Source organism: Lynx canadensis, chromosome A2 (genome assembly GCF_007474595.2).
Source record: "Lynx canadensis isolate LIC74 chromosome A2, mLynCan4.pri.v2, whole genome shotgun sequence".
Taxonomy (NCBI): Eukaryota; Metazoa; Chordata; class Mammalia; order Carnivora; family Felidae; genus Lynx; species Lynx canadensis.
The window spans coordinates 5,144,189-5,214,584 of record NC_044304.2 but is presented as its reverse complement, the minus strand read 5'-3'; the positions used below and the strand labels follow the sequence as shown (position 1 = coordinate 5,214,584).

General features: G+C 51.3%; 3 protein-coding genes across 3 annotated transcripts; 2 read left to right on the top strand and 1 right to left on the bottom strand.

The window, feature by feature from the left end:
• Positions 1–12,348: 12,348 nt before the first annotated feature.
• Positions 12,349–30,027, top strand: NFILZ (NFIL3 like basic leucine zipper). The gene is made up of 3 exons (XM_030293661.1): positions 12,349–12,450; positions 28,417–28,513; positions 28,860–30,027. The coding sequence occupies exon 3, from the start codon at positions 28,875–28,877 to the stop codon at positions 29,736–29,738; it is 864 nt and encodes a 287-aa protein (XP_030149521.1). The 5' UTR covers positions 12,349–12,450; positions 28,417–28,513; positions 28,860–28,874; the 3' UTR covers positions 29,739–30,027.
• An 18,294-nt stretch (positions 30,028–48,321) lies between these two features.
• On the bottom strand, positions 48,322–49,572 carry ACTL9 (actin like 9). Its single transcript, XM_030293623.1, has one exon. The coding sequence runs from the start codon at positions 49,570–49,572 to the stop codon at positions 48,322–48,324; it is 1,251 nt and encodes a 416-aa protein (XP_030149483.1).
• Positions 49,573–65,905: 16,333 nt separating this feature from the next.
• On the top strand, positions 65,906–66,847 carry LOC115527509 (olfactory receptor 2Z1). The gene has a single exon (XM_030335196.1). It carries the CDS (start codon positions 65,906–65,908, stop codon positions 66,845–66,847), a length of 942 nt encoding a protein of 313 aa, XP_030191056.1.
• The last annotated feature ends 3,549 nt before the right edge of the window (positions 66,848–70,396 follow it).

Sequence of the window (70,396 nt, the reverse complement as noted above, 5' to 3'; positions counted from 1 at the left end):
AAGAACCTCTGATTTTACTCTGCTTCTCTCATTTGATACGAGAGGAAATAATCACAAGACCGTAGCACCTTGCTCAGAATTACACAGATCATTAGTGAAGGGCTAGGTGTCAGGCCAACGGAGCAATTAATCACAGAGTCAGAACTGGATGCAAACCCTGGCTCCACCCCTTACTAGCAACAGAGTCAAATCTCCCTGTGCCTCAGTTTCCCCATCTGCAAAATCGAGATAATAATGTTTTTTTTAAAACGTTTTTTCATTTTTGAGAGAGAGAGAGAGAGAGAGAGAGAATGAACAGAGAAGGGGCAGAGAGAGGGGGGACAGAGGATCTGAAGCTACTCCGTGCCGACAGCAGAGAGCCCGTTGTGGGTCTCGAACTCACCAACTGTGAGATCAGGATCTGAGCTGAAGTCAGGTCCTGACTCAGGACCTGAGCTGAGCTCGCGGTGGTTGCAGAGCTTACAGGAAAAGCAGAGAGTGCAAGCGTCGCGCGCAAGCGTCTCTCAGGCGCCCCCTGGCGGCGTGTTTCCTAAGGTTTCATTGGCCAAAACAGGTCACATGGTCAAGCCCAGCTTCGGGAATTAGAGAATCAGAATCCGTATCTTGGAGGAGACGCAGCCAAATGTGGTGGCTTTGTTTGTTTGTTTTGTTTTGTTGTGTCTTCCTCTCAGTGTCCCACACACGTTTGCTGGTGAGTGGCTGGGTAGTGAGTTACCAGCTTACAACTTAGAGAGTTTTGACCCTAATGGGTCTTTCTACTTTTCCGAAGAGGAGAACTTATAAGCAGAAACTATAACCTCCAGGCCAGTTATGGAAAGTGACCTCCTCTGTCGGGGCCCTTTGCACGTCTTTGTTGTGGGGTTCTCTTCCTCATCCACCTGCCTCCTGCCGTCTTTCCCTCCCCCATTCCATACCTTACCACCTTTCACCTGCCTGAAGGGTTGAACAGACTGTTGTGGGCTAGCCTGGGAACTCTATATAGTCTTTACCCCTGCATCGTTCTCAGTGGACCATGTGGTCTAGGATGGGTGGGATGGTCACAGCCAACCTCTTGTCGCCTGCCATGGCAATCTTGAGGATATTTCTCTGTTCCTTGGCTTACGAAGGGCCCACGGGCAAGGTGGGCTCTGATCTGTCTTGTCTCCCACCTGCCTTAGAACAGCGCCTGGCACGGGGCTAACGCTCAGTAAATATTAGTGCAGTGAATGACTGTTTACACGCAGGGTCCAAGCCCCCGTCCGAGGGTTTACACCTGCGAGGGTACCCAGTTGTATGCCATCCCAGTGGCTACTTCCTGTTGCCCCCCGTCCACCAGCCCTCTGTAACCCTCAGTGCCGCCCCTTAGTGACTGTGATCAGCTGCCCACAAAGTCCACAGACTCCCCCGGTCCTCTGCGAGAAATCTTCACTGAGCCCCGGACTCAACCCTCGCACCCACGACTCAGAACAAAACTGTTTGGTGGGAGATGGCAACAGGTTTCGCTGTGGGATGTGAGGGAGTAGGCGTGCATCTGAGTTGGTCTGTGTGTGTCTGTTTTGGGTGAGGGCACAGATTTTCTCTGCACTAGGGGGTTCCCCCCCCCATCTTTGAGGGGCTCCCTTCACCTCAGAGACTGGGTGGATTTGGACATTCATTTTGACTACCTTCCAGCAGAGGGCAGTCAAGGGCCTCATTCTCGGTCGGGTCTATGGCGACGACTTTGAAGCATCCTGCAATGACAGGGTGCTTTGTTCTAATTTGCATGGAGGTGCCCTGTGAGCTAGCCATGGACCCCGGTCTGCCTGTATGGTGTCCATGTGCGTGTGGCAGCCGAAAAGCCCCCAAACCGTGCGCGTCCTAATCCCTGGAACCTTGGGTGTGCTCCCCTCCCTGTTCACGGCGGAAGGAATTCTGTACTTGTGATCCAAATTAGGCGTTTTGAGAGGAGGAGGTGATCCTGGATGGCCTGGGTGGGCTCAATCCAACCACGTGGGCCCTTAAAATCAGAGAAGCCTTCCTGGCTGGGACAGAGGTGACACAGAAGAAGGGTGAAGGGTGACAGGGATTTGGCCTGCTGGGTGGGGGCTTTGAAGCCGAGGAAGGGGCTATGAGCTGAGGGCTTCTAGAAACGCGGGTGTTTCTAGAAGCTGGGCACAGCCCTCAGCTGACGGTCTGCAAAGAAACAGAACCTGAGTCCTACAACCATAAGGAGCTGAAATCTGCCAACAATCCTAATGAGTAAGGACACAGATCCTTCCCTCGAGCCTCCAGAAAGGACTGGACACCTTTTTTAGCCTGGGGACCTCCGAGAGGGACCTCTGGCCTCGAGAATAGTAAGGCAATACATTCGTGTCATTTCAGCTACAAAGTTTGTAGTCATTTGTCATGGCGGTCCCAGGAAGCTGATAGTACGGAAATGACTCTCTCTCTTTCTCTAAGAATGGTGTCGGTCCCCTGTCCCCTCCTCCTCTCCTCCACCTGTTACTTGGAGGTCTGGAGGTTGAGTGGAGCCTGCCCTGTCTTCCCCCGTCCCCGCTGCTTGGCCATGAAGCTCTGGGGTGTGGAGCCCACAGGTGTGCTTGGGAAAGTGAGGCCTAGAAGGAGGCACCACAGGAGGGAGTCCAGGTGGCTGCAGGGTGACAACTCCTCCCTCCCTGCGCCACCCCCAGAAACAGCAGGACGTGCCTGAGCTGCCCCTGATCTATGGGGGAACCTCATCAGCCAGGGCCAGGTTGGCACACACTGTGTCCCCAGAGGCCAAGCTAGATGCTCCCTCATCTGTCCAGCGCCGGGTGAGGGGCGTGCTGTGGGGGGAGGACAGGAGCCCAGGAGTCCCTGCCCGGACTCCCCTGCCCCCAGCTGGTAAGGGTCGGGGTCAGGTGGGGGAGACCCTGTTCCCCATACCGGTCACTGTCGCTTTCGCCTCCCCCAGGGCCGCTCCCCTCAGATGCCTGGCCCATCCGTCCTCAGTGGTCCCCACGGGCCAGGTGGGCATCTCAGAGGTGGGGGCTCGGGGATGGAGCTGGGCGGGTGAGAGATGAATCCGGACCCCAGCAGAGACTGGGGTGGAGCTGAAGAGGGTGCTCTCCCAGCACGGTCCCTGTGGAATCCTCCCAAGAACGTGGAGGGGGGGCACCCCCCAGCTGGGGCCCTTTTGGCCCATGACCTTTAGCGTCAGAGATAGATGGACACCTCGAACTCAGATGGAAGGTCCACTCCCGAACCAGGCGAGCTGGTGGAGGTGGAGGGTGGTGGGGCGAGTGCCAGGACGGGAGTGGGGTCCCCGGGCACTGGGTCTGGATGGGGAGGAGAAGGGGGCTGGGCCTGGCCTGTGGTGGTTGACTCAGTTTCCCTCTGCGTGCATGCCCTGCCTGCAGGTAGACACACAGGAGTGGAGCCACGTGCCTGCCTGTGCACACACGCATTCGGATAAAAGCTGATGCATCGGGAAGGACACCCAGCATAGACGTGCACGTATCGAACACCTATTGTATGCCAATCACTGTCCATGCCCACCACTGTGTGAGCTCATTGCCTGTAATGATCTCCACTTTACAGATGAGAAAACTGAGGCACTGGGAGGGCAAGCAACTTGGTTTAGCTCCCACCTGCCCGGCAGGGGTGAAGTTGGTATCTGACCCCAGGCAGGTGGGTTTGTTGTAGACACTGGATACATAGAGAGGAGCCGTCCCCTCCCTCCAAGGGCTGGCATTATAACGGCAGAGACAGACACTACGCAAATGAGTAAGTGATAGAGACAGTAATAACGGCCCTGAATTTAACACAAAGCAGGATAAAAAGGGGAGAGTGTGAATCAGAGAAGGGGTGTGGTTATTTAGCTTAGGGGTCAGAGGAGGCCTTTCTGCGGAGGTGACTTTTGAGGAGACCTGAAGGATGTGAGGGAGGGATAGCTGGTACAGGCAGGGAAACATCCCATGCAAAGGCCCTGGGGCAGGACTGGGCCTGGCAGTTGGAGGAACAACGCGGAGGTCCATGTGGCTGGAGCAGAGTGGGTGAAGGCGGGAAGAGGGAGGAGGGGTGGAGGGTAGAATTTGGGCTTTTACCCTGAGGAAACTGGGAGTCCCCAAGAGCTGCAGACCTGTCTCAGGTGCTCATGGGCGCCCTCTGGCTGCTGCCGGGAGGACAGATTGTGGGGGCCAGGGTGGGACTGGGGGACCAGGAGTGGTCCAGGTGGGGCATGACAGGATGGACCAGGTGGGGCTAAGGAGGGGGAAAGTGGGTTGATCCTGGCTAGCTTTTGAACCGGAGCTTCTAGAGTTTGCTGGGGGATTGGCTATGGGGTGTAGAGAGAGGAGCTGAGGGTCCCCCAGTGCTCCTGGTCTGAGTGAGTGAAGAACGGATGTGTCTGACACTGAGCCGGGGAAGCCAACCAGGTCACGTGACCTTTGAGATGTTGCCAGGGACCCCCCCCCCCCGAGGCTGCAAACAGAGGTGTCAGTCTGGGATGGCATGCGGTGAGTTTTTAAAAACTTTCAACTTGGTTTTCATAATTCCTTGGTCAGATTTCTCTCACTCCTCTGGATGTGCAAATGGTTCCAAGCTGGAAGGAGTGTGTTTCAATAGCCAGCGCACTGAGTGTTGTTCTTTTTACATCAAAGGTAACCTCTGCCAACAATTAACGCAATGCCAAGGTCATGACCGTCAGTGTCCCTTTCGCAGTCTGTTTGTGGCACGTGACAAACCGAAGAAGTATCGGAAAAGATCTCACACCAGCGTAAAATCGTTTAGATGTCAGAATGTGGTCCCTCCCGGGTTGTCACTGTTCACAAAAGTTCCTGAAATTGGTGTTCTGTGAAGCTCTGGACTGAATCACAGCCGAGTCTGAAGCTGCGTCGTGGCAATTAACCGTAAGAATCGCATCTTGTGGGTCAGAGTGAACCCTGATGCGCTACCCAGAGACCTTATCATCTGTTTCTCCAAAAGGGACCCGGGCACTGCTTCCCAGGAATGCTTAGCCAGATTTCTTCACACAGATAGGCAAATAGGTGATTCTGGGAGTAAGAAATTACGTTTTTACTAAAAAAAAAAAAAAAAATGTGTTTGGCTGGAGGATTCAGTGTATTTAACCCATCAGCGATTGTGATGCATTTGCATTTGCTTTTCTCTGAGTTTCACCCGTACCCGTTCTATTTTCCCCAAGTGATATCTCTTTTTGAGATATAATTGACATATAATGTTGTGTGAGTTTAAGGTGTGCAATGAGGTGATTTCATACACTTGTATATTGCAGGATAATTACCGTGATTACCCCCATTGTGTTAGCTCCCCCCTCCTACCTCCATCACCTCACATAATTATCTTTTTTTTCGAGAGCGAGAGAGTGTGTGAGTGGTGCAGGCAGGGAGAACTTAAGCAGGTTCCCACCCAGCATGGAGCCCAACTTGGGGCCCGATCTCCTGACTCTGGGATCATGACCTGAGCTGAAAGCAAGAGTCAGATGCTCAACAGACTGAGCCACCCAGGCGCCCCCCCCCCATTATCATTTCTTACTTGTGGGGAGAACATTTAAGACTTCCTCTCGTAGCAAGCGTCCTGCTTGTTAACCAGGCAATGCCGAGGTCACTCTGGCCTCTCCAGGGAACCTGGGTGCTGACATCAGTGACTACACCTGTGTCCCATCCTAGCAGCCCCTCCCATCCCCAGAGAGTGGGGTATATTGGTGTGCACCAGAGTGCGTGGACAGTCCCCCATTCTCCAGCCTTTGTGACATTTGGAGTTACCGAGTCACCATCCGTGAGGCCTCCGTTTATGGCTGGATGCCCTACAAGGCAAGCAAGGGCTGGGTGGGAAGGGTCGCTGAGGGGGTCTGGCCCAGACGGGCACGCTCACGAGTGGCTGCTGGGTCTACGGGCCGGGGAAGGGGACCCACTGAGTCCCCCGCCGGACCTGGGGCGGAGAGAGGCCCAAGCCAGCTCTCCCCGATGCCTGGTGCCCCGTCCGCTGCTTCCCAGCATGACTCTGGCCAATGCAGCCACATCCAGAGGCCCTCACCCAGTGTGTGGCCTTCTCAGCTCCGCACCTCGGGCTCTCTTAGGTCTGTACTCCCCAGCGCACTGCCCGGTGGGCCCGGACCCACACACTCCGTCTGCGGACGCTTCCAGAACCTTTGTGAGCCAGCATCTGCAATCTGTCTCCCAGCAGCTGGCAGCCAACACGTTGATCCTGCAACACTTACACCAAAGCCAGCATCCCCTCACGTGGTCCAGACTCTCAGGGCATAGGAGAATCTTCTAGCCTCGAGACTCCCGCTTTCCCGTCAGCCGGTGCCAACGCCTCGATACTCAGGCCAGTTCTGAAGACGCCAACATCCCGGGCACGCAGACTCCCCACCGCTGGGCTGGGGGAAGCCCACCATGAACACCCCAACTCTCACCCCTTCTCATCAGGCAGTAGGCGAGGCGCTCACCCCAAACCGGCTGCTGTGCTCTATCCGGCCATGTGACACGTGGGCGTCCCGACACTCGGTCCCTTTCGTGTCCCAGATCCTGACCGTCCTCTAAGGTGCTGACAGCCAAACACCGAAATAAATGGTCCGGCACACGGACGCCCTGCTGGGCCGTATGTCCCATCTCCAGCGTCTGTTAACCAGCCTCAATCAGAAAGCACCCAGCTCCCCCCAACAGCCGAGAGGCCTGCCTCCAGCACCCCGCACGGTGCATGGGTATCCACAGCCGTTTCTCTAATCGCCATTTTCCCACTGGCCCCACACACCAACCTTCCACTGGATATGGGACGATGCAGACCGGCACCTGGCCCTTGGTGTGTATTCCTTTTTTTTTTTTTAATGGTTATTTCTTTATTTGTGACAGAGAGAGAGAGAGAGAGAGAGAGAGAGGGAGAGGGAGAAGCAGAGAGAGAGGGAGACCAAGGATCCCACGCGGGCTCAGCGCTGTCAGCACAGAGCCCGATGCGGGGCTCGAAGCCTTGAACCATGAGATCCTGACCTGAGCCAAAATCAAGAGTCGGACGCTTAACGGGCCGAGCCCCCCAGGCACCCCTCTTTTCGTTTCTCCAGCACTCAGCAGCCGGCTCCCGGTGCTCTGTCGCCCTGACACCCGGCGAGTTCTGTCCCCCAGTCCTCACCGGCCAACCCTCAATATAGGGTGGCCCCACCATCCATGTCAAAAGCTCCACCTGTGCTAAGTTGACATAGCCGTGGCTGAACTCCCCACTAGGCTGACGTCCAGTGCTCTCACACCCGAGACTCCCTTTGTCACCCAGTACCCCGGCATGCCACCACTTGAGCGTTTGACTCCCTGAGGGCCGTGCTTTGTTCACGCCCTGATTATGGCCAGGTTCCGGGGGTATGGGCTGTGGCCCGACTCTACTTGGTCGTGCTGTCCCCGGGGGCGGGGATCGTTCAGATTTCCCGACGGGGAGAGCAGTATAATTTGGCTGGTGAGGCCAAGGGGGCCCCCTCGGACAGGGAGCCAAGAATATCTGTGTCTGATCTGCCTCTCTGGGGATGGAGACCCTCGTGCCCCAGCTTAACCTTCTCTGCCTCCCCTTAACACCCAGGACTTCACTTTGGCTGGGGCCAGCTCAACTCTCCCCCTCCCCCAAGCTCGGCAGCAGTAAGGGGGATGGCCTGTCAGGGCTCTCCAGGGAGATAGAACCAATAGTGTATATATTAAGATATTTATTTTAAGCAATTGGCCGCAGCAATTGTGGGGGCTGGCAAGTCCGATGTTTGCAGGGCAGGCTGGAGACTCAGGCAGGAGTGGACGCTGCAGTCCTGAGGCAGAATTCCTTATTCTCTGGGAAACCACAATTTGGGCTCTTAACGTCTTCAACTGATTCGACGAGGCCCACCCATACAGTGAAGGTAATCTGCTTTACTTAAAGGCAGCAGATTGAAGGCGTAGCACCACAGCTACAAAATGCCTTCACAGCAACTCGTAGATTAGCATTTGATGGATTGAATAACCGGGGGCTTTAGCCTAGCCAGGTTGGCACAAAACTACCCTTCACATCCCTCCTCTCTGTCTGGGGCAGGAGGGATGCGAGGGGAGGAAGATCTGGGGTAGATGGGTCCTCTTAGACTCACCCAGGCTGTGTAGCCTGGTCCCACCCTGGTGTTTTGGGGTCCCTCTGGAGCTGAGGGGGTGTTCCTTCTACTGAGGAACGCTCTTCCTCTGGCCACCGAAGGAAGGGGACTCTAGGAGTCCCCAGACAACCACTCACAATGCCAAAAATAAATTCAACTTCTGTCTTGTGTGAGCTGCCTCATTCCTCCGTGGGGCAGGGCGATGAGGGAGGGAAGCTGGGAAAGAGGGTGGGCCTTGCTGGGGGGGGGGATGATATCAATGAGAATAAATACCCAAAAGTGACCCCTGGGAGGGTGAGGCTGTTTTCCCCACGTCTCTGCTCTGGAACCAACTTGATGTGAAATGTGGGGGCTGGAGTAGAGTAGGGAAACTGACGCAAGGTGGGGGACTCTCCAAGACTCCAGCATGGAACCCATCAGGGCAGGTGAAATAGAGCTAGGACCCTGACTTTCTCTTCTGACCATGCACCGCCCATCCTCGGCTGTGATTGGCTGCAGCCCCAGCTCCCAGCCACTATCTCCTCTTTCTGGCCACAGCCCTTCCTTGGCTCAGGAGCGGGCTTGTAACTCACTCAGAGCCAGTGAGAGGCGAGGAAACTTGCTGGGGATTCTGGAGATGCGTGTCTCCCTCTCCCTCCTTTTTTTCTTTCTTTGGGGCAACTGGAAGAGGCCTTCAATGTGGCCCTAGATAGTGTGGTTTGAGGATGGAAGAAATGGCAGTGGCCATATTGTGGACCACAGGGTTGGGACCGGGGCTTTCGCTGCAGTGTGAAGCCAGAATGTAAAGCCCAGGCAGCCTCAGATAGCAGAGGGAAGACACCAGAGCCTTGGTGATATCATGTGAGTGCCTGGATCAAACCCCACCTGCCGCTGTCGGGCTCTCATCTTTATTGTGATAATGAAGATAATGATACATGACATTAGGTAGCCCTTCCTACATCCGGACCTTCATTCCAACCATTTGGCATGTATGAACCTACTTAATTCTCCCAACAACCCTCCAAGTTAGGTACCGTTATTATCCCCCTTGTACAGATGAGGAAACTGAGGCACGGGGAGGGGGAAAGCAATTCTCCCAAGGCCACATAGCTGGGGTGGGCAGGGCCATGATGCCTGGGCCCCCCATTCTGTGTGAGATCCAGCCTCTTCGGTCATTTACACCCAAAGGTGATGCCAGAGTCACTTCTCTCTTGCATGGGGTCCCCGAGGCCCTACAGGAGGTGGCCCCTGCCACCACCTCTATCTCGCGTCCCCACCGCTGTCCTTACCTCACTCAGTTCCAGCCCCATAGGCCTCCTCCCTGTTCCTCCGAATCCCTGAATGTACTCCCGCCTCAGGGACTCTGCCCTCAACTGCTGCTGTCCCCTCTGCCTGACATGCCGTCTTCTCCTCCTGGTTAACCCAGCCATGTCCTCAGGGCAGTGGTCCTCGACCACCTTTCCCCTGACCTCAATCTAGGCCAATAGAGCCCGGAGGTCAAGAACACATGCGCTGTGGGGTCATAGCCGGTTCCGTCCCTTCCTAGTTGTGTGACCTTGAGCCATTACCTTGATCCCCTTGTGCCTCAGCTTCCTCATCTGTAAGATGGGGTAATAATAGTACCCTGCCTCACAGGTTTGGATGAGGAATAAGGTTACAATGTGTAAAGTGATTAGAATAGTGTGGGACATTGGGAATGCCATCTGGTGCAGCCACTCTGGAAGACAGTCTGGAGGTTCCTCAAAAAACTAAAAATGAACTACCCTACGACCCAGCAATTGCACTACTAGGCATTTACCCAAGGGATACAGGTGTGCTGTTTCGAAGGGGCACATGCACCCCCATGTTTAAAGCGGCACCATTGACAATAGCCAAAGTATGGAAAGAGCCCAAATGTCCATCGACGGATGAATGGATAAAGAAGATGTGGTATATATACGCAATGGAGTATTACTCGGCAATCAAAAAGAATGAAATCTTGCCATTCGCAACTACCTGGATGGAACTGGAGGGGATTATGCTAAGCAAAATCAGTCAGAGAAAGACAAATATCATATGACTTCACTCATATGAGGACTTTAAGAGACAAAACAGATGAACATAAGGGAAGGGAAACAAAAATAATATAAAAACAGGGAGGGGGACAAAACAGAAGAGACTCATAAATACGGAGAACAAACGAGGGTTACGGAAGGGGTTGTGGGAGGGGGGATGGGCTAAACGGGTCAGGGGCATTAAGGAATCTACTCCTGAAGTCATCGTTGCACTATATGCTAACTAATTTGGATGTAAATTAAAAAAAATAAAAAATTAAAAAATTAAAAAAAATATATAAAAATGAAAAAAAAAGAATAGCATGGGACGCTTAGCAATCATGCAGGCAGCACATAATAATAATAATATAATACTAATTAAGATATATATTATATACTAATATACTAATAACGATATTATTCATATTATTTTATTAATATTATTATTTATTAATAAATATTATATTTATTAATATTTATTTTTAATAAATATTATATTTATAAATATTTATTAATAAATATAAATAAATATTATTATTATTAATTATTCGTATTATTATTTTGTATTTGTCTGCGACCACTTGGAGATTATATTTGTGTTTATTAAAACAGCAAAGTGTGGGAAACCATGAGATATTTCATTGACAAGTGTAAATATTATTTCATACGTGAACGATAGTGCTGATGAGTTTGAGTAATATCTTAAACATGGAAAGTTATTCTTTTTATTCCTTTAATTCTACTTCTTCAACTTTATCGAGGTGTAGTTGACAAATAAAATCGTAAGGTGTGTGAAGTGTACAAAACTTCTTTTCAAGAAATTCTTCCTTGTTGTAACACTAATGAATGAATCAAGAAAATAAAATGTTACATCAGTGCTACGACTTGTGCCTGCCAAACCTGTACCGCGTGTGGATATTAAAATTCACTTAGTGACTGGCCACTTGTTACGTAAACTATTTTCATTTTATTTATTAAAATTTTTTTCTTAAACGTTTATTTATTTTTGAGAGAGAGAGAGAGAGAGAGAGAGAGAGCGAGCCAGCCAGAGCCAGGCTGGGGGAGGGGCAGAGAAAGAGAGACGCAGAATCCGAAGCAGGCTCCAGGCCCTGAGCTGTCAGCACAGAGCCCCACGCCGGGCTCGAACCCACCAGCCGTGAGATCAAGACCTGAGCCGAAGTCGGCTGACCGCTCAACGGACTGAGCCACCCAGGCGCCCCAACGTAAAAACATGTTTATATCAGACACTAATGAACTTTTCACCATCTGCATTTATTTCCTGGCTATTATCATTTTTTCACTTCAGGATTACTGCCGAAGGTGAATTTGTTTTCTAGGAGCGGGGAATTACAAAATAACCCCATTGGGGGGTCACGTGCTCCGGGAACGCGGCTGGGGCGGCGGTGAACGTCTGCGGAGTGAACCCGCGAAGGAGGGTGCAGTCCCACACCGTGCCCACCAGGCGGCGCTGTCCCCAAGTCGAGGCCCGCTCGATCCCACCTGGGCGTCAATCCTCCTCAAAACCAGCGGGGTCTGGGCGTGGGAGCGTGCCTCGGGCTTCTCCGCACCTGCAGCCCGCCCCCCGCCCCATCCGGTTCACCCACCCCGGGGGCCACGGGCGAGGGCTTTCCTGCCAGCAGCTCTGACCACCTCTCCCAGGATCCCTCGGAAACACGTCCGTGCGGATCCTTACCTCTAAGCCTTTGGCTGTGCTGTTCCCTCTGCCTGGAATACCTGCGGTCCGCATTCACTCTTGTCCCCTCAGGAAGTCCATACTGAAGTGAAAGATCGGGCTTCACGTTCCCCCGGGGGGCACGTTACTAAATTGCTGTGTGCTTGCCTCCTCTGGTGGGTAGACTGGGCAGAGGGCGTAGGTCTTTGGGGAGAAGGATTAGGAAATCTGAAAGGCAAGGAGCCACAGAGGGTGTTTGAGCAGGGGAGTGTCCTCACTTGGAAGAGAAAGGGACCTTTGCTTTTGCTCCTCTGATCTTTCCGGAAGGGTCTTAGGGGGGTGGAATGACATTCTGGAGCTTTGGCCAGCCAGACCACCCGCTTGCTGGGCCCCCAGGGGGCAGACCAGCAGGACCCCCCCCTCCCTTGGCGCACGCCTGGTGGTGAGGTTTGCTCCCCAGTGACCCCCACCCCCCACCCCGAGTTGAAGCCAGCCCACAAACAGCTGCTCCCCGGGCAGACACCAGGTGTGGGGGGGGGACCGCTCTGCAGGGAAAGCCACGAGCTACAGGCTGGGGGCCGGGGTGTCACCTTTACGGAAGCGCTGGTGACTCCCTCCACCGCGGAGGAGTTTGGAGGCCCCACGCGGCTGATGTGGCTCGTGGCTCGCGCAGGACCGGCTGGGGAAACAGCGACCCGGGAAGTGAGCCCCGTGTGCAGGTAGAGGTCCCCCTGGGCTGGCCGACATCCAGGGCACTGGGGGAACCCCGGGAACAACCCCCCCACCCCCAGGCCACCTCCTGCTGCCCATCTCAGTCCCTTTCTCTGTCGTTTTCTGCCCCCCTCCAGCTTTCCTGCCCCAGCTCTCTCTCTTTCTGTGTCTCTCCCTGTCTCGCTGGGTCTCTGGCTCTCTTTGGGATTCTCTCTGGGTGTCTCCCTACCTGTGTATCTCTCTGTCTCTGTCGGCCACATCTCTGTTGCCTCATCAGAGCCGGGCTCAGGGCTGGGTGAGGAAGAACAGGCCTTTCTCCAAGTCGGAGGGACCTGTCCTCCCCCTGCCCCCAGGGAGACCCGGCGGGGCCCCGGGGAAGGGACGGGGCGGACTGGCCGGCGGGGTGGGGGCCAGGGCCAGCTGTGTGCGGGACCATCTGGCTTCAGACCCCAATGCCCGCCACCATTTTGGGGGGCCTCCTGCGGCCACCTCCTCTCTGTGCCCCAGCTTCTGCTGGCTTCTGTCCTTTCCCTTTCCCCTCCCGGCTCCCGCCCTCCTCTCTGCTCCCTCCACTCGTGTGGCCCCCACATCCGACCCCTGTTCCCCACCTCAGGAGGCTGACGACAGCTGTTGTCGCCTTGTCAGCACTTATGGGATGAAAAGTACCAGCTTCGTGTAACCCTGAAAAGGACCGGATGGTGCTGGTCCCCGTGGGTGGCTACACCTGTTGGGGTGTGTGTGTGTGTAGGGGGGGCGCTGAGTGGGAGGTCGAGGTCCCAGAAGAGGATGCCTGGGGACCTGGGAGGGTCTGCTGTGGTGTGGTCGTCTAGGGATCTGGCTGTAGGAGAGGGTGGGGTTTGTCACGGGGTGAGGGGGGTCCCACGTGTTCCGGGATCTGGTGGTTAGGTGGGTCCGGCAGCCGTGCAGACCCGTGTGTGTGCGTGTGTGTGTCCTCAGGGTGTGTCTGTTGTGGGGTCTGACTGTCGTGGGGAGATGCACGTATGCTAAGGACTTGGGGGAGTTGGGGTCCAGTGGCCGTGGGGATGGGACCGAGCGTTTGTTGCCGAGTTCGTGGTCACAGACCTCTGGCTGTTGTCTGCTGGGGTCTGCTGCGTGTGTGGGACGTCGTTCGTGGCTTAGTGGCCGTCTGTGCTCTCTCTTTCTCTTTCTTTGCTGGCCTCCGTCTCTCCTTCCCTCTCTGCCCTTCCTGCCTTTTCTGTTTCTGTATCTCTTTCTCTTCCTCTCTCTCTCTTCTCTGTCCCTCCATAATGCATTTTCATCCACGTGTTTATTGAGCAATTGTTTTGTGCCCACCGTATGGCAGTAGCAGGTGCCTGGGGGGCTCTGGGCCCTGCTCAGATGGGAAGGGGAGGCGAGACATGCCGCGACGACCCACGGTTGGCCCTGAGGGTGGAGTCACTTAGCGCAAACCACCTGGATGTTGTGTCTCTGAGACCACGCGCTGCTGGGTGGGGCCTTGTTCCCCAAACTTCAAGTCTGACATAGAGGGGATTAGGTGGGCGCAAGCACTCTGTCCTGCACAGAGGGTTGCGGGCATTGAGAGAGGGGATCAGCCATATAGATATTGAAGTGGGAGGGCATTCCAGGTAGAAGGCATATGCTGTGCAAAGGCCCTGGGGTGGGACCAGGCCTGGCATGTCAGAGGAACAGGAAGGAGGCCTTCGTGGCCTGAGTGGAGTGAGCAAGGGGGGAGATGGGGAGGAACAAGGGCAGGGAGGGAGAGGGGCAGGTGGTACAGTGCCTTGTGGGCCTCTGGAGGACTTGGGCTTTTATCCTATGGGAGGTGGGAGCCCTGGAGGTCTGGACATGTCTGGGGTTCTACAGACATGCCAGCCCATGCTTCAGACATGACCGCTTGGTCTGTGTCCCTCTCTCTCCCCGCCCCCCCCACCCCCCAGTTTTTAAATATTTTGGTAAAATACACATAACATAAAATTTGCCATCTTAACCATTTATAGGCATAGAAGTCAGTGGTATTAAATACGTCCCTAGTGTTGTGCAACCATCACCACCACCCGCCTCCAGAACTTTCTCATCTTTCCGAACTGAATCTCGGTCCCCGTGAAACGCTGACGCCTCTTCCCCTCCCCCACCCCTGGCTCCCACCATCCCCCTTCTGTCTACATCTCTGGCTACTCCGGGGACCTCATTTCAGTGGATTTATACAGTATTTGTCTTTTTGTGTCTGGCTTATGTCACGGGGCCTAGTGTCTTCTGGGTTCTTCCATGTTGTGGCAGGTGTCAGATTATCCTTTCTTTTTAGGCTAAATGTTCCATTGTGTGGATGGACTGCGTCTTGTTTGTGCATTCATGTGTCGATGGGCGCTGGGTTGCTTCCACGTTTTAGGTATCGTGAATCATGCCCTGTGCACTGAACATAGGTGTGCAAATATTTCTTAGAGTTCCTGCTTGCTTTCTTTTGAGAGAGAGAGAGAGAGAGAGAGAGAGAGAGAGAGAGAGAGAGACTTAAGTAGGCTCCATGCCCAGTACCAAGCCCATCCAGGGGCTGGATCCCACGACCCTGGGATCATGACCCGAACTGAAATCAAGAGTCGGACGCTCAACCGGCTGAGCCACCCAGGCGCCCCAAATCCCTGCGTTCAATTCTTTTGGGTGTTGACCCCATAAATGCAACTTCTGGGTCATATGGGAGTTCTATTTTTAAGTTTTTGAAGAACCCCCGCACTGTTTTCCGCAACGAACAGCCGTGCCGTTTTATATTCCCACCAACAGTGCCTGAAGGTTCTGGTTTCACAACATCATCGCCAACACTTGTTATTTTCTGTGTGTGTGTGTGTGTGTGTGTGTGTGTGTGTGTGTTTTAACAGCAGCTGTCCTCAGGTGTGTAAGGCCGTATCTCACACAGTTGATACTTGAAGACAGGAATTAGGGGCACCGACCACATCCCACAAGCCAAAAGCCCACATACAGCTTTCGGCTCTCTGAAACCTAACTGCAGTCAGCCTACTGTTGGCCGGAAACCTTAGTGATAACATGGACGGTCCATGAATGCATGTTTTGCATGTTCCATGTACGTATTTTGTATGTTCAGGTATTAGGTGCCGTGTTCTTATAATGAAGTAATTGTGAGAGAAAGGACAGTGTTGTTAAGGAAGTCATAAGGAAGAGAAAATAACGTTTATGGGCCTGGATGGTATTTATAACCAATTTGCGGGTCAGTGGAACCACACAGTCCTAACCCGCGCTGTGCGAGGGCCCGCTCCTGTTTTCCTGTGCGTTTCCTGAATGATCAGTGATGCTGAGCCTCTCCTCATGGGCTTACTGGCCACTTAGGCATCTTCTTTGGAGAAATGTCTGTTCAAGCCCTTTGCTCAATTTTTAATTGAGGGTTCTTTTTTGTGTGTGTCATTATTGCTGAGCTATAGGAGTTCTCTATATGTTTTGGATATCAATCTATGACTTGGAGATATTTTCTTCCATTCCGTGGGTTGCCTTCTTGCTCTGTGGCTTGTGTCTTTTGATGGTGACTTTCTTTTGCTTCCTTCCTTTCTTTTTTTCCTTTATGTCCTTCTTTCCTTTCCTTCCTTTCCTTTCCTTTCCTTTCCTTTCCTTTCCTTTCCTTTCCTTTCCTTTCCTTTCTTTTCCTCTCCTCTCCTCCTCTCCCCTCTCCTCCCCTCCCCTCCTCTCCTCTCCTCTCCTCTCCTCTCTCTTTTTCTTTCAGCTGAAACAGTGGCAGCTGGGTCCAGGTGAAATCTGTCCGGGGAGCTACTGTTAACATCTATCACTGGTTCTGATCAGATGGCCCCCGGGCCCAGGCCTAGCCAGTCTTTATCAGTCAGGCTAGGATGTGGCCACTTCTCCTGAAGCAGACTTTCTCCACCACACATTGACATTTGAGGCTGGATAATACTTTGTGCTGGTCACTGTAGGGTGTGAGCAGCATCTTTGGCCTCTACCCACGAGATGCCGGTAGCATTCACCGCCTAGTTGTGACAGCCAGATGTGTCCCCAAACATTGACAAATGTCCCCTTGGCTTTGGACCACTGCCCTAAAGCTGGAGGAGGGGGTTAGGAGGCTGCCTGGGGGGCTGTGGGGGGCAGGCTGTGCAGAAGAGAAGTCAGGAGCGAGCCTCAGTCTCCTCACCTGTAGAATGGGAGCCTGGGGGGACAGCGGGATTCGGCCCAGCACTCATTCATGAGTATTTATCAAGCATCTACTATGTGCCAGGCCCTGGAGTGGGGATATATCTGGGGGAAGAAACAGGCCTTGGTCTCATTGGAGAAAGAGAGATGTTATTATTTTTTTTAACGTTTATTTATTTTTGGGGAGAGAGAAATAGAGAGCGAGTGGGGGGAGGGGCAGAGAGAGAGGGAGACAGAGAATCCCAAGCAGGTTTGGCACAGTGAGCGCAGAGACCGATGTGGGGCTTGGACCCACGAACTGTGAGATTGTGACCTGAGCCGACATCAAGAGTCGAACGCTTAACCGACTGAGCCAGCCAGGTGCCCCAAGAAAGAGAGATGTTAGTGAATAAGTTACACAAATGAATGTAAAGTTGTTTGGGGGAACCCCAAGCCCCACGTGGGGCTCTGCACTGACCGTGCGGAGCCTGCTTGGGATTCTCTCTTTCCCCCCGCTCTGCCCCTCTACCTCTCTGTCTCTTCCCCGCTTCTCAAAATAAATAAATAAACTTTAAAACTTACTTGGATAATAAATGCTAAGAAGCAGAAACACCTACTGTTTCTCCCTGACTTCTTTCCTGGCAAGTCAGGGAGGGCTTCTCGGAGAAGTTGGCAATCAAAGGATGAGAATGAGGACACTGGGAGAGGGGAGGCGGAGCGGTCCAGGCAGCAGGCCTGCAGGTGCAAAGGCCCTGTGGTGAGTCCCAGTGGTTGGAGCATGGAGGGGACCAGCCCCATCCGGACTGTGTGGGAGGCCCTGTGGGTAGGGCAAGGGAGTGTGGTCTTGATCTGCCGAGGATGTTGAGCTGGAAAGTGGCATAATGTGATTGTGTGGTGAGGAGATCCCTCTGGTAGATAGTGTCTGTAAAGTGCTTAGCACAGGCAGAGCTGGGCACCCAGAAAGGGCTTGGATGAGGCCAGTGGGTGTTTCAGGAACCCAGAGAAGTCACAGGGTCCAGGCCCTGCCCCCTGAAGGCCCCAGGGACACAGCCTGTCTCCGGGAACCATGGGGTGGGGGCAGGGAAAGTGGGATGTTTCTTTGAGTGGAGAGCCACCCCTGGGGTGGAGGGCAGGGCTCGCAGAGCCGGAAACTCTCTCAGGGCACCCCTGGGCCCATTTCACAGAAGGGAGCCTGCGGCCCTGGAGCTCCTTGTACACAGAGGGGAGTGGGCCCTGTCATCAGGGGCTAGCATTCTGGTGGCAGACGGACACGGAGCAAGTCAATTGTCACTATTGAAAAAGTAAGTAGTGTGGTAAGCGCCCCCTATAAGCACGAGGCCCGATGAGAAGGAGAGCAGACGGATGGGGTGTGTGGGTGGGTGGTGATTTAGCCTAGGGGTCAGGACGGACCTTGCAGGGGAGGAGAGACCTAAAGATGGTGAGGGAGGTACCATATGTGAGTATCTGGGGGAACAGCATTCTAGGTAGAGGGAACAGCCCGTGCAAAGGCCCTGAGGCAGGACCATGCTTGCAGTGTTGGGAGAGCAGCGAGGAGACCCCGTGTGGCTGGAGCAGAGTGAGTGAGAGCAGCCACAGCCTTGAGACTTGGAGCAGGGTTGATGGGATGTGTGGGTAAGGCCTGGTGGGCTTGGATGGTGTCTAGACCCTTGTGTGTGTGGGGGGGGGTGGATTTGGGCACACAGGTGCCCAGAAGAGAGACCCTTCTGGCCGGGGCCTGAGTGGAAGCAGGGGCTGGGTGGGTCCTGGGCTTGGCTGGACACAGGGCACCTCTGGGGTGCCTTCCCTTGGGTCTGGGTGGTGACTGGGGCCAGGTGCCCTCACCCCTTCCTGGTGACACCACCCCCCAGGCTGATTAGGGGGCCTCAAACTTCCACCAGGCAGTGGGGTCCTGGCCTGCCTGGGCCCCAAGGATCTGAAGCATTTTGGGGGTTTGGGCTGGATAGAGCGGGGAGATAGAGCCTGAGGGATCCGTCTGGCCCAGGACCGAGATGAATTTTGTGCCTCGTCAGTTTTAGGAGGTCAATTTCCACTGAGCTGACACTCATGTGACACTGTCCTGCCATCGGATCAGACCCCCATGAGCCCCAGGGACCTCCCTGAAGCTCATGGAGTTGAAGAACAAAACACCTACTATGTTTTGGGACTAAGCACGTAACCAACGTTACTTAACCAACCCGGGCACCAATCTTGTACCCATTTGACAGTGAAACACTGAGGCTCAGAGAGCAGCTGGCCCTTGTCTAAGGCCACACTATGTGTCACCAGCACAGGAGGGATGGCAGACACCCTGTCCCCTGGCCCGCCCCCTTCCTGCCTATCAGTCTGGTCCCTGCTCTGGGACTCTAGCTGGGCTTGTGGGTTGGGCACAGAGGTACCAACGGCTTCCGGCCTCTTCCCGGGCCTTGGGAGGGGGCTCAGGGGAGGGGTAGGGCTCGCCACAATCCCACAGTGCCTTGCATTTTCCCCTTGAAATCTGAGTTCCCGCAGAGGGCTCTCGGTTTTAGAGGTCGGTTTCACTGGGGCTTTTATGAGGCGTGGGTTTGCTCAGAGTGAGAGGGCCCTGGGGCTCCATCGGGCTCCCTGAACCCCGTGAGAGTGTAGCGTCTTGGGACTCTGTGGCCTTTCTGAGGAATGGGCTGGGCTGTATCAGCTCCGTGGGAATAGTCTCTGCGGGTCCATAGTCCTCCCTGGGCAGTTTTCTGAGTCACAAGAAAGCCCCATGGAACCGCTTGGGGAAGAGGGCATCTCCTTCAAGCCCCCCCCCCCCAATTCTGGCCAGGTAAGGATGGGGAAGTCACAAAGAAAGAGAAGTGGTTTCCAACCCCCTGCTTGCACACCTCCTGTGATGGGCAGCTCATCACCTATTGAGGCAGCTTCTTCTGCGTTAGTGAGCTGGACTTCTTAGAAAATTATTTCAGACACTGGCTCCAGCCTGAACCTCTACCCCCCTCCCTCCCACCCCAATCTGTGGTCTTGGCTCAACCTTCTGAGACCACACAGAGCACACCCTCTTCTCCAAATATTTCACTTCTATATTTGTCAAGTACTTGTGAATATCTGCAGATCGGTTGGGGGGGGGGACACACCCAGGGTCATCACTGTGGTGGTGGTGGAAATGCACAGGACCCTGGGAGCCCAGGAGCGACTCCTGGCCTAGCGGAGAGGGGTCAGTGTGGTAGGCTTGCTGCAGGAGGTAACACGTAAACTAAGTCCTGAAGGATGAGTCAGATTTGGCTGGGGAAGAGGTGAGAGAAGGTGGAAGATGTTTCGGGCAGAGGGCACAGCGTGCATGAATGAAAGAACAGCTTTCTGGGAAACAAAAGAGGTTCTAAGTGGCTGGAGTGGTGTGTTGGAGGAGGGATGTTGGGGCTGCTAAGGCCAGAATAGAGAGATGCTTGGAGCAGGGATCCAGGTGGGAGAGAAGTGACATCTTTATCCCTCAAACAGGGTAGGAGTCCAACTCTGCTTCAGACGGTTTAGTTGCCCTGCCAGGAAGCAGCTTATACCTTCTCTTTCTAGGTACACAAGTGCCCATCTCACCACATCCTTGCTAGCATTGGGTTTTATCGTTTTTAAATCTTTGCCCATTTCGGCCAGAAAAAAAATGGTATCTCATTGTGTAGATGAAAACGAATGAGTATTTTTCTTGTTAAGGGAAAGGGATGAACAATTTTTCCAGATGTGAATTGGCCACACAGATGTCACTTCTTGCCTGTGAGTGTTAAGAAGGCTTATACCCACCGGAGAGTTTGTGGTCATTTTTAGTTCCCCCCATAACACGGTGTAAAGGGAAAAATTGTGGGCTGCCATCTGACCATGTAGGTGGGGGATTTGTAAGTCAGCCTACCCTCTCTCCTTTGATTCATCTTTTTTTGTCACCTTTTTTTTTGTCCTTTCAAGGTTTTAAATTTCTCTCCTATGTTGGTGGCCTAAGTGACTGTAGCTTTGTCCTCATCTGGGGTTTCTTTGGGCTCAAAAAAGAGGGTTGTTGAGCCCCAGAAAGGTGTTCCATGGGAGACCTTGGAACGCCAGATGTCTTGTGCATACAACTTTCTATTCTCAAAACGTCAGCATGTGACAGGACCCATCAAAGCCATTTTATAGATGAGGGAGACACAGAATCTGAAGCAGGCTCCAGGCTCTGAGCTGTCAGCACAGAGCCCGACACGGGGCTCGAACTCATGAACCACGAGATCATGACCTGAGCCGAAGTCGGATGCTTAACCGATTGAGCCACCCAGGCGTCCCTAGCAACTATATTTTTCATATCAGAGCTCTCATTGGTTCTTTTAAAAAAATCAACCTGTTTTGGGGCGCCTGGGTGGCTCAGTCGGTTGAGCCTCCGACTTCGGCTCAGGTCATGATCTCATGGCTCATGGGTTCGAGCCCCATGTCGGGCTCTGTGCTGACAGCTCAGAGCCTGGAGCCAGCTTCGGATTCTGTATCCCTCTCTCACTCTGCCCCTATCCCACTCATGCTCTCTCTCTCTCTCTGTCTCTCAAAAATAAATAAAGATAAAAAAAAATCAACCTGTTTTTGTTCTATAACCTCCTGTTCTTGTCTAATGGCTATCATTCCATCCTTTGTCTTTCGGAGTTCCTCAATCTATTCATTGCACAGCTCCTTTCACATCGCACCAGTAAATTTCCTCTGATGTAAATTCTTTTCCTATTTCCTCTGATGTAAATCTCTATTTCCTCTGATGTAAATTCTTCCAGTGGGAGATTATGTGAGAACTTCATGAAGGGGTTGTGAATTCATCTCTTCAGGATATTTCTTCTTGCTCAGAGTCTTTTGAGAATGTGCGCTCTTGATCTCCTATATTAGCCAGTCCTGTACGTACAAGGGTGGGCACACCCTTGTCATAGGGCACTTCTTCTTTGGTCCCTCATTCAAGCTAACATTTTCCTGTCATTTCTAAGTGTTTAGGGGAGGAATGGGAAGGTCTCCATGTGTACTTGGTGCGCCATCTTGAAAGGAAGTCCGATTTTGTCATCTGTAAACCGATACAGGGTGTTGAGTGGTCTCTGAGGGTTCTCAGAGGTATTTTCGACACAAATAATCGTGGGAGCAGGGTGGCAGAAACCTAGTGGGAGAGGATTCTAATACCACCATCAAATAAAAAGTGGCTGCGTGGATTGTTCACTATTATTATGTATCGGCTTTTAACACCAGGATCTCTGGGATTTATTCTTTTTTTAAAAAAATTTTTTTCTTTCAACTTTTTTTTTTTTTATTTATTTTTGGGACAGAGAGAGACAGAGCATGAACGGGGGAGGGGCAGAGAGAGAGGGAGACACAGAATCGGAAACAGGCTCCAGGCTCCGAGCCATCAGCCCAGAGCCTGACGCGGGGCTCGAACTCACGGACCGCGAGATCGTGACCTGGCTGAAGTCGGATGCTTAACCGACTGCGCCACCCAGGCGCCCTGGGGATTTATTCTTTACATGACCAATGAACTAGGTACTGCTATTATCCTCATTTTGTTTTATTTTTTTTTTAACGTTTTTATTATTTTTGAGAGAGACAGAGCACCAGCAGGGGCAGAGAGAGAGGGAGACACAGAGTCCAAAGCAGGCTCCAGGCTCTGAGCTGTCAGCACGGAGCCCGATGTGGGGCTTGAACCCACAAACTGCGAGATCATGACCTGAGCCGAAGTCGGATGCTTAACCGACTGAGCCCCCCAGGCGCCCCTATTATCCTCATTTTAGTTGAGGCATCGGAAGCTCATAGAGGTGACGTGACTTGCCCAAACATGCTTAGCTAAGAAGGAGGGTTTGAACCCAGTTCAAGCGGGTTTAAGGTCTTAGCTCTGTCCGTCCTTTGTACGATCCTGGTGGCTTGTTTGCTCATCTAAGTCCCGCCCCGTTGTTAGCTGTGCAGTTTCTGGACCCTTTTTTCCTCTGTGGGTACTGATCTCTACCCGTCAGAGGTGCTGAATGAACTAAAAAATGTGTCCTCAGTGGAAAGAGCGGGAAAGGCCAGGAAGGCTACCCTGCTGTGTTCAGAAGGTGTGGGCCCGGAGGCCGTTGCCTGCATTCTGGCAGGCTGCTGACTCAGTCCTGCTGACTCAGGCAGGTCGTCAGTCACCTGACTCCTCAGGGCCTCTTTTCATCCGTCAAGTGAGGGTAATGACCGAACTTTCTTCTTGGAGCTTGGAACGGCGGTAAGTACAAGGCGAGGCGTGCTTTGCGCCTGGCACCTCGTAGGCACTCACCAAACACGACTGCTTTCCGTGGAAAGCAGACCCGAGGAGGGGCTAGGGGGATGTGAACATCGATCTGTCCAATTCTCAGAGAATCTAGGGGCCAAAGGGAGGAGGGGTGTTTCACCAACAGAGAGAATGAATTCTAAGGGAAAAGGTCTAGTAAAGGTGGGTGTTAGTTCTGTTGCAGGGAAACCCGGATGGTGAGAGCTCACCCAGCCTGACAGCAGCTTAAGTTAACAGTGAATGAGCTCCCCGTCACTCCAGAAAACCAAGCCGGGCTTTGACGGCCACTGTCAGGGAAGCTGTGCAGGCTGCTGGGGCTGGGGTGGAACTGGCCTGGGCCATCTCTGGGGGAGACCCCTTTCCTGTTTCCTTGCTCGCCGCTGCCTCAGGCTGTTGCGCACGAGTGCCCCTGACTCACTGCCTTCCATTAGTGCTTCCCCGGTGACCACAGGAAGGTTCAGCCCAGCCCTCGCTGCGTCTTCTCTAAATAAATTCAGGCAGCTGAGCTATCTGCTGCCCCATCTCCCTTTGGGTTCCTGTGGAGGTGGGGGTCAGTGGTTAGGGGGAGCTCAGGCCAAGCCACGGGGAGGAGGAGGGACTCAGGAAGGGATCTGCACAGTGGCACTTGCCCTCTCATACCCCACTGGCTGGCTCTGACTGCCAGCCCACGCTGTCTTCTTTCTTGGGTATCGGCTGGTTTCGACTTTTCCTTGGAGGATCCCCAGTCTTCGTCTGCTCCCTTTCCAGCCTGTCTGGCCCCTCCTCCAGGCATCCCTGGGTTTGTCTGCCCCCCCCCCCCGTTCCGTCCTCTCTCCCTGAACCAGGATGGTGCCCACGGGTGCTGGCCCCAGGGCCTTGGGATGTACTCCATGCTGGCGCACATCAACTCCTGGGCTCCTGTGAGTATCCTTGAAGTTGGAATGGTGCTCAGGACCCCCTCTGAGGCCCCCCCACCCCCTGCCCCCGACAGGGCCAGGTCGGTGGCGGCAGGATGCTCTGGCTGGTGGGACAAAGGACCCTGAGCGAGCGCCTGTCTGGGGGCTCACGTCGGTTGGGTCTCAGATGAGCCGTCTGGGCAGTGGAAGGCCCAGGCCCAGCCCTCTGGGGGGGGAGAGAGGATTCACTGAGGCTTACTGTACCCCACTCTCAGGGCCCTGCCCCTGGGGTATTTCTCCGTCTGCTTGCTCACTCATACATTTTCAGGTCACTCATTACCTGGTTCAAATACTCACGCATTCACTGGTTCATTCCAAAACCCATTCGTGCAGCGTCTGCCTCCGTTCGCTCCCCGGCCCCAGGGTGGAGAAGGGGGGGGGAACCTGAGCTGCACATGAGCACTGTTTTCAGGGATCATTTTGTCTGCTTTCATAAGCACACCCCAGAGGTTTCTAACCTGAGGGTCAGTGGGGTTTTGAAAAAGACTCCTCTGGGCTGCTGGTGGGTTTGGAGGGACCGGGGTGCAGGCGGGTGTGGACCCAGGGGGGATAGGAGACGCCTGGGCTGCGGCCGGCGCTGCGAGGAGAGCGGAGGGGGTGCGTGCACTTGTGGACAGGGAAGTGGTGGGGGGTGGGGTGAGGGGGCAGGGGTGTCAGCAGTGGCTGTGGGGCTGGGGGGGGGTGGTGGTGGCAGTCACCATGCTGGGAGGAAAGGATGGGAGGGAAAATCAGGCCGACTTGTGAAATTGCCGACACCCCCGGGCCAGCCGCGGGAGCTCCTGAGCCTCGGTTTCCTTCTCTGTAAGCAGGACGATGCGCTCCTGCCAGGGCGTGTGCTGGCCTCAGACGGCTGAAAGGGGCCAGGGAACGTGGCCTCCTGGACAAGGATGTGCTAGGTGGTCTGACCGCCAGGAGCAGATGTGAGGACTAGGCAGGTGCAAACCCAGGGCCCCCCAGGCGCTTCTCCAGCCCGTGCGACACGGGCCAGCATGGGCCACCTGCTGCAGCAGGTGGGCCGGTGGCCAGGTGGCCCCAGATGCCTGTTGGGCCTCACAGGGGGTCTTGGGCCTCAGTGCTGGTGTCCCCCTCGTGACCAGTTCTCAGAGGGGGTCCCAGGCAGTGGTACTGGAGTCCCTCTGGCGACTAGGGGTTCTTGCCGACTCAGGTGACTGCAGGGCCCCGCAAAGCCTTGTGTTCGAAGCCCAGCCATGACTGCAGACATAGCAGCCCCTCAGACCTGTAACAGAACGGACCCACGCATTAGACAGATGGCATTCAAATCCTCATCCTGCCGCTAACTTACTGTGTGACTTGGGCAGATAGCAGACCCTCTCTGGGCCTGTGTTTTCCATTATATCTCACTTACCTTTACCATGTGACTGGGGGCTTTGTGAAGGCACAGGGCTGTTTGATTTTCCTCTGGTAACCATCTTAGGACCTGGCACAGTGCTGTACGAATGAATGAATGAATGAATGAATGAATTTGCATCCCAAGGTGTTTTGTAAAGTAGATATTTTGTGAGTTTGAGAACCTCTAAGTCAAACAAAGTTAAAAAAAATTTTTTTTTTGCAGGACTTCTCAGAGCCTTTAACATTCTTTTAAATGTTTATCTATTTTGGAGAGAAAGAGAGACAGAGTGTGAGCAGGGGAGGGGCAGAGAGAGAGGGAGACACAGAATCCGAAAGAGGCTCCAGGCTCTGAGCTGTCAGCACAGAGCCCAATGTGGGTCTCAAACTCATGAACCACAAGATCATGAGCTGAGCCGAAGTTGGACGCTTAACTGATTGAGCCACCCAGGTGCTCCTGAGAATCATTAAGATTCTCAGGTAGGGTGTAGGATATACAGCATTTCTCAAATGTATTGTATTTTTTTCTCTTTTTTTGGGCAGTGCACCCTCGGCACTGGGGTTCCTGACAACATACTTTGGGAAACGTGGACGTAGAATCATGGTCAGAGTTTTGAAGAGTGTTGTCTTTTGATCTCAAAGATCTTATGCAGCCAAGACACTAAGGCCAAGAGCTGTTCGCACAGAGCAAAAGACTAAATTCAAATAATAACACTGCAGAAGAAAACGGCTTTCCCAACCAAGAAGGCTTATCTTCAAACTGAATACTGAGTTTCCTGGTGGCCAAAGCAAAAAGGGAAATGTGGTTGGCTTCATGATTTGGGGCTGGCAGTTCAGCAGGAGGGAGGGCCAAATATTTTCTGTGAACAAAGTTCTGTTTTGATTCACCTGTTCGTTCATTCGTTCATTCATTCATTCATTCATTCACTCATTCATTAATGTTTATTTACCACTTACAGTCTACAAGCACAACATTAGGTACCAGGGTTACAATTGTAGACAAAAAAAGACACATACCCGCCCTCATGAAGGTTAGTCATGGGTTCTCTGGACAAGGATGCCAGCTCTCAATGCCCACTCTTTCTTGGAGCCTGCTTTGAGTTCTCAGGCAGAAACCCCATGTCTTGGGCACACAGATGAATGAATGGATTTGTGGGAGGCTGACTGGTACACGGAGGGATGCTTACTGGATGGTTGAGGGAACGGCCGAGTTGCGGGTGGATGAAGGGGGACCGGCGAATGGATATGTGGATGGCAAGATGGCTGGCATTCAGTAAAGTTACATTAGTATTATTAAAAAAATTTTATTATTAAAAAATTAAAAATACACATAAAATAACATTTATTGTTTTAACCATTAAAAAAAATTTTCAGAGACAGAGAGAGAATCCCAAGCAGGCTCCACACTCAGTGCGGAACCCACAGTGGGGCTCGATCCCACGACCCTGGGATCCTGACCTGAGCCGAAATCAGGAGTCAGACACTCACCTGACTGAGCTGCCCAGGCGCCCCTGTCTTGATCATTTTTAAGTGTATGGTTCAAGAATATTAAATACACTCACACTGTTGTGCTACCTCCCGCACCACTCATCCCCATACTGTTTTCATCTTGTAAAAGAGAAGATAACTCTCTTTTTACATAACATTAAAGCATAACTCCCCATTTTCCTCTCCCCTTGGCCTCCGGCACCCACCATGCTATTTTCCGTCTTTGAAATTTTGACTATTGTAAGTACCTCTTATGAGGGCATCGTAGACCATTTGTCTTTTTGTGACTGGCTTATTTCGCTGAGCCTCACACCTTCAAAGCTCATCCGTGTTGCAGCAGGTGTTAGACTCTCCTCCTTTTTTTTTTTTAATTTTTTTTCAATGTTTATTTATTTTTGGGACAGAGAGAGACAGAGCATGAACGGGGGAGGGGCAGAGAGAGAGGGAGACACAGAATCTGAAGATTGCCCCCCCCCCAATTTTTAAAAAAAATTTTTTTTTCAACGTTTATTTATTTTTGGGACAGAGAGACAGAGCGTGAACGGGGGAGGGGCAGAGAGAGAGGGAGACACAGAATCAGAAACAGGCTCCAGGCTCCGAGCCGTCAGCCCAGAGCCCGACGCGGGGCTCGAACTCACGGACCGCGAGATCGCGACCTGGCTGAAGTCGGACGCTTAACCGACTGCGCCACCCAGGCGCCCCTCTCCTCCCCTTTAAAGGCTGAATCATATTCCATTGTATGGCTGGACCACATTCTGCTCCTCTGTTCATCTGTTCATGGACACTTGGGCTGTTTCCGCTTCTTAGCCATCGTGAATGCTGCTGCTGAACATAGGTGTGTGGCTATCTCTTTGAGACCCTGCTTCCAACTCTTCTGGGTGTATGCCCAGAAGTGGAGTTGCTCGATCACAGGGTAACTCTATTTTTAATTTTTTGGAGGAAACGCCATACTGTTTTCCACAGCGGCTGCACCGTTTTACATTCCTGCCCACAGTTCGCGAGAGTTGTAATTTCTTTACCTCCCGGTCAACACTTGCTATTTTCTGTTTTGGTTTGTTTTAATGGTAGCCGTCCGGGTGGATGTGAGGCGATATCTCGCTGTAGTTTTGGTTTGAGTTTCCTTTAATGACTAGCGCCGTTGAGCCTCTTTTCACGTGCTTGTGGACCAGCACTGTATCTTTTTTTTGAGAAATGTCTGTTCAAGCCCTGTGACCATTTCTGAATTGGGTTATTTGTATTTTTATCTTGTTGCTGTTGTTGTTGTTGCTAAGTTGTAGGAGTTCTCTGTATGTTCTGGGATATTAATCCCTTATCAGATCTATGATTTGCAAATATTTCCTCCCATTCTGTGAGTTATCTTTTTACTTTGCGGGTGGTATCTTTTGATGCACAAAATGTAAACATTTTTATAGAGTCCAATTTTTTTTTCTATTGTTACCTGTAGGTACAATATTATAAAAAAATGACTCTATCGGTGAATGAATGGACAGGGAGTGGATGGGTGGGTGCGTGAGTGGCAGATGTGGGGATGATTCTGTAGTCGGATGGGGGATAGATGGAATGTTTGAATGAGCAGCGGGATGGACAGATCAGATGGTGGGTGGGTGGTTGAGGGGATAAATGGATAGTTGGCTGAGTAGGTGGGTAGAGGGATGGACAAATGGACAGTTGAGTGAGTGCATAGATGAATAGATCATCTTATGAATGTGTGGGTAGGCGGATGGATGGATGGGCAGATGCGAAATTCTGGCCACGTATCGAGGAGGTCTTGGGACATAACCTAGGCACAATTCAGATGACTACTGGCTTATTTTCTGAACCCAGCTTGACTCAGTTTAACTCCATGGACACACATTCTTTCTTTCCAGGTTCAGCCCTCTTTCATTCTCCCTCTGGGTCTCCAAGGATCTTAACCTGGAGCTCAGACCAGACTGAGCTCTAGGCTTATCAGCTGACTTCTCAGCGGTAAGAACCCCGGGGAAAGAGCCTGCATCCTCTAAGGACACGGTCGGTGCCCCACCGGCTCTCCGTGAAGACTGTGGTCTGCTCCTAAGCTTTTCCCGGCCAAGCGGCTTCTCTGGAAGCCTCCCCCACTCCTCTGCCAGACACCCAATGGTCCCACCAGCTCCTCTCCTCTTCCTCTCCATTACATCCCTCTCTGCCTCCATCCGGGTCACCCCCCACCCTCCCCGCTCCCACTCCACCTGCGCCCTTACCTGTCTGTGATGGTGGGGTCACAGGATAAATTAGAGGGAGGGCCATCCTGGTCAGCCTCCTGCCTCCTGTCCAAGACCCCTCTCTTGTGTTCCAGGTGCCCCAGGCAGCCATGGACGTGGGTCTCTCCAGCCTGCCAGTTGTACCTCAGGGTTGCAGCAGGACCCTGCGGGGAGCACGCGGCAGGGGTCCGGCCATCCGGAGGCAGCGGGAGTTCATGCCGGAAGAGAAGAAGGACACGGTTTACTGGGAGAAGCGGAGGAAGAACAACGAAGCCGCCAAGAGGTCCCGGGAAAAGCGGCGTCTCAATGACGCGGCCCTCGAGGGCAGGCTAGCCGTGCTGCTGGAGGAAAACGCTCTGCTCAGGGCTGAGCTGTGGACACTGAGGCATCGCTTTGGCCTTCTGCCCTCCGTCGCTGGCTCCCGGGCCCTGCCCCTGCAGGCCATGCTGTGGGAGGCCCCCTGGACTGGGGACCCCTGCTCTAGGGCCGAACCCCTCCCCTCCCTCTCCGGCTCCCATGGCTGTTTTTTGAGGCCATGCGCCCTGGACACTGGGGTTCCGGGATGCGGGGGCTGTCTGGTGGCTCACAGGTGGACTGGTCTGGCCACCTCCCCCAGGTGCCCCCAGGACCCTGCGCCCCCTGCCCCCAAGAGAATGGACATGGCCTTGCAGGCCGCCCTCCCAGCTGCCTTATTCAGTTGTCACCTCCTGGATGGGCACGGGGGGACCAGACCGGAGCTCAGGCCCTTCTGGAGGCTGTGGTCACCCATGCCCACTGGTTACGAGGCTTCGGGGCCCTCAGATGTGTTGCTCACACCCCCTGCTGACCCGATGGAGCTGCCTCCCGGGGTGGCCTATCCTGTCCCAGGGAACGACTCTGAGGGTCAGCCCTCCCTGCCCCACAAACTGCGCATCAAGTCCCAAGCCTCGGGCAGAGTGCCTCCAGGGTGGGCGGATGGCCGGGGCCCCCTCTGAGGGCTCCCCGGGGGCAGGGCTGGCCTGCGAGGGGATTTTGGGACTGAGCATGGGTTTGTGCGGGGGAAGATGAGTGGCTTGCCCCTGACTCAGCTCCCAGCACTGGGCGAGGCCACGGAGGGGGTCCACTTCTCAGTGTCCAGGTCTGGAGGAGGGGACAGGGTTTCAACTCGGATCATACGTGGTTCCCATCCTGCCTAAAGTATGTGCTTTGGGTAGTCCCTTTCCCTCCCTCCCTTCCTTCCTTCTTTCCTTCCTTCCTTCCTTCCTTCCTTCCTTCCTTCCTTCTTCCTTCCTTCCTTCCTCCCTCCCTCCTTTCCTCCCTTGCCTTCCTTCCTCCCTGCCTCCTCCCACTTTCCTCCTTCCTTCCTTCCTCCTTCCTTCCTTCTTCCTTCCTTCCTTCCTTCCTTCCTTCCTTCCTTCCTTCCTTCCCTTACTCCCTCCCCCCTCCCTGACTTCCATCCACCATTCATTCATTCATTCATTCACTCATTCTCTTACACATTAACTCTCACAATTTCCCCGCCCCCTCACCCGCCCACTCATGATCTTTGAACCCTCCCTCTGTGCTCAGCTTAGTGGCCAGTGTGAGGACACCCTCCCGGCTTTGGGATTCCGATTCCGGAGGTAGTGGTGGGGGTTTGGGGTTGGACATACCGAGGGCCATGCTCAAGAAGGAGGTAATGTCTCAGGATGTCTGAAGCCTTGTGTCTTAGGGGCTTACTTACCAGCTAGTTTGGGAGCCAGACTTACCCAGTTCAGATGGCCTCCCCTTGTGTCTTGGGTCAGGGTCTTGAAGCACCGGAACATGTCAGCAATATTGCGGGGGGGGGGGGTGGGAGTCCATTTCTTCTCTCTCCCTGGCTGCCCATGGCCGCTGAGCACGCACACTCCCAGCTGGACAGGAGAAGGGACCATTCTGCGGGGAAGGTCTCCCAGGGACCCTGGAGCCCCACAGCTCATGAAACCTTCCCGCCTCAGTTTCTCACTCAGTTGGATAAAAAGCCCCCAACTTCCACTGTGGGGAGAACTGGGTGGGGGGGGGGCCCTCCTCCGGGCGGATGCGGTCTCTGAGTGCTGCATCATTGGGCCTCGGGCACCCCACCCCTCTCCCCAGCAGCCTCAGGGGCTGGGCCCTTCTTGGCCACCCTGGGTTTGTCACGGTCACAAATGTGTGCCAGCCGAGAGCACTGCTCCTATACTGGGCAGCGTGGGGGACTCGCCCGTCACTGCCCAGCCCCTCTCTACCTGCTGCCTCCTTGGTTCTGCTTCTAGGCCAGGACTGGGCAGGGTCAGCCCACCCCTGCCCTGTGCTCCGCCTTCCAGTGGGAGCAGAGAACAAGGGCCCGGCGAGCCTCCCATCCTGCTGGGCACAGCTTGGCCAGCACTGCCCCTCCGAGGAATGTGCTGCTGGCTCAGCCACTGCCCTTGGGCACAGACGGGTGGGAGACACCCAACAATGCCTTTGGTCTTGGCTCAGAGACTCACATCTCCCAAGAGTGTCCTGGGGAGGCAGGAAGGAGGGCTGCCTGGAGGAAGCGGCACCAGCCTGTCTCTCCCCAGCCAGTGCCCACAGCTGGGACGGTGGAACCTGAGCGTGCACAGGAGCCAACGTCCAACGCAAAGGGACCACACAAGCTGTGGCTAATCCTGCACAAAGGCCTTTAGTGAAACTCTGGTCCTGACTGGCCAGAGGGATATTTTAAAAAGCTTAAGGGAGAGGGAAGAAGGAATGGGGGTGGCTGTGTGGCACCCCACTGCTGGGAGACGTAGGTGGCTTGGTGCTTCCTCCTGGCAGGGCCACCTGGTTGGTGTCTGGGGTATCTGGGACCAGCTCGCCCAGGCCCTATGGACTCAGGGGAGTGGGGGCTGGCCACCCTTGGGTCACTCAGGCCCCCTTTAACCTTCCAGCCCCAGCTGGAAAAGCCCAGAGAAGAATCTTCCTAACGCAATTTGTAGAATTGCCCTATCAGGAGGGACCCCTGGAGTCTCTTGATGGCTGCTCATCCAGTGTCTATTTGAATACCTCCAGGGATGGAGAACTCACTTCCTCGAAAGCTCATCCCTGCTTCTCTAGAGTCAAACCTGCTTCTTGCACACCTTCGACCTCTGACCTTGCTCTTACCCCTGGGGGAGCTGCTGCTCGGAAGCCCCTCCCGCCCTCCTGCTTCCCTCCCTCGGCTTGGAGGTAGCTGACGCGGTAGAAGATAGCTTGAGAAGATTACATCTCACTTACCGTGTGCCTAGCACTTTATAGGCAGCACGTGTTCAACAAACGTTAACTCCCCTCCCTTCCTTTCTTTTTTAGAAAGCTCTCATGTTCCCAGCCCCAGAGTAGTGCTTTCCTCAGGGAAAATGGCCTCTTGGCCTTTAAAATTCCTTCCCTTTGTCCTGGTCTGCCCCTCCCTCCCCCGCCTTTGTTTTTTTTTTTTTTTTTTTGGCCCATGCTATTTATATATGATGAGTCTTGGAACTGACTCTGAATCATTTCTTCATCAAATACATATTTTTTTCCAAGAAATATATTTTTGAGCTCCCACTATGTGTCCAGTAGACACCGGAGGAGAGAAACGGTGCTCCAGACTGAAGAGTTTGCCAGGGGAACCTTGCACAAACATCTAGAACGTTCACCCGAGTCATGTCGATCACGCTCCTGTGCTGGGCTCTGGGACCACAGGTGTGGCCTCTGCCCTCTGCGAGCCGATGGGCAGCTGGCACACTTCCGTGGGGCTCCAGGGAGCTGCGGCTACAAGAACTTTAGTGCCACCTCCCCCCTGGGGTCTCCATGGGCCCCTCGGGTTATGTCTGTCACGCTCAAGGGTAACTTGGGGGCCAAAGTTTAGGGCACTGTACAACTGTATGTTGTGTTTCCTCTTCTGCCCATCCTTGGAGGCTAGTGAGATCTACGAACGCTTGAGATTGCCTTCCTGCTTCAGGTATGTCTGACCCACGGCGAGTGTGTGCAGTATCCACGGAATGAGTTTCTGCCCGCTCGGTTGGTGATTCCCGGGGGCGGGGGAGGGGGTGGGGAGGGAAGAGATAAAAGGAGTTGAAGATGCTGATGAGGCCATGTTTCTCTATCTTGTCTATTAAGGATTCACAGACACATCCTGGCTGAACTCTGTGTTGCCTGGATCCTGGACACTCAAATCGTGGTCCAGGGACCAGCAGCCCAGCATCACCTGGGAGCCCTCTGGAAATGCAGACTCTCAGGCACCTCCCAGAACTGCCGAATCAGAACCTGCATTTTCACGAGATTCCCCAGGAGACTCACGCACACATGAGAGTTTGAGAAACACTGGTTCAGAGCAGAGGTTGGCAGATTTTCTTTACGGGACTGGAGAGTAAATGCTTTTGGCTTTGTGAGTCAACAGCCACTGCACTGCTGTGTCCACTGTGCTCTTTGTGGCGGGAAAGCAGCCACAGACAATATGTAAATGAGTGGGTGTAGCTGTGTTCTAATAAAACTTTATTTCCCCAAACAGATGTTGGTCAGATCTGGCCTGTTTGCTGATGGTGTATCCCCAGGAGTAGAACCTAGGATCTTAGGGATGCTTGTCGTCAACCTTGATATTGCCAAACTGTTCTGCAGAGTGGCATTGCCCATTTGCAATCCCTTGCGTGTAAATGAGCTTTGTCTTCTGCCAACGCTTGGTTTTTGATGGGCTGTTTGATTTTTGCCTATGGGGGGGGGGCGTAAAATGGTTTAACCTGTGTTCCTCTGTTAAACATCTTTGCCAAAATTGGTTGGCCTCTTGGATTTCCTCTTCCATGAATTGCCTGTTCTGTCGGGATAGTTACCTTTTTCTTGTTGATTTCTCAGAGCTCTTTATATATTCCAGATATATTTCTGTTGTCACATATGAACATCACAGAATTTTCATCTGGCTTGCCTTTTCATCTTATTCCTGGTGTGTTTTATTTCAGCAAAAGTTGGAAAATGGGATGTAGGCAAATTTATCCATCTTTTTTTCTGGTTTGTACATTTTTGTCTTGTTTATGGATCCTTTCATGTCTCAAGGTCATAGAGATAGTCTCTTAAGTGTTCCTGTAAATGTTTCCAAGTCTTACATTTCACATGCATTTAGCCCAGCCTCTTTCTGTCCCTCTCATTCTGTTGCATGAAGTGCCATTATTCAAACTTCCTTGATCAGAAGAATCACCTAGAGGTGCTCGTTTAGGTTATAGACCTCTTGAATCAGACTTTCCAGGAGACAGGCTTTGGGATCTGTACTTTTTACTAGCATTGAGGTGATTCTTCTAATAGGGAAATGATGCTGCAGTGGTGAGCCAATGGGTTTGGGAGCTGGGCAGCACCCCATCCTGGCTGGGTGGTCTCATACATAGCAGGGGGCCTCCCTTGCTTACCAGTAAACAGGGATTCCAAAGGCTTCTTGTGAAATTAAGTAAGAGGCAGTCCGTATATGGCTTGGCACAGGGCTTTCCCCTGGGAACTGGATTGTTTATCCCCATGGAGACTCTAACTAATCCTATTTCTGGTTTTGTTTTGGTCACCTGGGGCTTCGGGGCTAAGCTTATGGCTCAACCAGAACAACCATTCATTCATTCATTCATTCATCTGAAAGATTAGTTTACTCACATAGCAAATATTTATTGATCATCTACCATGTTCAAGGTGCGGGAAAGAGCAGGAAACAGAATAGATGTGGTTTCTGCCTCCGTGGTGCTGGCAGCCTAGTTGGGGAGACAGATAAATAAACAAGAAAAGTAGGATCCATGCCGGTAAGTGTCATGGAGAAAAAAGAGGCGGGATGGGGGAGCTTGGGAGGGGTGGCAGGTGGATGTGTTGCAATAATTGAAACAGGGAGGTGGGGGTCCCTTTTCTCGCTGAGAAGGTGATATTTGAGCAGAGGCTTGATGGACCCGTGTATGTATTGGAGGAAGATCACTGCCCAGGCAAGAGAGAGCGGTCCATGATAAGACCCTGGGGCAGGGCTGTGCCTTGTGAGAAACAGGGAGGAGGCCCGTGGGGGTGAGGCAAGAGTGAGCGAGGGGGAGAGAGGGAGGAGGTGAGGACAGGGAGGTGATGGGGAAGGTCATGCAGAAACTGTGGGTCGTGGCTTTTTCTGTAAGTGAGATGGGGGTGCCGGGGAGTTTCTGAGTGTTTCTGCTGTAACTGTCCCTCCTCCCCCCTCCCCTCCATCCTGTGGTGTGTGAAGCTGAGTGAAAATAAATAAACCCACCACATCGGTGCAGGGGAACTGGCTCAGTGTCTGAGAAAGGGGGTGACTGACCACATTGTCAGTGTGGCTCATCTCCCCGCAGGCAGTCACGTGCCGCCTCCCCTCGGAACCAAGGTGTCCCTTCCATCCCTGTTTCTGAGTCTTTCTGAGATCTGAGAGGTGGGCAGGAGGGTTGCTCCATGGGTGTGTGTGTGGGGGGGGGGTTCATGCCACCTTCCACTAAAAACCACTTGAGACAAACATGTGGGGACGGGCTGTCAGGCGTGTATGGGGGTCACCGGAAAGCCCAAGGTCCACTGAGGTGGGGGAGGTCAGCGAGGAGGGGACCAGGGACAGCTGAGGTTGAGAGAGGTGCTCAGGTGAACCAGAAGAGCTGGGAATCATCTGGAGATAGGTGGCTCTGGCTGGCGACAGTGGGGAGGACGGCCCTGCAAGGCCAGGAGGTGTGAAGGAGGCAGAGGCTTACACCTGCTCCATAATGACCATGATCCCAGGGGTCTGTCGCCCAGGACAAATGGGCTTGTTTTCTGGCCGCCTGGCTTGAGCCAGTCCCTTGAATTTTGCCTCACTTGCTCTTTGCGAAAGACTTCGTTATTATTATCCTCATTGACAGATGGGGAGACCGAGGCTTAGAGAGGTACACGCCTTGCCTCGTGTCCTGCCCCGCCTCACTGTGCCCGCATCACGGCCAGCTTTCTCTCCCAAGATCTCTGCCTCAGATCTCGGTATTTGCTCTTCCCTCTGCTGCAATGCTTTTCCCCGCATTGAGTAAGCACGACTCTCTTTTTCCTTCTTCAGGTCTTGGCTCACACGCTACCGTCCCAGCAAAGGCTTTCCCTGAACACCCACTCTAACACACCTCTGATGATTCGCATTGACCCCTACACATAGTAGGTGCTCAATGCATATTTGTTGAGTGAGCAAACCTAGCGGAAAGGAACAGTTGATTCTCCCGGGGACAGCTTGGACTGCCGTGAAATCCTGTGTCACCAGGTGTGATGGTCTGTCCCTGCCTGGAGGACAAAGGCACGGCCTCTCTGTTGTGTTCAGTGCCGTGCCCTTGGTGTGTGGGATGGTTTGTGGGGCCTGTCACACAGTACGTGGATGATAAGTACTCTCCAATTGAATCGAGGCTTGACAAGGAAGCAGGACAATGTTACATGGGCGGTTCGTCCATTCATTCATTCACTCACTCATTCATTCATTTATTCGTTCATTCGTTCGCAACTTTCCAGAGAGCATGAAGCGAATCCCTCCCTACCTGTTGGCCCCTGCCCTTTCAGGAAGGAGCTGGACAGACTCTGGGTGAACGGGTAGACGGACAGGTTATGTCAGATGCTGCTGAGGGCTGTGAGCTGACGAGGACGTGGGGGCAGTCAGGGATTGGGGGGCGGTGGTGGTGGTCGGGGAAGCTCCCCTCGGAGGACCTCTGGACTGAGTCCCGGCAAACATGCGTGAAAAGAAAAACGTGGGGCCCCCAACGGCCACGTGTTGTGTGATCCCCTTTATAGGAAATTTCCAGAATACGCAAATCCGTAGAGACAGTTGGTGGCTGAGGGGGCTGGGAGTGGGGAGCTGGAAGGGGCTGTGTACGTTTCCTCTGGGGATGGCGTTTCCTCTGGGGAAGATGACAGTGTTAGGTGACTGCCCAGCCCTCTAAAGGTGCCGGACGCTGCTGAATTGTTCGCCGTAGAATGGTGAACTTTTTAAAAATAATTTTTTTAAGATTTTGCTTTTCTGAAGTATTCCCTACACCCGACGCGGGGCTCGAGCTTACAGCCCCGAGATCAAGAGTTGCACTCGGCTCTGATGGAGCCGGCCAGGCGCCCCTAAAACGGTGAATTTTATGTTGTGAGAATATCACCTCAACTTAAAGCAATGCCAGTGACCTGTCATGCCCGAGGACAGAGGACACACGGGCCTCTGGGAAGCGGAAAGGAGAGAGAGACCAGGGACCTGTGCAGCAGGTATAGGGGGGTGCAGGAGGAGACGCCCCCGACGGACCCCCGATGGACCCCAGCCTGGACACCCGGCCCTCAGGGGGCTGGGGGGAGGCAATCCCGCCCCTTGGCTTTGTGGGGTGCCTGGGTGGCCGGGCGACATGCCTGGGCCTGCCCGGGTGGGGGTCACACATATGCATGTGCACACTCACGCAGCCTAGCCTGAGTGTGCGTGCGTGTGTCACGAGCCACGCATGGACACGTGCATGCACACTTGTGCCAAAGCCCGGCTGTGCAGGGGTCTCCCCATATGCGGCCCCCACCCCCTGCCAGGGATTGGGGTGGGCTGAAGGCTCAAAGATGTGGGAGGATGAAGGGGAGCGGGGGCCCCCACCCCTAAGGCCACAGGTGTGGGCCCCCCATCGCCCACTCTCTCCCCGTTGCTGCGGGGCCCTGGGGGCTCCCCCAGCCTCCCCTCCCCTCCTTCTACTGTAAATTCTGAGAAATCCTGTCCGTGGTTTGGCCTTGCCCCTCCCCCTCCCTCTTATCAGGGCTCTCCTGGCCACTGTCTTCCTGTCTTGGGGCCTGGGTGGGGGCTGTGAAGGGGTCAAAGGCTAGGAACTGCCCCCCCCCCCCAGTCTGGGCCCCCAGACCCAGGGCTCTCCACTGCTTCTGAGGCCTCACGTCACCTCTCTGGGCCTCAGTTTCCCCTTCTGTGGACCAGAGATAATAAGCATTTCGTGCCTCAGAGGGAGGAGTGGAGGAGGTAATAGGGAGGGCCTGACACAGTCTAGCTGCTATTATTATGCACTTCCGGCCTCTGACTTTCCCTGCTCAGCCTCCACACCTTTGTCCCCTCTGTTCCCCAACCCAGAGTGCCCTCACTCCTGTCCCCCCATTCAAGGCCAGGTGTCATTCAAATCCCAGTTCTCCCGGGAACAGAGAGAGCAGTGGCACCAGCGGGGGCTGGGAGGCAGGGAACCTGGGTCTGAATCCTGGCTCTGCCACGGACATGCCGGCCGGCCTCCGAAGGGTTGCCATGCGGCCTGCTGCCTCAGTTTCCCCAGTCTGATGCTTTGTGGTTCTAGGCCTCCCTGATAAACGACCTTCTGGAACCCTCCACCCCCAGCTTACTCTACTTCTCCAGATGCTGGGCCGCCTTCCTTGGCTGTTCCAGCCACAAACTGCGATGCTCTTAGAATTTATGGTGCAGGAGGTTCTGGGACCTCCAGAGACCTGCCTCTAACTCATGCTGTGCCCACTCGTCTCCTAAAACACAGCTTGAACCTGCCTACTTCCCAACTTGGCCACCAGCTTGCATCGCCCCAGAGTTTTCTTGAATCCAGTTGGTTGCCCTGATGTGTCCTGTGCCTGCCCTCAGTCCTTCCATGGCTCCCTATTGCTCCTAGGAAAAAAAAAATCCAAAGCCTTCCCCACAGCCGTGAGTGAAACACGAATCTGGATTTGGTCAGGAGAGCTTTTATTCAAAAGGACAAAGGAGAGAAAGGGAGTGAGCACTCTGACCATGAGGTCTGCAAGCCTCTCAAGAGTTAGGCACAAAGTGGTTTTCTTTTATAGAGAGGACTGAATAAACACAGCAAGAGCCAGGTGTGGGGAGGTGGGATGTCCCCCTGGGGCCGGCCTGTTCTCTGGAGGGGGGCTGCCTGTTGGCTCGGGTGAAGGGCATCTAAGTTCAGGGCCCCTGGGGAAGGCGAGGAGCTTAACCAAAGTTTGGTTAAGAAGCATTGTGCTTCAGGGACGCCTGGTGGCTCAGTCGGTTGAGTGACTCTTGGTGTCGGCTCAGGTTGTGATCTTGGAGGCGTGGGATTGAGCCCCACGTCGGGCTCTGCGCTGAGTGGTGCCTGCTTGGGATTCTCTCTCTCCCTCTCTCTCTGCCCCCTCACCCACCATGCTCCCTCTCTGTCTCAAAATAGATAAACAAACTTAAACACACACACAAGGGTTGTTGGGACAGGGAGTTCGGCGGCCCGCTTTTGAGGCAAAGTAGGAATTTGGATGTTCTACGTCTGGCCTTGTCCTAGATGAACAAGGAAATCTGCATTGGGATTCTCCAGAGAGGCAGAATGATAGGGTGCCATAGGGTGATGTGTGTATGTATCTGTCTGTGATTCTATCATTCTATTTGTCCATATATCTCTCCATGTATCTATAATCTGTACAGTACCTATATGGTACATATACCTGTATATCTACACAGATATATTTAGATCTATAGATATTTATAGATATCTCTATATATTATATGTCTATAATGTCTGTGTGTTAAATATTAGATATTTATAAATCCCTATCTCTATATCTATTTATCTATATGCCAGGCTGCAGATGTCTATCTAGATAGACAGATCTATAGCCAGATAAACATCTATACCTATATCCATCTATCTAGAGGTATACCTATAGTTTGGCATATATCTTTATTATAAGGAATTGGCTCATGGGATTATGGGGACTGTCAAGCTGTAAGATCTGTGGGGTGAGTCAGCAGGCTCGAGACCCAGAAAGAGCTGATGTCTCAGTTCAAGTCCAGAGGGGGTGCGGGGAAAGCCAGTGAGTCAGTCTGAGGGTTATCAAGAAGGTAGAATTCTCTCTTATTCTGAGGAGGGTCGATTTTCTGGTTGAGGCCCTCAACTGATTGGATGAGGCCCACCCATGTTTGGGAGGGCAATCTGCCTTACTCAGTCTGCTGATTTAAATGATGATCTCATCCCCAAACACCCTCACCCTCGCAGATACACCTGGAATAATGTTTGACCAAATATCCAGTCAAGGTGACACATAAAACTAACCATCACAGGGGTCTGCCGGGAGTCTAAGTTTTAAAGTCATATGGGAGGCTGTTCCTTGCACTAAGCAGTTTCCCAGAACACAAAGGGTGGGGGATTCCCTAACCTTCTCTGTTTTCTAAGATGGCAAAGCTCGGGTAAAGTTCAATATTGTCATAGCCTGTAAGGCCATCACCACCTGTCCAGTCCCCTCTCTGCTCTCACCTCCTCCTTTCTCTCCCTCACTGCCTCTGCTATGTTTCTCAAACACTTCAGGCTGGTTCTGCCTCCAGGCCCTTAGCCTTGTGGTTCCTTCTGCCTAGAATGCCCTTCCCTCATCTCCTCAGGTCCTCTGTGACCACCAGGCACATCGCCCTGTTGCATTTTCTCCAGGGCATTTTTTCACGATCTGAAATTCTTATTTCTTTTTGCATTTATTGTCTTTCTTCTACTAGGCAGAAAGTTCTGAAATCACCAACAGGCAAGTGTTGGTTGAGAACCTATTACATGCCGGTTCCGGCTCCTTCTTGGAAGTCATCACGGATTGGGTCACACATGCAGACAGAATGTACAATCCTGATGTGAGGTTGGACTGAGGCCTGGTGCTGGTGGGCCTGACCCACCTGGGTGGTCATTCAGGGCTTCCCAGAGGTGAGATCTCAAGTGGGGATAGGCATCAACTATGGAAAGAGGAGGAAAGAAAGTGTTCTGGGCGGTGGGGAGAGCTTGTGCAAAGGTCCTGAGGTGGGCGGGAAAGTGCTAAGGCATGCAGGAATAGAGTATGTCGGGGAGGGCAATGAGGAGCTTGTGAGGGGTTAGCAGGGTTTGGTCCGGCTGTCAGTGGGATGCTGAGAAAATCCTTTAGCCCCAGGGCTATGGGGAACCAACAAAGGGTATTGAGTAGGGGGGGAGCCTGGTTAGATTTGCTTCGTGCAGAAGAAATTTCCTGAGGTTTGAGGTAGGGGGGAAAGCTGGAAGGGGAAGATGGAGATACTGGGAGCCCGTGGGAAGAAGAGGGTGGCAACCTGGCCTATGTAGCAGGCATGGGCTGGAGAGAAGGGGGTGCAGAGCAAGGCCCAGGAGGTAAGATGGGCCAGCTCCACCTTTCCCACACACTGCCCAGGGGCTTGGTTAGCCAGGCATCAGCTGGGCTTGGGGGAAATCAGTCAGCTCCTTATCTCGAGCCCCGTCAACCAGCCCAGCCCTCCTTCCCTACTCTTCTCCACATCCGGCGGCCCCCTCTGTCCATGCAGTTTCAGGAGGCCCAGGTGAGGCTGAAGGTAAGGGTGTGTGTGTGTGTGTGTGTGTGTGTGTATGTGTGTGTGTGTTTGAAAGGCTCTGCTAAAGCCAGGATTCCCTGCCTCTTGGGGATTATGCTTTTCCTCCCTCTGTGCTGGGGCCCAGCTGCAGGTGCCCCACTGTGGGTGGGGGCAGCAGTGTGGGTGATTTCCTGGTTTCCGTGGGAAGCAGGCCCTGCGGCCACCAGTGGTCTCGAGGAGCCTGATCTTCCGGTCTCTCCTTCCTGGGCCAGCCTCACGCAAACAGGCAGTCTCAGCCCCCGCCCCGACACATCCCTAGTGTCTCTGTTTGGAGGCTGGGATGGGGGCAAGGTAGGTGAGGCTCTCCTCTGAGCAAAATTTAAGGGGTACCCCAAATCTCAGTAATCCAAATAAATAATGTTTCCTTTTTACATTGACATACGTTTGGGGGCACCTGGGTAGCTCAGCTGCCGGTCAAGCGTCGGACTCTTGATTTCAACTCAGGTCATGATCCCATGAGATTCCTGAGTTCAAGACCCGCGTTGGGCTCTGTGCTGATACCACAGATCCTGCTTGGGATTCTCTCTCTCTCTCTCTCTCTCTCTGTCCTTCCCTCGCTCATGCTTGTGTGCTTTCTCTCCAAATAAATGAATAAGTAAGTAAAGAAAATAAATGGGCATATGCCTGATAGGTAGCATTGTGTGAATTTAAGGTGCCACATGTTCATTTCATACATTTATATGTTATACTGCCATATTGGGATGCAGCCGTAACCCACACCTCTTTTAGGTTCACATAATTGTCATTTCTTCTTGGTGGTTGGAGTAATTAAGCTCTAGTCTCTTAGCAAGTTTGCTGCTTATAATACACTATTGCTGTCCGTTCGTGATGCTGCGCGTTAGATCCTGAAGGCTCATAAGGCAAATCATACTTCAGTGCAGTGTTTGACATCGAGATCGTCTCCCAAACCGTAAAATTCGCCCTTAGTCCATTCCCAGGGCTGTGCAACCATCACCACCACCTAGTTCCAGAACATTGCTATCACCCCAAAAGAAAACGTACCCCAAAAGAAAACGTACCCCCGAGTCACTCCCCAGCCCCTGGCATCCGTGTAGTATTTAAAAAAAAAAAATCAAAATGAATGCAAAAATGAACAAAGCTGTCACATTTTATTTTTATTTATTTATTTAAACTTTGAGAAAATGTTTTATTTATTTTTTGAGAGAGCACAAGCAGGGGAGGGGTAGGGAGAGAGGGAGACAGAGGATCCAAAGCGGGCTCTGTGCTGATAGCAGTGAGCCCGATGTGGAGCTCAAACTCACGAACCGTGAGATCAGGACCTGAGCCGAAGTCGGACGCTCAACTGACTGAGCCACCCAGGTGTCCCTAAGCTGTCACATTTTAAAACACAGGCGAGCATTGATGCTGCCCTTTGTCCCTGTGTCCCTCGCCTGCCTCACCCTAATCCTACCCAGTCTGTGCTTTGCCTGGTGGGATGATCCCACCTCCTCCAAATACATCCACCCCTGGGCCCCCCAAAGAACAGAAGGTCTGGACCTGGGTTGAGACCCTGGCAGTGACTTGGGGGATCCTCTTTGTTCAAGCCCTTGAAGAACAGTCTCCAGGCCTTTGGCGGCCAGTTGACTGGCTGGCCGGAGGGCTTGGGGTCTGTTTTGGGCACACTGTAGCTGAAACAGCAGCCCCATCACTATTTGGCCCCAACTGTGTACCGAGCCTGTTAAGTTCTTATGCATTTCTAGAGATGGTTTTAAGAAATTATTTTTATGGAGGCATTTGCATTGTAGAACATTCCAATACATTAATACCCAGAGTAAGTGTGAAAGCCCACCTCCACCCCACCCCCCGCAGCCCCAAAGACAACGGCAGCTTCTGATGTGTCCTTCCACACCTCCCAGAGCACCTGTGTTGTGCTCAATCCTTATAAAGCTCCCCCCTGAAATGAGCACTGATATCACCCTCATTCTACAGGTGCATTGAGTGAGGCTCAGAGAGGTCAAGTCACTTGTCCAAAGTCATAGAGCATGTGAGGAGGTGTGACTTGAATTCAGGCCTGTCCGACTCCAAAGCCAGCAAAGGAGAGGGAAAAGCCCTTCCACAGGAGGATTCCTCTAAGCTCCGCTGAAATCCTGGTTTACTCATTCAGTCATTCAACAAACACCTTCTGGACTCGATTGAGCACTGGGTGTGTGACACACGCAGGGTCCTGGTGGATGACACCATTAACGAAGCATCAAACAAGTCAGATGATCACCGCTGGAGCGAGAGGACAGAAAATGGACCTGCCCGGGTGGATGCCACAGGAACGTAAAGGAAACATCCATGTTAAAAAAAAAAAAAAAAGCATAATCTCATGATTCAAAATTTGCTTCAAACGGGCAGGCAGTGAGAAATCCCCTTCTCATCTTGCTGCCCAGGTTACCCTCCAAGGGCATCATCCCTCAATGGAGGTGATATTGCCCCCAAGGGGGTGAAAATTAGTTCTGGAGGGGGGTGGGGAAAATGCATTTTCATGTATAAAGCACAGATACACATAGAAATATAAACAGACACACATCTGCGATCTGCGCTGTTAAACTTTCACGGGGGACGATTAGGAAAAAAATGTCTAATAATGGCTGTGCCTTTGGATGGGATTTTGGGAAACTTTTTTCTAGAACAGCCAAAACAGCTCCTTGTGAAATCTTCCAGAGACGTGCTGTGTATTTTCTTTTATTAAAAAAAAAATTTAATGTTTATTTGTTATTGAGAGACAAAGAGAGAGACAGAGCATGAGCGGGGGAGGGGCAGAGAGAGAGGGAGACACAGAATCCGAAGCAGGCTCCAGGCTCCGAGCCGTCAGCCCAGAGCCCGACGCGGGGCTCGAACTCACGGACCGCGAGATCGTGACCTGAGCTGAAGTCGGATGCCCAACCGACTGAGCCACCCAGGCGCCCCCGTTCTGTGTATTTTCAAGCAAAACTCATTTATTCCTGTTTTTTTTTTTTCTATAAACGCTAACATAGCCTTTTGGGCTTTCTTTTTCTTTTTCCTTTTTTTTTTTTTTTCACTCAAAATATATCTTGGCGATAAACTCATGTCAGTGAATGCAGCTGGCTGGGGTTCCCTTTGTACAGTCGTGAAGTGTTTCTCTATGTTCGAGGGCAATCGCATTAACCTCTTCTCCTGGAGGTCCCACAACATCAGAAGCACAAAATGTTTCCAATGTTCTGCTGCTACAAAGCACTGCAGGGTACGCGGATAACTGCATTCATGTCATTTTGCACATGAGCGATTGTATCTGAAGGAGAAATTCCTGGAGGTGCTGTAGCTCGGCCACAGGTGTGTGCATGTGTCATTTAGGTAGTGATGATGACTTGTCCCACTAGGGGTGGTACCAGCGTCCTTCCTCATCACCAAGGTAAGAGAATGCCAGTTTCCTCACAGCCTCGCCAATGTGGAGTGTTATCGAGCCTTTTGATCTCTGCCAATCTGATGGGCTAAAAATGGTATCACAGTATAGCGTTCATGTTCATTTCCCTTATGAGACTAGTGTCTTCTCCTGGGTGAGAGAACTGTCTCTCTCTGTGAGCTCAAGTTTCACAGCCTTTGCTAACTTTTCCATGCACTGTTGTAGGGTTTTTTTTTTTTTTCTTGATTCTTTCCAAGACCTCTTTACATATTACGGACATTTTCCCTTTGTGTTATGAGTTGTCATTTTCTCCACTCATCGTTTGAAAATTATTTATTATCGGGGCCCCTGGGTGGCTCAGTCGACTGAGCGTCCAACTCTTGATGTCAGCTCAGGTCCTTGATCCCAGGGTTGTGAGTTCAAGCCCTGCATTGGGCTCCATGCTGGATGTGAAGGCTACTTAAAAGTAAAAAATAAAAAACACAAACAAATAAAATAAAACTATTATTTAATTTGTTTTTTTTACAATGTTGTCATTTGTCTTGATTTTGTTCAGGGTGAGTTTTACTTTGCAGATTTTTTTTTTGTGATGTTTACGTAAAGTCAACTGCTTTAGTCATTTCTTTTATGGCATCTGAGCTTTGTTATCATACTGAGAAAGGGGCGACCTTTGAGAAGGTGGGAAGTGGAGGGAGCATTCTCAGTGCAAAAGCCCTGAGGTAGGAAGGGGGCTTGGCATGTGTCTTAGTCAGGGTTCTCCAGACAAGGCGAACCAAGAAGACGCACGTGTAGCGGAAGACAGATGTATTTTAAGGAACTGGTCACGTGATTGTGGAGGTCGACCCAAAATCTGTAGAGTAGGCTGGGAGGCTGGAGACCCAGGAAGAGCTGCAGTTTGAATCCGAAGGTAGTCGTCTGGCAAAATTCCTTCTTTCTTGGGGGAGGGTTAGTTTTTGTTCTCTGAAGGCCTTCAACTGATTAGACAAGGCCCATCCACCACCCCATGAGGGGGTAAACTGTGTTACTCAAAGTCTGTGATTTCAGTGTGAATCTCACCTAAAAAATACCTTCACGGCAACGTCTAGAATGGTGTTTGATCAAGGCGTTTGGTCCAATATCGGCACCACAGCCTAGTGAACGTGACACACAAAATCGACCACTTCTTGTCAAGTCGGCACACATCTCCGTAAGCCCTACTTTTGCAGTACACGATAGAGTCCCTGCTCCTTGTTCTGGTCTCCCAGGACCCAGGACAGGAATGCACACAGCCTGTGTGGAGGCTCAGGCTCTGCATGGGTGTGTGTGGGGGGGGGGGCAGGTGGCAGGCAGAGTGCAGAGGTTTACCCACAACTCCTGGGAGGAGGTGACTTTCCTAACAGTAGACTTGAGGTGCTCCCTACACGTGGGGGTGTGCCAAGGTGGGGGCACATGTTAGGAGAGCTGTAGAGAAAATTCCTGCATCAGGGGAGGTTTGGAGTTGGGGAGACCTCAGTCTGGTCTAAATGAGAGTTGACTTAGCAGCCCAGGGGTGGTGGGGGTTTCTGCTTCTCCTCACTTCCTGTAGCATCAGGACCCAGCCTGTGCCACATCCCTTGTGTGTGTGTGTGTGTGTGTGTGTGTGAGTGTGTGTGTGACTGGCAGTGCCCTGACATCGCTGTCGGGGTGGGTCTCGCTTGAGGTCTGGGAGGACCAGTTCGCTGCAGTCTGTGTGGCTCTCAAAGTGATGCTTGTTCTCAGTGCCTTGAGCTTGGAGGTGGTGCCCCCTAGCGGGAAGAATGGGAAGTTTCGCCTCAGGACCCTGCGACCCCCTGGCCTGCGCGTTTTGCAGATTGAGGCCGCCCGCCTGGTGATGCGGTGAGACAAGGGGGTCCAACTCTGAAGGTGATCTGGAGATCCTGGCCTGACTAGGGGACTGTCCCCGCAGCTAAGGACCACCTACTGGCCAGGAATGGGACCGGAGCCCCTGCCGAGTCCCCAAGACAGTGGGACAGGGCCGGTGGGGATAACCAGGGCCCTCAATCACCCCCATTGTCTGATGGCAGATGTGGGGGTGGGGATGGGGTGATGGTCTCAGTGCTCCATAAATAAATGAGGTTCCACTCGTGAAAATTCCTGCATAAGAACAGTGCTGGCAGGTGAGTCAGATTGAGGAAGGAGGAAACAAGTGAGGGAGGAAGAGAGAGAAAGAGAGAGGAAAGAGAAGGAGGGAGAAGGAGAGGGAGAGAGAGATATCCAAGTGAGCAAATAAAAACCAAAAATAGCCTCAGGGAGACAGAGACAGAGAGGCTCAGTAGATACTGACTAATTGGATGGATGAATCAATGTCTCCTTGGAAGAGGACCCATCGTGGACACAGACAAGCTCTGACAGCTTGTACTTATTTTGTTGATCAAGCTGGGAGGACGTGCCCAGGCTGCAGGCTGGGGTTCCTGAGGTTTAGGCTGTGCTGGATGGTGTGAAGGCAGAGGGTCTTGCCTCCAGCAGGAACTCAGCGTGGCCAAGGATGAGGTTGGAGGGAGGAGAGGGGACCCAGGGTGGCTTCTGGGGAGAATGCCCAGCCTCTGTGGAGGGACAGCTCAGGACATTTGGCCCCTGGGGACCTGTGTATGGGGCAGGAGGGAGCCAGTGTCCAGGTGGAGCCCAGGTGGGCTGGGCAGCCCTCAGGAATATCGCTGGCTGTTGGGTGTCTCAACTAATGGGGTGGGGTGTGGAGGGGGGCTGGATGTAGGGGGTGGGGTTCTAGGGAGTCTGAAAATCCTGGGGTAGAATGTCCTAGGGGTTCATCATGGGGTGACCCTAGGAGAGTGTCTTTGGGGAGAAAGTCAGGGGGCTCAGAACACAGGGAGGGCCTAGGGCATTAGTGAGGGTGATCATGGGATGGTCCTGGGGACTGGAACCTTCCTGAGAAGATGTGAAGGGCTGAGGAGTGGGGTCAGGAGGTGTGCTGTAAGGCAGGCCATGTGGGAGTATTTCTGGGGGAGACACAGAGCTGAGAGCAGTGGGGCTATCTGGGGGGGGGGGTCTGGGGATTCAGAACATAGTGTTCTTTGGGGGGCACAGTTGGGGGGTGGGTGTGAGATAGAAGAAAGGAGTCTGGGAGAACAAATCATGCAGCGAGGACAGAGTTATGGGGGAGGATACAATTTGGGGAAAGGGCTTTGGACACCGGAGGATGCTTTGGTGCAGGGGAGACCCTTCAAGATCAGAACATGGGTCTTTGTGGTGGGTGGGGAGTTTCAGCACCTGTGGGGGCGATGCTCGGAATACCAGGGCATGGGAGAACTTGGGATAATAAGACAGGGGAAACCAATGAAGGGGTGGATTTGGGGTGCTTGAACTAGGGGGGTCTTGGTGGGATGTGTTTGGGGGATTAGAAGTGGGGCAAGATTCTGAGGGTGCTTCTATTCCATCATGAGGGTTCGGGGGGGGGGGCTGGAGCACCTGGTGCAGAATCCTTGGGGAGGAGCAGGTTATGGAGATGGGTTGGGGGTCCTTGAGGGATATAGTAGGGAGTGGACTGGGGCTTAGAGCCTAGGAGAAACTTGGCGGGGGGAGGTCTATATCAAAAGCAATAGATCATGGGGGTGAGGTTAGGGGGTGAGAATCTGGGGATGTCTTGGGCGTGGGCTTGGTGAGGGGTCCCAGCCTGAGAGTGCCTTGGGGTGGGGGAGGGATCATGGGAGGTGGGTGTGACAGGGTTAGGACAAAAGGTGGCGCGTTGGGGCCTGATCGTGGAGGGGCGGGTTTCAGGGAGTCCGACCTGGGTGCTTCTGGGGTTGCATCATGGGAGGTGAGTTAGGGCAGGAAAGAAGCAGGATGTCCGGGAGGCAGATCTTGGTGGGGTCAGAACCCGAGGTGAGCCAGGGTGGGCGGGCCCGGGAGTGGACCGGGCTGGGCCCTGGGTCAAGGCAGGACAGAGCCGGCTGGGTATTGGAAGCTTTAGTGCCCCCCCCCCCCCGCCTCGCCCCCACCGCGCCGCCGGGGGTCAGTAGCATTTGCGGTAGACGATGTGCGGTCCCTGCTCTTCGTACTGCTCCCGCAGGACCCAGCAGGCCTGGAAGGCGCGCAGCGAGGCCAGGATAGAGCCCCCCCTCCACACCGAGAAGTTTCTGGTAGGCTGCGCCGCCACCACCACGTGGGCCTCCGGGGGCTGGCGGCGCAAAAGCTCCGCCCTGAAGCGGCCCTCGAACCCCGGGAAGAGCGAGGAGCCCCCGCAGAGCAGCACGTTCTGGGCCACGTCCGCGCGCGCCTCCGGGGGCACCTTGTGAAGGCTCCGTCCGGCCATGGCGGGGACGCCCGCGGGCGACAGCCCCGGCATCTCCGGGGGGCTGAACAGCAGCTCGGGGCACTGGAACAGCTCCTTGCCCAGCGTGAGCGTCCGCCCGTCGGGCAGCCTCAGGGTCTGGCGGCATTCCCGCTCGGGTCGCGCCTGCGCCTGGAGGAAGTCGGGGGCCACGTAGCAGTAGCGATGCTTGATGGCCTCGACCGTGTCCAGGTCGTGCTGGCCCGGCGGCAGGCCCGGGCCGAGGAGCGTCTCCGCCAGGAAGGCGGTCAGGTGGGTGCCCGCCAGGTCCAGGCGCTCGGTGGCGTGCGGCAGGTTGTAGCCCTGGAAAACCGCCGCCGCGCAGGTGACGCCGTGGCCGGCGTCCACCACCAGCCCGCTGACCCGCCCGTGCGCGTAGACGGACAGCACGGCCTGCGAGGCCACGTACGTGGCGGGGCAGCGCAGCGACTCGAAGGCCACCTCCACCAGCTTCTCGCGGTTGGTGCTGGGGCTGAAGGGCGGGTCGGAGAACAGCAGCGGGTGTTCCCGAGGGGCCGCGCGGAGGTCGTGCTCCAGCAGGTGGCGCCAGATGAGCTCGGCGGCGTCCCAGTCCACCACGATGCCGTTACGCACCGGCTGCACCAGCGTCAGCTCCGGGCGCTTGCGGGCGGCCTCGCCGATGAAAGTCTCCAGCGCCGCCTGCCGGGGGGAGGACGGCTTCTTGGGCTGGCAGCCCACGATGGTGGCCACGGTGTAGGCGGGCCGGGCCTGGCCAGCGAAGCCCACCTTACAGGTGCCTGTGCCCATGTCGATGACCACCGCGCCGGTCTTTGGTGGCAACCTGTCGCCCACCATGCTGGGGGGCTCCTGCCGCAGGGTCTCGTTCGCCAGGATTGAGCTGGGGTTCGCGCCAGGCCTGGGGGCCTCTGGGGAGGGCTGGGGCTTCGTGCACCCGGAATGGTTGACGTCCATGGCTGCAGGTGGCTGGGTGGGCTGCTTGGCAAGGCTGACCGCTTTCCTCTGGGGGTGAGGGGGGGGCAGGGGTGTGAGGAGAAAAGGCTGAGGCGCGAGCAGGGCAGGCACATGCAGAGGGAGGGGACGGACCAGTGGTCTATGACATCACCCTCATATCACCCTGTCACCCTCATGTCATCACCCTGCTGGCTGCCCCCTTCAAAAGACTTCACAATGCAGGGGAAGGGAAGGGGAAGGGGAAGGGGAAGGGGAAGGGGAAGGGGAAGGGGAAGGGGATGAGCCTATCCCAGAAAGCTGCAGGATACTCGTCTATTCTGAATGCCCCTCCAAAGCGGCAAGTTTGGAGAAGCAGGCTAGAGGGTGCCCAAGGAGAGACCAGCTCCCTGATCCAGAGCCCAGGAAGACCCAAGAATCCTTCTCTTGGTGCTTCCTTAGAGTTTCATCTTAAAATTAATTTAATTAAAAATAGTAACCCTTATGGGGCGCCTGGGTGGCTCGGTGGGTTAGGCATCCAGCTTCGGCTCAGGTCATGATCTCTCGGTGCGTGGGTGTGAGCTGTGCTGACAGCTGGGAGCCTGGCGCTGCTTCGGATGCTGTGTCCCCTCCTCTCCCTGCCCCTCCCCGCTCATGCTCTGTTTCTGACTCTCTCTCTCAAAAATAAATAAACATTAAAAAAAATATTACCTCTTAGAATATTAATCAGAAGGTGATTGGCTAGCTGGTTTGTCCTTCTGGTTTCCTAAAGGAAACAAAAGCCTGCCTGGGGTGGGGTGCAAGGAGAGGCACAGACACCCCCGTACTGTTCTTTGATTCTTCGGCTCTTTTCTACACCTGGCACAGTTTCCTTGCCCCATTCCTGTAGACCGGGAATTTGCCTCTTTGAATCGTAGCAAGATGCCACCTCCCCTTGGAAGCCTGCCCTGATTTCCCTTCCCTCTCTCTACCACATGGTGATGGTGATGAAGAGGTGTCTGTCTTCTCTCCAGGGACGACTTCTGCTTCCCCTCAGTGGGAGGGGTCTCTGTGGGATCCAAAAAGGGAGCTCTCAGTAAGATAAACGGGACAGGGCAGAATCAGGGAATTTCTGTCCTTTTTTAAGGCTGAATAATATTCCATTGTGTGTATACACCCCATTTTGCTTATCCGTTCATCTGTTGATGCATTTGGATTGCTTCCATGTTTTAGTTATCGTGATTAATGCTGCTCTGAACCTAGCTGTGCAAATATCTCTTTAAGTCCCTGCTTTCAGTTCTCTGGGGTATATACCCAGAATTGGGATTGCTGGATCATTAGGTAATTCTATTTTTAATGGTAAGTATTTTACAATGTACAGATGTATCAAATCAGCGCCTTGTACAACTTAAACTCACTGCAATGTTATATGTCAGTTACATCTCAATTGAGCTGGAGGTGGGGAAGGACCCAGACCCTCAATAAATTGCTAAGTAAATGAACATTTCCAAAAACACGGATCAGAGCACAATCAAAATTAAAAACTTGACCTCACTCTTGGGCCAGGATTAAAGCTGGACACAACTAGGAGATGAGGCCTTCTTACTTCTATCTTCCTGTGACTTATTCAGCTCTTGTGCTAGCATTACACGCACACACACACGCACGCACACACACACACACATAATTGATTTGTTTTAACTAACAGATGATACTTAGCACCACCAGAAGTGGGTTTTGAGGCAACCCTCCTGATCCGTTTTGGAGCCGGCTGTCCTTATTTGAGACAATTCCTTCTTCCCCAATGCACCCCCTTCTGGATAACGTATGTGCAAGAAATGAACGCTGTCCGCATTAAATGCCAACTCCCCAGCCCCCCTCCCACCCCTGGCTGCCACCACCTACTTTCTGTCCCTGCGGATGGGACTCTTCTAGGGACCTCCTATGAGTGAACGCCTACTGTATCTGTCCTTCTGCGACTTTCACAGAGGCCAATGTCCTCAGAGTTCTGCTATGTTGAAGCATGTGTCAGAATATTTTGAGACCATGATATCATTTTCCAGAGGGGCCGCACCATTTTCCATTTCCACTGGCAATGTAGGGGTGCCAATCTCTCCACATCCTTAACAATTGTTTTTGTCTTTTTTTTTTTTTTTTTTGCTTTTTGCTTTTTAATTATAGCTACCGTAATGTATGAGGTTGTAATAGTGTTGTAAGCATCGGCATGTTAGAAAGACATGTTTAGTTCAGACAGACTGTTACATAAAGAACTGAATAGCCCATGTTCAGAGCCCAGCCTTTGGTATCCTTGGTGATACAGGTGTGTGCAGAAGGGGAGCTACTTTCCGTTTTCCCGCATCATTCAACAGACCTGCAGGATGGACCCTTGAGCCCTTAAAACATACTTTGGTGAATTTAGGTTACAGCCATTGAAGACAAAAATAAACATCCCCCCCCTTAAAGAATCATCACGGTGAGTGAAAGGGGTGTTGAGTGATAGCTTGGAATGGGGGTCAGGTCAGTTGTAACTGCATCTTGAGGGTGCTGGGTTCATTTTTTTCTGATGGGGGAATAAAGGCTCAGAAAGGTGAAGTAATTTGCCCAAAGTCACACAGCTGGGATGGCACAGGGGGCAAGATTTCAACCCAGATCTCTGAGCTACTGCAGTGACCGAAAAGTATCCTGGAAGATTGTGAGGTCTAAGATTCATCTGAAACAGTGGCAATGGAGGCTGGAACGCATTGGCCTCAGTTTCCCCTATTGCGTCTGCCACATAATAGACGCTAGATTCGTGGATACCACGGCAAACGGGACAGCGAGCATCGTGATGAGAGGCAACAAGGCAACGATGTGGTCAAGACCACCGATCTGGAGCCAGCTGCTGGGGTTTAAGGTAAGAAGGTAATAAGGTTGGAGGTAATAATGGTACTAACTTCCAAGGGCAGCGATGTAGATGGACGAGTTATTATTTGTGAAGTGTTTAGGTCAGTGGCTGGTACATCGTAAGCGCTACTGAGGGTTACACAAATTACACGTCTTGTGCGTGTGAGTAACCAAGAGGTGGAAACATCTGAGCAAGAGCTCTGCAGTGGAATTAGGGATTAAGATGGGCATGTCTCTTGAAAAAGCTTTTTTTTTTTTTTTTTTTTTTTTTTTTTTTTTTTTTTTTTCGCCCTCCCGGCTTCAGACCCGGGCCGCGGGCTTATCTGACACCTGCGTGGGCCGCGAGGCTTTCCACCTGCGTCTGCGGTCGCGGGGAGTCGAGTTGTATAGCTTCCTGCCAACAGGGGGCGCCCAAGACCACCAGCTTCTTTTTCTTTCCTGCAGCTGAGTCCTTCGTCCAGTTCACAGCCTTGGTTGCAAATTAGGATCGCCAGATGAATTAAAAAAAAAAAAAAAAAAAAATCTCCGTGTTCTGGCTGCCCCCTGCCCCCGACCGACTGCATCAGAGTTCTGCAGATGGGGACCAAGCATCCGTGATTGTTTAAAGCTCCCAGGAGATCTTAATGTGAAGCCAGTGGAGATCAGGTGATTTGGATGTTCAGCATTTTGAAATTCTGCTTCTCCTCCTCCTGCCCCCTCCCCTCCCCATCCTCCCGTCCTGTCCCCCCTCCCCTCCTTTTTTTTTTTTTTTTTTTTTTAACATTCTCAAATTCTTAATTTCTCCTGACCATCAGAAAGGATGGACCGAGAGTCTGGGGTTGTGAGGAAGTTCTCTTGGATCAGCGGTTCTCATGCTTCAATGTGTATGAGCATCTTCAGGCGGGCTTGTTAAAACACAGAGTTCTGATCCTGCCCAGAGATTCTGATTCAGCAGGTCCAGGCCTCCCCCCCCTCGCCCCGAATCTGCATTCCTAAGAAACTTCCAAGTAATTCTGATGCTCCTGGTTGGCCGGCTGGACTTTGAGAAGCCTTGTCTGGAGCCTTGCGGACATCTGGGAGGCGAAAGGAAAACGGCTCACAAGAAAGCTTTATATAGAGATATGAATGTTATGTAGCCACGAGAAAAAAGGAACCCCTGCCGTTTGCACAGCTTGGATGACACTTGAGGGCATTACGCGACGTAAGCAAGTCAGAGAAAGACAGACGCTGCGTGATCTCGCTTATATGTGGACTCGAACAAAGCTGAAATCTGTAGAAACAGAGAGTAGAGTGGTGGTTACCAGGGGCTGGGGGGTGGGGGAAAGGGTGATGTTGGTCAAAGGGTACAAACTTCTAGTTATGAGTAAGTTCTGAGGCTCTAATGTATGGTAGTCACTGTAGTTAACAATACTGTGTTACATACTTGAAAGCTGAAAAGCCAGCGCACCTGTTCTCACCACAAAAACAGTGATGACGTAAAACACCTGGTGGTAACAGTTTTGCAACTGGTAAGTGTACCCGTCATGCTACGCCTTACACTTTACACAGCATTACCTGTCAGTTATATCTCGATAGAGCCGAAAAAGTACAGAATAAAAGACATGATTGATATAGTGTTCCTGTTTGTTCTCCAGGGTTTATAGCAAGACTGCTCAGGCTGCTTGTGTTTGTTTATTGTGGTGGTTAATGTTCTACAACGTCACGACTCACACGGAGTGAGTGACTACTGAACTCTGGTTACCTTTTCATCAACTAGTCAACTGATCTGTTTAAATTAGAAGGCATGCTTCTGTTTTTATTTAATTTTTTTTAATGTTTACTTATTTTTGAGAGCAAGAGAGAGGGAGAACAGGGAAGGGGCAGAGAGAGAGAGAGAGAGAGAGAGAGGGAGACACAGAATCCGAAGCAGGTTCCAGGCTCTGAGCGGTCAGCACAGAGCCCGACGCGGGGCTCGAACCCACGAACCGTGAGAACATGCCCTGAGCTGAAGTTGGACGCTTAACTGAGCCACCCAGGTGCCCCTGTGTGTTTCTGTTTAAAGATACATTCAATATACATTATTGACCTTAGTAACACTGAACTCACAGCCAACATCGCTCACTATACCTGAAGCCTGAATGAAGCTTGTCTAACACATGCATTTTCTCTGCAAGGCACAGCGCAGCCTTCTTGCACGAGGGAGCTCTAGGCAGCACCATGCTTTGGGCCAATTTAAACAGCGAAACCATGGATGGAAAGTACAAAACTGTGAAACCTGGGGCACTAAACAGACCGTGAAAAGGGCGCTTGTGTATGGTCTGAGAGCAGAACAAGAAAGCACAGCATTGGCCTTGTTGGATCTCGGTGGGAAAGAAGCACGTAGGCAACTCAGATTTTTCGTTGCTCTGTGTGTGTCTGCAAATGACCGTGAAAGTCCCAGAAGTACTGAGTTTGCGATTACAAATAAATTCAAGTAGGGCTCCTGGGGGGGCTCAGTTGGTGGAGCAGTGGACTCTTGGTTTCGGCTCGGGTCATGATCTCACGGAGCGTGAGTTTGAGCCCTGCATCAGGCTCTGCCCTACCGGTGGGGAGCCTGCTTGGGAACCTCTCTCTCCCTCTCTCTCTCTGCCTGTCTTGTATTTCTCTCTTTCTCAAAATAAATAAACTACAAAAAAAAATCAGGCGGGTTCTCAAATGTGGACTCTGAATAATGAGGCTTGACTGAACACACACACATATACATATACACATATCTACACACACACACACACACACACATTCAAGTGCCTGTGTGTATGCACCCAACACAGGCAACAACACCACAACAAACACAACGGAAGCCGTCTGTGGATCTCTCCCCAGAGAGGATCAGGTTGCTGAGTTGAGCGTGTTGTTCACATGGGGGAAATGCCGCTTTTGCGGGACCCAGGCTCCCCTCTCTAGCTCTGTTGAGTGAGCAGTTCCGACCATTCTTCAGTTTGGAGGTACCACTCCCCAGCACTGCTGACCCACTTGAGCTGCAGTGGGAACCAAGCGTCACATCGTCAAAAACTTCCAGGTGAATCTACTGTGTAACCCATACTGAGAACCACTGATTAGCCGAGCAATCTTGCCATAAACCCAGGAGAACAAATGGAAACATTGTATCAATCATGCCTTTTCATTCTATAATTTTGGTGCTTGGACACCTTGGGGCCTTGCTCACCTGGGAGAGACTCCCCGCCCAGGGCTAGCTGATTCCTAGAGATGGCACACACCTTGCTTCCCAGCGTACCTTTCGTGGGCAAAGCATCCAATCCAGGGCCCGTGTTCCCTTCCCCCTCCTCTGCGGGGCTTTCACACTCAGGGCCACTGTCCTCCTCCACTGACCACCCCATAGCCAGGTACCAGACGACAAGGGACAGCCCCTGAAATTATTCAAACTAGGGGGTCCTAAGCCTGTCTCCTGCCTGACCCTGGTGCTTCTCTGAGGGGACCCCGATGCTGTGCCACAACCCCTCCCCTTGGGAACTGTGAGTAACAAGGCAGCCTTTCAATGGCAGTGCTCTCCTAACCCATTGGCCTCACATGCCCGGATCATAATAAACCTCTATCTTAAAACAGACTCCTCCCCTCAGCCTTCCGCTCAGAATGTTCCGTGGTGTTTGGAGGGCCCTGCCCAGCACCCCTTGGTCACCCATGCCCGTGCTCTCTCCACCATTCCTGAGGCCCATTAAGGGCTGAGTGCCATTGTTTTCTCATGTTCTGCTGGGACAAATTTTAGATGTGTGGCACCTGACTCCGCTGTAATCAACGTTCTCTGCAGTAATGCCTTCGGCCCCTTGACGGGTTGTTCCTCACTGCTTGGATGGAGGAGGAGCTGGTGGGCCCAGTGGGGGGTGACGCATTCCAGGGAGGTGTTATCAGGAATCCCTGTGAGATGGGTCTGCTCCCGGCCCCAGCTCAGTGGACTGCAGAGCGAGGTACGGAAGGAACCAGGAGACTTGCCTTTCACCTTTGTCCCTTGCAAACAGGACGCATGACGTAGGGGCAGGTCTCATTTCACCAGCCTGCGGACAAAACATCGGGACGTTTCACATCATCTTTCTGGGTGAGGTCCATCACACCGTGTGGTTTTTAGTGACACAGTCTCTCCAGGGATGATGGGACCGGTTCTGCCATCTGTGGTTCTTCGCGCAGAGCTTTTACGCAGGTGTTGCTGGTGTTGGCAGATGAGTTTTGGCCAGGTGTGCTGGCAAGAAACAGCCTTTTTCTGTTTATGGTTTTGTTTTTTAATCCGAAGCTTTCCCATTTATGTAAATGTCTCAAAACTTTCTTTAAAAGAATATTTAGTTTTGACAGGGAGACAGAGCACGAGCAGGGGAGGGGCGGAGAGAGAGAGAGAGAGAGAGAGAGAGAGAGAGACAGAATCTGAAGCAGGCTCCAGGCTCTGAGCCATCAGCCCAGAGCCCAACGCGGGGCTCGAACTCACGAACCGTGAGATCATGACCTGAGCTGAAGTTGGATCCTTAACCGACTGAGCCACCCGGGCATCCCATACGGTACATTCTTTTTGTTTTTTCTGCTGAGGAATTTTCTTTTTCTTTACAAAGTTTTATTTAAATTCAAGTCAGTTAATATATAGTGTTGTATTGGTTTCAGGAGTAGAATTCAGTGGTTCATCGCTTACATACAACACCCAGTGCGCATCACAAGTGCCCTCCTCAATGCCCATCAGCCATTTAATCCACCTGCCCTCCAGCAACCCTCAGTTTGTTCTCTATAGTTAAGAGTCTCTTGTGGTTTGCCTCCCCCTCTGTTTTTATCTTATTTTTCCTTCCCTTCCCCTATGTTTTGTTTCTTAAATTCCACATACGAGTGAGCAATTTTGAATCTTGAAATTCACAAGTTTCATTCAGGAAACACTTCTTGTCCCATATTTCCATACTTCTGAAATGCCTACTGTTTTGATGTTGGGCCATCTAGATTGATTCTCTGATTTACTATTTCTTTACTGTTTTTCTCTGCGTCTTTTCGTTCTTTTGTGGTTTTTTTTGTTCTTTTGTGGTGTTTTCCTATACCTATATATATATATATATATATATATATAGTATATATATATACACACACACACACTATATATATATATATATATATATATATATATATATATATTTTAATAATTTTGTGTGTGAGAGAGAGAGAGAGAGAACAGGGGTAGAGAGAGAATTCCAAGCAGGCATCATGCTCAGCACAGAGATCCCACGTGGGGTTCCATCCTGTGACCCTGGGATCATGACCTGAGCTGAGTTGGATGTTCAATAGACTGAGCACCCCCCCCCAGGCGCCCCCCCACCCCCATTTTGTATTTTAATCCTCCTATTGAATTTTTTAATTTCTCATATCATTAAAAAAATTCTAACATATCTTTTTCTTTAGAGAAAAAAAATTTTTTTTCACATATATAGTCTTTTTAGTTATACCTCTGGGTTCTAGCCAGTTATAGCTCTAATGTTACTAAGAGTTTCTTTTTGATTTCTTCCCTCAGTCTGTTTCCTCTAAAGTGCTTTCAGTTTCAATATGACTGTTGTGTGGTCTCTGTCCCTTGATACTGTTTGGTTAATTGGGTAAAAAAGTGTTTGCAAGCTCTGTTCACACGAGTTAGTCTCATTTACTTTGTTTATTCAGGGTGCTCTGGGTGGGTTATTTCCTTGAAGCTTCCTTAATGGTAGATGTGTTGTTGTTGTTGTTGTTAGGTGTTTGTGTGTTTTTTTTTTTTTTTTTTTGACTGGTTGATTCCCAGAAAAGACTCTCTCACAGAAGCCAGTTCTTTGGGTAGCTACCCCGAATGTTGGGTGAATGCTCCAATTCTTTCCCTGCACAGGCAGCTAGGACTTGGGTTGTGTGTTCCACTTGCTCTGTGTTGATGTAGGTCAAGGTCTGCAGCCAGTGAGGACATACCTGTCCAAATCCTCCCCTTTGTTCTCAGTGGCTCCGGATCTGGGGCACCTTCCCACCAGTGCTCAGACTCAGGCATAACAGAAATCAGTCCCTCAGGCAGCCCCCTTCAAATTTTAGATTACAGCCCAGTCCTTTCCTTCCCTCCTCAAGGATCAGAGGGCGGCTGGGGGGCTTCCTCCTGATTGTGTGGTGCTGTGGTCGGGGAGAGATTATGGTGAGAAGGTGCCAGGTACTTTCCTGCTGGCTTCGATGCAACCGGTCTCATGCTTGAGGGGGTGCAGGAGCCCCTCAAGTAGTGTCTGAACTTTTCAAAAAGGGACTCAATCCATGTGTGGTTGAATTGGTGTGTCCCCGTGGGAAAGGAAGTCTGAGGCTCCCCATTCTGCCTGCCATCTTGCTGATGTTCTAGCTAATCTCCTCTGGTATAAGGACCCAGGTCTTATTGAATTAGGGCCTGCCCTAATGATCTCATTTCAATTTAATTAGTCATTTAAAGACCTTATCTCTAAAGACAATCATGTTCCGATGTCCTGGAGGGGGGGTGGTTTAGAATTTCCACATACGAATTTTAAGGGGATATGATTCAGCCTGTAACAATGCTACAACATGGATGGGCCTCAAAAATATTATGCTGAGCAAAAGAATTCAGACGCAAAAGGTCACCGATTGTATGATTCTATTAATATGGAATATCCACAATCGGTAAAATCTGTAGATACAGACAGCAGTCTGGGGTTAATGAGAGTGACTGTTTCGTGAGCATGGGGTCTCCTTGGCAGGACAAAAATGTTCTGGAACTAGATCAAGGTGATGGGTGCACAGCACTGTGAATGTACTAAGTCCCACCCAATTGTACTCTTTAAAAGTATTAATTGTGTGCTTATGTGAGTTTCATCTCAATAAAAGAAGTGTGTTTGTGTGTTTATGTGCATATAAAGAGAGAAGAAATGGTGAGAGATATATGGATGTGCTTTTCTGCACGTTTAAAAATTTTCAGGTAAAAAGTTAGAAAAACTGAGAAAAGACTTGCTGTTTCATAATTATTTTCTAGTAATTTCCACAATCTTAGGCTTATCTCCTCCAAAGAAACAGGTGATGATGGCTTGTCAACATAAAAGGGCAAATTACTTTAAGCATGGCTCCTTCCTTCCTCCCTCCCTCCTTCCTTCCCTCCCTCCTTCCTTCCCTCCTTCTCTCCCTCCCTCCCTCCTTCCTTTATTCCTTCCTTCCTTCCCTCCTTCTCTCTCTCCCTCCCTCCTTCCTTCCCTCCTTCTCTCTCTCCCTCCTTCCTTCCTTCCCTCTCCTTCCCTCCTTCCTTCCATCCATCCTTTCTTCCTTCCTCCCTCCCTCCTTCCTTCCCTCCCCTTCCTTCCCTCCTTCCTTCCTTCCTTCCTTCCCTCCCTCCCTCCCTCCTTCCTTCCTTCCTCCCTTCCCTCCCTCCTCTCTCTCCCTCCCTCCCTCCTTCCTTCCTCCTTCTTTCCTTCCTTCCTTCCATCCACTCTTGATGCAGTTCAACATGCTAGGCGTTGAGAATTCAAGACCCACTCCCCACTACTCCATATCTTGATTTCTCTTCCCCAAATCCTGTCTGTTCCAGCCCTTCCTGTTCCATAAACATCCATGTGTCCATGTGCTTTGGGTACCAGTGACACAGAAATGAGTAATCGCAGGAGTCTTGCTGTCAAGGAACTCACGGTCTGTGGCAGTGTTACTCCAAGTGTAGCCCATGAACTGATAGTGGCCCTTGAGGAAAACAGGACCTTAAAACAGACTGTAAATGAACAATATAACTATGATTTAGTTCAGCTGACATTTCTTCCAGAGGAAGATGTTCTCAGTTAAGGGAGCAGTGTGTTGAATAACTTTCTGGTGCGAACTCCTTGTCTCCATACAGACTGTCACAACTGCTTTGAGTACTGGTCTAGTATCTGCTTGGAAAAATTTCATGGCGAATGTCAAATCCAATTTGTAAGGACTGTTTGGCATGCCGAGTTGGGAAGCTCCATCCAGGCTCAGAAGTAGAAAGCCATGAGGCCAATTACTAATGCCTGCCTTGGGCTTGGATGTACGGCAGGTGGCACGGCACAAGGAATTGGCTGGTAGTTGCCTCTACTATATATCAAGTCCTCAACCCAGGTCACTCATTCCTGCTTCTATCCTGATTCCACTAGTTTCCATCTTTCTGACTCAGCTTTGGTTTGAGCAACACTCCTGGACACTCACTTGGCCTCGGGAGGCTTGTCTGTGACTTCCTGCACTGGGCATCCCTGCCTAAGGTAGCTTGGCTCTCTGGGCTCTCCCCTTTCTCTTGGCTCAGCTGTGGATACACAATAAGCTCACAGGCACTAGAACCATCTGTCTTTGGATCATTGCATCTCCTGCGTCTTGGAGGCCCCTAGAGGAGGAAATGCCTCCGCCCAGGGAAGTTGCCTCTTGGGCGTTTTACCACCATAGCTGCCTCATTATTTAACTCAGAAGAAACCTCCTGGACATGAAAAAGAATTTTTTTTTTTTTTCGAGCATGGGATCCATTTGCAGCAATGGGTTCCTCATCTACTCCTCCTGGTTAGACCCAAACAAAAACACTTGGACATCTGTTACATCCATTTACCGACATCAGTGCTGCTCATCCTTCCTGTAGTTGAGAGATGAGTATTTTTCCACAGCCTCCAGGGACAAAATATCAAGGGCTCTAGGCTCCCACTGCAACTAATTTCCTCTCTCGCAGATAGGGGTTTCTGATGCGACAGGTCTCCATGGAGTCCCCACCCCCCAGATAATGACATCTATGCCCCAGATGATGATGTCTGTTTCTGCATAGACAGGCAGCACTGGTTGATGCTGGAATCGAGGGAGATTTTATCGGGGGCTATCCTAGAATGAGAGGTGTTGACATGCTTATGGGGTATTGAGAAAGGTCCTTCATGCCACATGCAGACCCTGCTGGGTGGGGGGCAAGAACTTGGAGCCCAGGCTTGTGGGGATGTTGAAGCTCCAGGCATGGTTTAGAGATTAGACATTAGTGGCAGGATAGATCTGAAGAGCTGCTGATATTGTTTTCTGTAGACATGTTGGGTTGACGGGTATTGGATGGAAGGATGAGTTCTTGTCCACGTCTTTGACTTTTGCCAACCTGCAGGAAGTTGTTATACTGCGTGTTTATTCTTTCCTTGTCTGTGTTCACTGCTATGAACCCAAGGTGGTCAGGCCTCTAGATGGCAGAAGGTGATCCATGTGGATGATCACGCCATGTTGAAGGTCATCTTGTGTTGACTTTCCATAAAAGCTGTTGGAAGCAGCCAGACATGGGCCCCTGACCTTGGTCAGAACCACCCATCTGGCATGGGTTGGGGGCACCCTCAGCTTCCCTCCTGAGGACTGGCCATCCACAGCAGGGATCCTCCCCAAAGGAGTTCTCAGTTCTGACTTCCTGGACGCAAGAGCTGAGCATCGACTGCAAGAAAGAAACCACTTACTTCCAGGGATGTGCTGATTCCAAATCCTAGCCTGCCCTCTCAGTAGCTGTGTGACTTTCGGTAAGTCACGTCCCCTTCCTCAGCCCATGTATCAGTAACATTAGTTCCAACAAAAATATCGCTTCCCTTACAGGATGGATACACTCAACAAGTATTTATTGAGCCAGCTGTGCTGTGGATCCTTGAGCTGGTGTAATCAAATGTGAGGATAAACAGACAATGTAAATGGCAGGGTCCTGCAAACTGTCATTTGAGTAGCTAGGTTACCAAGGGCCCAGATCATGTCTAGTCATGGTGGAGAGATGGGAAGTTGTATGGGCAACAGGAAAGTGAATAATGCCAGTGTCTTTTCCTTGGTCTCTTGGTGTCAGCAAAGAGACCCCCCCCCCCAGACCCACATTTTGGCATTACTGAGGACAGTGGGGAAAGGAAGTGGTGAAGGAGCATCTTGGAAACTTGCCCAAAGGGCTTCTCTTCAAGCCAGAAGAAAAGTACTGATTTAAGAGTCCCAGGTGATCCAGCCCAGATTTGAGTAACTCGTGGCTACCTCTGCCCACCCCTGCCTGTCTCACTTGCAGGGCAGAGGTTGGGTGGATGGCAATCTTCTTCAGGAAGAGGTCTTGAGGGGAAAGAGTTTGTCAAAAGCTCAGGACACAAGGGGATCACAACCAGAATCTCCGGCCACCAAGATACCAAAAACCCAGGAATTGTTGGCATAACAGGGGGGAACATCTGGGCACCCTCGAAGGAAAGGCTCGTTTGGGGGCACATAGGACTGAGTATGTAAATATGTGTAACAAATTCTGAAATGTGTATTATGGTGCTTGGGGGAGTGTGCAGTATGCAAAGGGGAAAACAGGGACTTTGGAATCAGATTCCTATTCTGTTCAGATTTCAGCTGTTACTTCTTTGCTGGGTGGTGCTGGGCAACTCCCTACACTTCTCTGAACCCATATATGTCTTCTTGTAAAAAAAAATGCAGATAAAACAATGCCTACAGGCAGGGGTCAAATTGTGATAAAATACATGAAACAAATTTACAGTTTTAACCACTTTTAAGTGTACCATTCACAGCATTAAGTACATTCGTATTGTTGTGCAACGATCTCCAAGACTTGAAGATTAAAGTGTTAAGCGCACAAAACACTTAGCCAGATGCTTGCTAAGTGAGTCCTTAATTGGACAGTCCTTAATTGGTGTCAGTTTCTTTTAGGGCGAGTCTATGTGAGTGATAGAGTGAGATCAGGTTCATTTGGACATTTAAATAGCCCTTGACAGGAGCCTGTAGTAAAAGCTATTTCACTGGCTGGGATACTTGGTGTTTGGGGGGGGGGGTTGGATGGCAATAAGATGGCAGCAAGAATTAATTTTTTTCTGTATGGAGTCATGGAAATAGTAAGATATTCCCAGGATTTATGCGGAGTCTGAGCTTAATCCAATTTAAGAATAAACATCTGGAAGAGGAATCGAGGAAAATGTACAGGTTACAGTTATCCTGTCTTTAAGCCAGAGGTTCTCAACAAGGGGTGATTCTGCCTCCCTGAGGACATATGGAGCCAGTTTTGGTTTTCATGATGAGAGGCAGTGGTGGGGGATGCTCTTGGCATCTCGTGGGTTGAGATCCAGGGATGCTGCTAAACTTCATACAATGCACAGAACAGTTTCCCACCACAAAAAATTATCTGTCCCCAGATAATGCCACGGTGGAAAAACCCTGCTGTAGGCTAATGGATCTGGGGTTGAGTGGAGTTTGGGAGATGCTGCTAAGGGATCTTAGAGGCCAGAGAAGGGGCAGGTGGGTTTCTACACAGGACGAGGGCATCACAGAGAAGCACTAAAGAGATTGATGGAGCTGGACAGGGTCAGATCATGGAAGGAGCCACAATGTTGAGTAATAATAACAATCAGCCAACACTGAGAAGGTTTTATGTGCCTGGCCTTGTGCTAAGCACGCATCAACTAGCAATCTCTAATGAATTTCCTCTCTAGAGAATTAGTAATAATTCTATAACAATTATATAATTTGTACATTTTATGTATAATTATATTTATGTAAATTATATCAATTTATATATATTTATTGAGCACTTGCCACATGCCAGGCACTGAGCTCTGAACATTCATCCTTTAATCTTTACAACTGTGCTTTAACATAGATTACTGTCACCCATTTGATGGATGAAGAAACTGAGGTTAAGTAGATACCCAAGGTCGAGCCGCTACAAACTAGTTGAGCTGGGATCCAAGCTCATTTTAATCCAACCCTTGGGTACACTCTCCTAAGCACTAATTCTGTGTGCTCTAATTCTCCTGCCTGGAACAACTTTCCTTCCTCTGGCTGCCTGTAAAACTCCTACCTGATCTTCAAAACCCAACTCCAATGCCTCCTCTGTGAAGTCCTCTCTGACCCCACCCCAGGCAGAATTTCATCCCCTTGGTACCCAAAGCCTCACGCATGTGTCTCCATTATGTTGTTGATTAGACTATTCTGAAATGATTTGATCAATGCTCACTTTCCTTCTCAAACTCTAACTTTTATAACCACAGGACTGTTATCTTAACTTCCTAACATCATCAACTGACTTTGGAAAATGCTGCCAGTGAGGCAGCCCATTCCATTTTTGGTTGGATTTCACAGTTAGAAAGTTCTTTGTTAGGGTGAAGCACCCATCTGGCTTCACTAACATTCACCTCCCAGTATCAGGAGGCATTTGGTTCCCTGACACAGCATCCCTCTCTAGAAGCTCTTCAGATACTGAGGGCATCTGTCCCAAGACACTTCTCTGACTGTGCCCTGTGGTGTTAGCAGTCATTTCCTACAGAACATCCTATTCACTTCCCTCAATGTACTTTCCCTGTATCACAAAGATCTTGTCCATTTATCTCCTTGTTTGTCATCAGTATCCTGATGGAGTATGTGGGGTGCAGGTAGAGGGACCTTGCCTAGGGTGCTTCGCCTCTGGATATCTTATGCCCAGCTTATCTTAGGCCCAATTTTATTGAATGCATGGGTGAATGGTAGGTTGGGAGCTTGGATGTGATGGGAAAATCAGGATGATGGATAATTAAACAGCCTTTAAGGCCTTCTGAGTGAGGATGGCAGCCTTAGGAAAAAGAGCTCCAGTGAGGCCCTCTGGAAAATCCACTTGCCCTTAAATGGCCAGTCTTGTTGATTCTCTAATTACCTGCAGTTGGGAATAGACATTCTTTTGGTCTTGCACTGTCCACTGTTGGAGTTGTGGGTGGTGCATGGGATTCCAGGGCAAGCTCGGTTTGCCCGGAGGCTTGGAGGGTGCCAGGAGAATTAAGTATTCCCAGTTTAAGTGTGTAGCTCCCTCTAATCCGTGGTCCCCTTTTTTGTCTGCCTCATTCGCCCAGGTGATATTAGAGACAACCTTCTAGGCCTGGTACCTTACTTGAAATTGAGTCAGACTGTCCACAGGTCACTACTCTTCACCCAATGCAACAAAATCACCAATAACAGCTGAGCTGACTGACAACTCCTCTCCCCACCCAACTCCAGGCTGTTTGGTTCCCCAACCTGCTGTCACCCATAGCCACCCTCTGTGGCTCACGCCCTCTGGAGATTCATACCCTCAGTTTGACCCAGTACAGACTCATCATTGATTTCTCTTTCCCCCGTATTCTCATCCAGGCTCTTGGACCTAGACCTTTCTCTGTTTTCTTCCTTGGTTTATTGCTTTGGCTCCATCACCCTCCATTTCACCACCCAGCCTTTTTGGAATCTCACCTCTGCTTTGGCCCCAGGACCATTGGAAGGAGAGGTATTGAAACATTCTACCGGAGCTGAGTTACCGTCTTTGACTTGGACGTCAATGTTTGGACCTCAAGAATCAGTGTGTCGCTCTTTACTAGGGTGTGGCCAAGTATCTTGTTCGGAGATGCAAGTTGTTGCTGTCCCATCCCATGCCTGTGACAGACGTCATTCACTGATTATGGCATTTCCAACTGCTGATTCTAGCTGTGACCTTGTAATACTTCTCCAGGCAGCCACTACCAAGTGGAGGCGGTTGGCACGTGGGTAGAAACTTGTTTGCCACCCCCACCCAGGCATCTTGCCATTGGTATCCTTCCTACAGCAAAAGTATGTTGTGTGAAACATGGGGGATGCGAATCAGTCAGTGACCTCTGACTTCATTCTAGTGGGCCTCTTCAGTCACTCAGGTTCACGTCAGCTACTCTTCTCCCTGGTGGCTGCCACGTTTACCGTGGGCCTCCTGGGCAATACCATTCTGCTCTTCCTGATCTGCATGGACTCCCGGCTCCACACACCCATGTACTTTCTTCTCAGTCAGCTCTCTGTGTTTGATGTTGGCTTTCCCCTTGTCGCCATCCCCAAGATGGCATCCCACTTCCTGCAGGGAGAAGGTTCCATCTCCTTTGAGGGTTGTGCAGCTCAAATATTCTTCCTGACCCTGTTGGGTGTGGCTGAGGGCATCCTGTTGGCCCTCATGTCCTATGACCGTTATGTTGCTGTGTGTCACCCTCTACAGTATCCTGTGCTCATGAGGCGTCAGGTGTGCCTGCTCATGGTGGGTTCCTCCTGGCTGGCAGGTGTGCTCAATGCCTCCATCCAGACCTCCATCACTCTGCACTTCCCCTACTGTGCCTCGCGCATCCTGGACCACTTCTTCTGCGAGGTGCCAGCCCTGCTGAAGCTCTCCTGTGCAGACACCTCGGCCTACGAGTTGGCGCTGTCCACCTCCGGGGTGCTGATCCTTGTCCTTCCCCTTTCCCTCATCGCCATCTCCTATGGCCACGTGTTGGGCGCCGTTATACGCATGCGGTCTGAGGAGGCCAGAAAGAAGGCCTTCACCACCTGCTCCTCACACATCACGGTAGTGGGACTCTTTTATGGTGCTGCTGTGTTCATGTACATGGTGCCGGGTGCCTACCACAGCCCACACCAGGACAACGTGGTCTCCCTATTCTACAGCCTTGTCACTCCCACACTCAACCCCCTTATCTACAGTCTGAGAAATCGGGAGGTGCGGATGGCTTTGGTCAAAATGCTCAGCAGAGCTGGGCTCAGGCCAAAGTGATGACCACCCAGGGGGTTGCTGGAGTGATCCCAGCGGTTCTTCATTCCCCCGCTCCCATTTCCCCAAAGCACCAATTTGTGGTCCAGCTGCCAGGGCCTTATAGTCAAGGCTAAGGGCCTGTCCAGCTTCTTCCCATCCTATGACTTGTTGGGTTCATGTTTCCTTCCATGGACTTGTGGAAAGCAAAGGTAGCTGTCCCAATCACTTGTAGTAGATTCTGCCTCTATTCTTTAGCACTATTTACATGAATGGAGGGCCCTGCTTTGTAAAGTTGAGATCTCCCTGTTGATAATTATATTAGTACTAATGAGCACTTGTTGACCATTTTACCTGCTAAATGAATGTGATTCTGTCCTTAACAATGGCTTTTGAGATGTAGGAATTTCGTGATGTTTATGTGTAAGACAAACAAAACTCAAGAGGGAAAATAACTTACAGGTGGTCACACTTCCAGAAAGTGGTAGAGCTGTGACTTGAACCCATGGTTCTCTGAGGCCAAAGACAGCCCCCAAGACACTGTGTGACTATATGAAGCAGTGACCTCCTCATTTTTATAGGTTTAGTGTGTGTGTATGTGTGCTGGGATGGTGGTTGGGCCAGAGAATATATGGAAGACCACCAGATTCTTGAAAATATGAGTTACTCCTTTGAACGGTAAGGGGTATGTATGTGAAATTTAACAGTATTTATAAAATATTTGTTAACTTTGAGTCTTATGAAGATGCCCGCTCTTGACCAGGGTCTGGTTATTTTGTCAATAAACACTTAGTATTTTTGGGGGGGAAAGGTGCTTACTTTAATTTCTTGTGGATAAATATCTAGCTGTTCGGCAATAGTCAACTTAAAAAATATTTTAACAGCTTTATTGAGGTAGAATTGACATACAACAGGTGGTTATATATTTAAAGTGTAAACTCTGATGAGTTTTGACTTATGTATATGTGTGTACAACAATTACCACTATCGAGGCAGTGAAAGTACACATCACTCCCAATTGTTTCCTTCTGCTTCTTTGTCACTCCTTTATCCCATCTTTTCCAAGCAGTCACTGATCCGCTTTGTCACCCTAGATCAGTTTGCATTTTCTGGAGTTTCATATAAATGGAATTGCAGAGTATATACTCTGTTTTTGTATAGCTTCTTTCACTCAACATTGTTATTCTGAGATTCATTCTTGTTGCATGTACTCTTAGTTTATCAAGTTTATCATAGATATCAAGCAGTATCTTACTGTATGGATGCATCATATTTGTTCTTAAATATACTTTCTCCTTTATTGATGCAGCTTTAAACTTTCTTTTGACTGGTATTAGCATGGCATATTTTGTTCCATAATTTTACCTGTTTATGTCATTGTATTTAAAGTACATTTGAGGCTCATGGGTCGCTTAGTCGGTGAAGTGTCCGACTTTGGCTCAGGGTCATGATCTCACGGTCCGTGAGTTCGAGCCCCGCATCGGGCTCTGTGCTGACAGCTTAGAGCCTGGAGCCTGCTTTGGATTCTGTGTCTCCCTCTCTTTCTGCACCCTCCCCTCAAAAATAAGTAAACATTAAAGTACATTTATTGTAGGCAGCAACATAGAACTGGATCTTGCTTTTTTATTCAATCTGACAATCTGACTTTTTTATTCAAGTAGATTTCACATAATATAAAATTAGCCATTTTAAACTGTACAATTCAATGGTGTTTAATACATTCACAATGTTGCACAACCATTGCCTCTATCTATTTCCAAAACATTTTCATCATCCCAAAAGGGGACTCCATTCCCATTAAGCATGCCCATTCCCCCCATACTCTGGCAAGCACTAATCTGCTTTCTGTCTCTATTCATTTACCTATTTTAAATGTTTCACATAAATGAAATAATGCAATATGAAGTGGGCTCTGTGCTGACAGCAGAGAGCCCCACACAGGGCTCGAACTCACGAGCTGTATCATGACCTGAACCAAAGTTAGATGTTTAACCCACTGAGCCCCCCAGGTGTCCCTATATAACCTTTTGTGTCTAAATTCTTTTACTTGGTATAATGCTTTCAAGATTCATCCATGTTGTAGTATGTATCAGCACTGCATTTCTATGGCTGAATAACACTCCACTGTATAGATATACCATATTTGATTTGTTCATTCACCCACTGATAGATATTTGGGCTATTTCCACCTTTTGGTGAGTATGAATAGTGCTGCTATGAACATTCATGTACATGCTTTTGTTTAAATATCTGTTTTTAACCCTTTTTGGTATATACTTAGGGATTGAATTGCTGGGTTATATGGTAATTTTGCATTTAACTTTTTGATGAACCACCGAACAATTTTTCACCCTTGTGAAAGTGGTTGCACCATTGTACGTTTCCACAAGGATTCCAATTTATTTACATCCTAACCAACACTTATTTTCCATTAAAAATATTTTATTTTTAATTTTTTTAATGTTTATTTATTTTTGAGAGAGAGAGCATGAGCAGGGAGAGAGGGAGACACAGAATCTGAAGCAGGCTCCAAGCTCCGAACTGTCAGCACAGAGCCTGATGAGGGGCTCAAACTCACAAACTTTGAGATGATGATCTGAGCCAAAGTTGGATGCTTAACCGACTGAGCCACGCAGGTGTCCCAAAAAAGATTTTATTTTTAAGTAATCTCTACACCCAACATGGGATCAAACTCACAACCCTGAGATCAAGAGCCATATGCTTACCAACTGGGCCAGCCAGGCACCCCTTTATTTTTCATTTTAAAATTATAGCCATCCTAGAGGGTATGAGTGTATGTTATTGTAATTTTAATTTGCATTCCCTTAATGACTAATGATGTTGAACATTTTTTCATGTGCTTGTTGGCCACACACACACACACACACACCTCTTCTTTGAAGAAATGTCTGTTCAAGTCTTTTGCCCATTTTATTTTATTTTATTTTTCAAAGTTTATTTATTTTTGGGACAGAGAGAGACAGAGCATGAACGGGGGAGGGGCAGAGAGAGAGGGAGACACAGAATCGGAAACAGGCTCCAGGCTCTGAGCCATCAGCCCAGAGCCTGACGCGGGACTCGAACTCACGGACCGCGAGATCGTGACCTGGCTGAAGTCGGATGCTTAACCGACTGCGCCACCCAGGCGCCCCATTTTGCCCATTTAAAAAAAAAAGTTTATTATTTATTTTGAGAGAGAGCAAGACTATGAGCGGTGGCGGGGTGGGGGCAGACAGAGAGGAGAGAGTGCGAATCCCAAGTAGACTCCACACTGTCAGCACAGAGTCCAATGTGGGGCTCAAGCCCATGAACTGTGAGATCATGACCTGAGCCAAAGTTGGACACTTAACTGACTGAGCTACCCAGGCACCTCTCAAGTCTTTTGCCCATTTTAAACATCTATATCTATCTATCTATCTATCTATCTATCTATCTATCTATCTATCATCTATCTATCATCAAGTTAGCTAACATACAGTGTATACGGTGTGCTCTTGGCTTCAGGAGTAGATTCCCATGATTCATCACTTACATACAACACCCAGTACCCATCCCAACAAGTGCCCTCCTCAA

Bases quoted from the DNA above. Each gene is read 5' to 3' on its own strand.
- NFILZ (XM_030293661.1), top strand. From the start codon at position 28,875: ATGGACGTGGGTCTCTCCAGCCTGCCAGTTGTACCTCAGGGTTGCAGC.
- LOC115527509 (XM_030335196.1), top strand. From the start codon at position 65,906: ATGGGGGATGCGAATCAGTCAGTGACCTCTGACTTCATTCTAGTGGGC.
- ACTL9 (XM_030293623.1), bottom strand. From the start codon at position 49,572: ATGGACGTCAACCATTCCGGGTGCACGAAGCCCCAGCCCTCCCCAGAG.